Source organism: Helicoverpa armigera, chromosome 3 (genome assembly GCF_030705265.1).
Source record: "Helicoverpa armigera isolate CAAS_96S chromosome 3, ASM3070526v1, whole genome shotgun sequence".
Taxonomy (NCBI): Eukaryota; Metazoa; Arthropoda; class Insecta; order Lepidoptera; family Noctuidae; genus Helicoverpa; species Helicoverpa armigera.
The window spans coordinates 12,947,816-13,019,258 of NC_087122.1; the positions used below are offsets into that span (position 1 = coordinate 12,947,816).

Genomic DNA, 71,443 nt, shown 5'->3' on the forward strand with positions numbered 1-71,443 from the left:
TTGCTTTAAGTCGGCCACGGCCGAGACTCCGGTTTTAAGTCAAAACTGTTGTCCTAATGGCGGCCTCCTATTTTTCCTTGCAAAATATACGCAAAACGCTGAAAAAACTATCTTAAAATATAGTAAAAATAACTTATTAGTGATAATCAAGCCTAAAACAAAAATAAATAAATGTTTTATCGTTCTAATATCAATCCCCAAAATGTGAGTATTCACTTCGAGTAAGCTACTTTACGTGCGAATTTGATGTTTCAACGGCGCAATCGCTACTGACGCTCAGTATGAGAACCGTAAGTGACAGAATCGGATAGTAACGATTTGTACGTATAGAGTATAAACCAAGGTTGCAATTCGAGGAGCAAAACTAACACTTAATTACCTTTTGAATGAATGCAAGCTGAAAATGTACAGACGGCCGAAGTTTGGGGGGAGGCCGACATTTGGCGTATTTACCCTACCTGTCTGGATATGATTAGACTTCGTTGGGGCAATTGTATGCCCTTAACACACCTACGTAAATAATAATGTTAGAGCTAATAACTAGGTCTTTTAAAACCTTTTTTTTCTTTACTTACATTAGTTCAGGGGCCCGATTCTCCTAAGTTAATAATGTCAAAATTGAATAGAAATCGAATCGCAATATGATCGTAATAGCAGTTTTAACCATATCGGGCATTCTGCTACTAATAAAAGACCAATCGTATTCGATTGACATTTGATTGGTGTGCGATTGGTCTGCTATTTTGGTGATTTTGGTCTATACGTTAGTTTGCTGTACAATCATTTTGCAATCGTAAATCATTTGCAGACAAAATGATTCATTATTGAATGACAGAAAAGGATAAAAACGTTTATTTCAAAGAAAAAATAGCGGAATGCCACATACACTTCAATCGTAATCGAGTCGGGATTGGATCTCAGTCGAATCCAGTCGAACGTGAATCGTATGTCGCGTGAATCGTAAAATCAGGAGAATCGGGCCCCTGATAGGAGTGCACTAAGTATCAATAAAAATGAATCGAGTTTAGTAAACCAACCGATAAAAATTATATCATTCATACAATACTACCGCGTGAGAAATGTAAACACGTTGTATTTCATGTCCAAACTTCATATTTTGTTATTATTATGTGTCAAAACGTTTAAAGCAAAATTTATGTGTTACAGTTTAAAGCAAAATTTTATGACTAACGTTACTTTTGAAGTTATATTGTATGATAACATGCAACCTACCTAATGTTTTCGTACTTTTCATTGTAAAATCTTGTAAACATGTGTGAAATAAATTGCGGTGAAATGAAGTAGCAACGTGCTAGGGAGCCTGTTTCTTATTTTCATATTCTACGGAATACACGCATAGGAAAATGCACGTGATCCGCGTATTTTGAACTCAAAATAGCTAGCCTAAAAAGTATATAAAGTTGAGGTTATAATTAAATTACTTACGAAGACCCAAGTTCAACGACAACATAAAAGTCCGTTTTTTTTAGAACAACTGTTTATTTTGAAACTTGAACGTGAAAAATGAAAATTTATAGTAAGTACCTACATATAATACAGTTGGAAGAAAATTGATGTTTATGTTGTCGGTGAATTTGGTAATTATTGGAACTCTTAAGAAGGTAGGTAAGTACCTAACTAGTAGGTAGGTAAGTAATCTGTGCTCTAGGCTCTAGGCACAAGTGTTTGAATCTCTATCTACATGCTTATTATCCTTAATTAAAATTATGCTGAGGTGCGCGCGGCCGAAAAACAACAAAGTCTTCAACATGAAGATTAAATGAAAACTTTGAAAACCTTAAGTCTAAACTTATAATTTAATTAAAACTTCGTAGTTATAGAGTACTTACGTCACGTTGCGCGTTTTAAGGAAGCCTAATTAGCCACACTTTAATTACTGTTTCTAATTTGAGAACTATAATACCTATACGTAACGGTTTTTCTCGTCACAAACTTTTACGATTTTTGACGTCAGACAAATGTTTGACAGGGCGGGAAATTCGTAATGTAGTGGCTGTACCACACATTGCCTGTGCCTGACTGGAACAATACTGGAGTACAACGTAGGTATGATTTTCAATCCAGTTTGAAAATCATTGAATCATTATACCTACCATTTGTTATGTTGATTTGTCATCTAACAGTAAGTGAAAGATGATGAGGAATTTATGTTCGGATTTGCTATAGATCAATTGAAAATCATTGAATCATTATACCTACCATTTGTTATGCTGATTTGTCATCTAATAGTAAGTGAAAGATGATGAGGAATTTATGTTCGGATTTGCTATAGATCAAACAAATATGTTATACTTACATATTGCCGATTAAATTACCCGTATCAAGTGTTTTTGCATGGTATTGTGGCTAGAAATAGCTTCCTAGCCTTCAAGCTAGTCTGTTATGGTATCTTGTGAAATTAATAAGTGTTAAAGTTATATAGAGCTTAACCTAATCAGTAGGTACCTATTACTAATATTATGAAGCTGAAGATTTTGTACGTGTGAACGCTCTAAATACTGTTTTCAGGTAGGTACTTCCATGTGAGACGTATCCAGTTATCGAGGAAGACTATGGGGTTGTTATCTGAGGGCGCAGCGTAGTTCGCGAGGAGGGTAAGGCTGGAGTTAGTATAGAATAAACTAAGACTTATTTTTACCTAAACACTATGCGCATTGAAAGACTTACAGAAATACGTTTATTTAAACCTACGCTGGTTTAAAATTGCTTACTAGGAAAATAGTGGTAATTATTCAGGAAAGAGTTATACAAGTGTTTGAAAGCAGAGCACGTACTTTTTTTGAGGTCAAGTGTCCAGCCTCGGAATAATGTGTTACAGCATGTCAATTCAGACAAGCGAAGTAATGTAAAAAATCATTGCCAGACTATTTTTAATATGAATTCAATAAACTGTTGGCAAGGACCTAAGTCGGTAGGTATATTACTGGTCATTAAATTCCCACAAAAATAAAAAAGTATATTACTATATTTACTATAGCAAAAGCAAGAGTTCCTGCAGTTTTGTCAGCAGTTATGAAAATAAAGTGCTTTAGTAACTACTTAACTACAAAATAATATGTCTGACAGTCGTAACCTATTCCCAAATTAGGTAATTACTAGTTTGTTTTTTAGGTAATGATCTGATTTCTAAAACATATTCTTGAAGATTACCGGCAATGATAAAGCAAATAATTGGTGCTATTCAATTTATTTAATAGAGAAAACAGCCGATTGTGAGGTAGGCTACTAATTACCTATTTCCTCTTTTCAGAGGAAATACCCGCACGTGCGTGTATTTTTAATAAAAACGTTCCGTTTTATAGGCACAAAGCATCCGGCATTTCGAAGATAGTTTATTTTGTATAAAATTAAAACTATTATTTAGTCTTCCGTATTTCTTCTGGAAGAAATATACTTTGAACTTCCTATTCAGGTCTTATTGTCATATTGTTTGAGATGAGCTCTAGTGACTGCGCGCTTTGGATCGCACAATGCATTCGCCTTCACCCCGGCTAACGTTCCGATTCCGACATTGAAACAAAACGTTTTTTCCACATTGCGGATCTGTCGCTATAGCTCGACCGATTTAAATATTTTGCTTGCAGTTCTCTGTACAATAAAATGCAATGAGCTCTTGTAATGGGTCGCATGGCATTGTTTTGTCCGGCAAAACGTTAGGTTTACTTCGCGGAACGTCAGTCGTGTCGCGCCGCAGCTGAGATTGACAGCCAGTGTTGACGTGCGCGCTTTATTTATTACGGCTACGAAATGTCATCTAATATAATTAGCGATAAATATCCAAATGATGTGAAGTTGAATAGTTTTAGTGCATTTACTGATAAAAGTTTGGCGCCGATAAATGGGAGGTATAGATCGAAAAGTTTGTCGAGTGATAAGTTGAACAAAACGAATGCGGATCGAGCGGCTATATTGGAAGATATCGAAGACCATCACGTTTCAGAGAAGTCGGAGACTCCAGGCTGTCTGGTCGGCAATAGAGTTTCGGATCAAGGAGGTCACAACACTATGAACGGGTAAGTTTTATGTTTATAAATACTGGTCACATATTTATTTTGTTTTTGTGAATTTTATATCACCCTGATGACCTCTGTAATTTTTTTAACTTGAGATAGTGTGTGGTGTTATATCAATTACTATTTACATTTGTTTGTTTACAACTTTCAATTGTTATTCTGCATGATATAAATTGGAATTCTGTCTGTTCTGAAACTTAGAAACAGGCCAACAAGTAAGTTTTTGAAACTTTTGGGATCATAAGAACTTACCTATAACTTAGTAATTTAATTTTTAATTATTTTTGAATAATATGGTACATTCACCATTACTTTAGGTTCTAAATTAACTCAGTTATTTAACTATTGCTTTGGGATAATGTCTTTCAAGAATTAAAACAACACAAAAACTAATGAGATACTCAAACATACAACTTTCAACAACTAAGTAAAGTTTAGGAAAACAAAATTCTATTAGAAAATATGGTCAGTGGGTCGTCTTAGGGGCGGAGTTATATATCAGTCCTAAAGAGGGAAATTAGTAAATCTGCATAAACAATTTAATTTAAACATAACTATTTCTTATGTGCCTATTTAGAATTTACATATTTGTGCTACCTATTTATTTTTCCATAACCACAATAACTTAATCTTTTTAAACATTGGCAATTTTTTTTATTTTTTATTATTTTTCTTGAAAATGTTAGACCTTTTTTATTAGATTTTTTTTCTACTGAAAGATGGCTAAATTAATATAAGAAATAAAAATAATATTTGGGTACTTAAATAAACCAACATTTAAAATAATATGGAATAGGCATATAAAACTGCTAGTGGCTGGGGTTCCATGTTATATTTTTTTTTTCAATTTGCAATAAACTAAAATCAATTCAAATTAAAAAAAAAATAAGTAAAAAAAAAAACAGAAGAAGCCATAAAATAAACGTGCTTCTATAAATCAAAGTCTTATTCTAAATTCATATGGTTTATTTCATAAAATTTGGTAAAGTCATTATTAATTGTTCTTATCTGCTGCATCGGGGGCAACGTTATCAAAATATATTGCTAATCAAACACACTTAATATAATTAGTATGGTACAACTTACATAGTGAAAACTATCATGAAGATAAGTTATCTATGTTCCTATTTCCCTCACATATTGATAAATCTAAACCCATCAGATATTATCATCTCATCCAGATTATCATTTCTGAATTACCTATCTAAATATTATCAGGTAAGCTTCTGTCAATTTTACTGATATTTGCAACAAAGTTATACTCTCTCTAACATGTACTAAAGTCTAGAAAATAGTCACTCCATGTTAACACTGGGACTCCGCTCTACTGGTTAGAGTGGAGCCCGATCCCAGCATAGTCTGGATAGTAAAAGCTAGACAGATAGTTTACCTACTAATTAACAATCATAATTCTAAATTACTTAAACATTGATAAACAATAACCTCATTAAATAGTTTTATGTTTACGGCTAAAATAAACAAGCTTAAAATACTTAACCTAAATAAGTAATTATCATTCAAGAGTAGAGCAATGCACTTTCCATTGACGGTACTAACTTAAGCTCACCTTGTCTCCGTACGCAAGAGTATTCATTGACGAATAACGTCATACATTACATTGTTGCAACTTATCTGACATTCACGGTAATCCTTTGAATCAAACATCAAGGTAGATATGCACTTCAGATGCATCGCACTTCACAAATGCAGTTCGGTACCTACAGTAACCAGTACCTAAATGTATTGTTTGCAATTGAAGTGTGGTGTCATTGGACAATTGACAAATATTTAATTAATTGGTAATTGAAGATAAATAATATATTGCTTATCATATTATCTTTTGGTTGTAAGTAGAATAGCAAGTACCAGATTAGTATTTTGACCTCTGAAGAGATAATAATTTGTCTAAAAGCCTTTTTGGCTTGCATTTGTTTTCTGGTTCGTCTGTTTCTTAGTAGCCAAATAAAACGAATGTTGCTATTTGCGTTTAGGTGCAATGTCCCAAATTAAAGTCCATAAAAAATTAGTTACTAGGACCAAAGTAGATGGGTAGGTAGGTACCTTCTTTGTTTTCTAATCATCAATAGTAGTTTATCTAATTAAATGGTTGATTACTGTAAAAAATAACTTATTGTTATAAAAGAAAAATACAGAAGTTACGCTTTATTTAGTCATTAAGTCATGTCTATCAATTTATCATGGCTATAAAAATTATGAAAAATATTATACAGGGTGTGTCGTACCTAATCACATTAAATCCTATCACATATACTTTATGATATTCTATGGCAAATTGTAAAAAAATAAGCGTATCCAATCAATGATTTAGTTACAGGAGGCGTTTTTCGTTTTTATTATTTACAACATCATGTGTAAAGCAGAGATAAAGTTAGGAGCATCGAATGTTTTGACCAGTTGACAGCTGTCGGTTTTCAAGGGAGAATTTCAGTTGTTTGTAATGACTGACTCTTATTATGGAGTTCTAATTCCCGCACATTTTTATTCTATTTACTGTGTTTGAAAAATTCATATTTCAATTCGTATTTTATTTTTTCTTTGTTTTAATCGTCATATATTAACACAACCAATATAACAGGGTTTTCAAGTACTTAAGATTATTTTCAAATTATGGCATGTATCATCTAACTTAATTATTAGATAAAGAACTTAGGCATAACTTCAGAATAACACAATATACCTACAACAAATAAAGGAGAAAAAAAAATATTTCGTAAAAGTATTAATAGATTTTACTGTACAAAGTCTGAACCCGAAGTTACGAATACAAGTCAATAGGTTACAAGGCTACACCTCATTTAAAGCACATTGACCAGGTAGAAGGTAGGTGACAACTTAATTGATTCACTTGTGTAGGTATGGGTCAGTGCTATTTTAAATAATTTACTTAATGCAGGGTAAAAACTTGTACACAAAAAGCACGAAGTCACAGTATTCTCCCCTGGAGAAGCACCCTTAATATTTTCATAGTTGCTTAGAGATCATGGTCGTAGGTAGGTATATCAATTTTTTGCGTAGCTGAGTGGACGAAGAGACTTATTTCCCAAAAAAGAATTTCTTATACCTCTAAATATAATATTATTTCTCCTCATAGCGTCCCTTCGTTTGGTTTGCTGCTAATCGGTAGTTAATTAACCTCAAAAACGGATCATAATATTGACTAATGCGGTCCTTAATTATGTTTGAGAATGATAATATTGATATAATTGGCGTTTTGTATGTATTACTCATCGTTTGAACCTCCTGTCTACCTGACGGAATAGTTTGGTCAAAGGATCAAGCAAATATGCCACGGCCAGGGTTATTTTAAATCACTTTAACATCAAACAAATTATAAATGTTGCTGGTCTGTCAAATGATGAGTTAAAATTGGCCTGGTATACTCCTTTCATTATTAAAGGACAAGGAACTTCCTAGATACAAATAACCCTGCTAAGAAGCATGCAAAATGTTCGTGCATCTTGTTTTGCAATGCTCAGTTTAACTTGCAATAAGTCATGAAACTGATATGCCATAAAAGTTACTATGATGATTGATTGTCTTCTTTGATTATCCTATTGTTAGTCCTCACGTTACAGTTTATTGTATTCAAATTGATATTCATATTTAGTAAAAATTCTAGAATATTCTTGAGGGAAGAAAACTGAATTAGATTGGTTGAAACCGATTATGAAATGGTTGGAGACCATTCATAAAGTACCGAGTTCCCTCTTATTGAAGATTTATTCTGATGACTATTATACATGTAACAAATGTATGCCATTTGTTCTTGAATTTCCATTAGAATGGAGAATGGAAACTGTTGAGGATGCAAAAAATTATTATGATTCTCGATTTCTATGTGAAGTAGAAAGTTTATTATCGGAAGTAATACCATATAGTGCTCATTCTATATGTGTATTGTGCGTGAATTGTGCCGACAACCATACGGTATGGTTTAAGACGACCGCAATGCTTTTCTTTGGTGAGGCTAGACTTCATGATGCATATTTTGTCCTAAAACTACCTACTAAAAATCGTTGATTGAAAATACTGATCCAGGGAAGGCTTTGCACTGTTGATTGAAATTCAATTAACTTTGAAAATCAAGTAGTTAAAAGGCCGATGGAGACTGGACTTTTTTCCGCAAAAATTCTCTTGCTGCCATAGTAATGATGCTATGATGTAACACGTGTTTCTATTATCTAACATGAATAAAAACGCAGTCCTTGTTAAATTGCGTGTTTACTTAAAAAATATAATAACATGCTACATTTTGGAGTGCGATAATAATCATGAAAATAGAATTTCCACGCAAAAACATTAGTGGTGTGAAGAATACATAATGTACGTACATATTATTGTCCATTATGGTTATGCATATTATCACCCACTGTCTAACCGGCTGAACTAATATTCAAAGAATACGTAAGTAATAGGATTCTTTTTATGGTAATTCAAAATGGCGGGGCTGACTGTTTTGGCAATTCTAAAAAGAGTGAATTCATTCGTCTTGTGGCCTCATTAATTTTGTATTTTGTGCTTCAACGCGTCTATAATTAAGCTTATTTGTTGTCACTTTTAAGGACCCACCTGAAGCAACCTCCTAATTCAGATAGGATACGGTAGAATATTTTCATTTTTCAGAGGTCTTAGTTGGGAAAAAAATCGTGGCACTTATTTCTGGCAATTGTATACTGTTTTCAAATCCATAAATGCGAAGAAAAATAATGCGTAATGAAAAACATTATTAGTTCTTTGTAAATACATAAATTGTATAAGTGACGGTAGTATTACATTATTTTCAACACGTGCTTTTAACGACAACATTAATTATATTACCTATTATCATTTAGATCACGAGAGGACCTCAATGTTAAGTAACAGCGAAACAAATTAATCGCTGGAGGAAAAACCGTTCTTCAATGGATGGGATACCATCTACGTTTCCAAGAGTGAGGTCGCATTGAGACTCCTTTGGTCCTCACGAAATGCTGTCCGCTTCTTTGGCATCTTGTACCGATCCTCAGAAGTCTGCAATTTTGACAATTAGGAAGATATACCGAGGAGTATCGTGTTACCCGATAGCTGGATTGTGAAGATCAATGAAGCCATTTAAAATACTAGTTCTCAACATCTTCACGGCAATCAAGCACATTAGGTCTGGTATCTTTTAAAGTACATAGAAGCTCGTGCCCAAACGAGGACACCAACATATTATCAGCACAAATGTCATAATCATGAGGCTAATTAAACACTAAACACTTCGCTATCACGGTGAGCACTTTGTACTTCAATAAGGACATTAGTAGTCCACGAGGTACTCATGTATGATTGTGAATATTAAACTTAATAAGCAATAAAATATCTCTGTTATGCTGTCACGTAGGTACCTACTTTACTTATAATGTGATTCCTATATTGAAGTCATCATCCCATTGCCAGTCGATACTTGCAGTAAAATTAATTTAGTTAATAAACACAATCATGTTAACAAGCTTATTAGAGTTTGTTGACATGTTGTCAATTTTATTAACAAAAACGGGGGAAATTTCTGTTTCCTTGTACGATACCTATGTTGTTTCATAAATGTGTACCTACAGCAAAAAGAAACGTGCAATTTAAACTTGGCATTTAACAAAATCAGAAAATGCACACACGTGTTGATTCTGCTTTGGTAATTTAAAAATTCATACCTAATAGCTTTCTTACCACACCTAGATCTAAAAAACATTTTTTTCAGAAAAGAGGAAAAACTGATTCCTCAGTCCCTGTGCATTGTGTTCTGTGTAGAACACTGCTACAGTACACAGCTAGAACACATTTTTTAAATCTGTTGGTTGGATAATCGTTTAAAAACTCAAAAAACTAGATTTTTTTGTTAACCTCTTTTAAACCTGAGGCATATTTACGTTTCTTACATGTCTGTTGACATCTAAGGTCATACAAAACCTGTGTTTTATTAATTAAATGCCAACCTTAGTGCAGTCACGCTCACGCCTCATCAATTAAAATAGCATGCGTTTTACTTAATTACTTAGATAAACGTGTGAAGTCTTGTAGGCGCTGTGTAATCAAGAATTACGTTATTTTGAACACCTTGACTCGTTGTTTGAGATTTTTACAAGGATATAATTTGTATTTTTTTTTTCTGGCTTATACTTAGCTTTTAAATTACCTACTGTCACTTTACCTTTTCTTGTATAACTAACTAAGCTACTGAGCTACAACCTGGAAATCTTAAAAAAATGTTTGAATATGTTCATTTTAACTCTAAAACATTAATACATTGATAAAAAAATTATATTGTTAACCATTTTCATAATCTCAGTTAATTTTTAGTAGACTTTTATATCGTCAAAATATTAAACCAATGCGACCCTGAACTTCAAACATATTTATGTTACACAGTGACAGGTCAACGTTTACATAACATCTACCTACATCCTGTATTTTCTTATCTGTATTCCATAGACGGGACGAAACTGTCCCCTTCGTAACCTGTCCGAATAAGTAGATACCTAGGTATATCGATAAATAATCGCCGATTTATTTGTTTAATCCTGACTTAGCGATAAGATACGAAATATGGAGGTAGTACTTGTCGAAGACAAGATTGGATGTCACCATTTTACTACAAATTCGACTTTGGAGTATTTAGCCACCGCGCATGGTGTATTTGTAACTTTAGCTAGATGATTTCTTCCCAAATAACCTGTAAATATTTTCATTTCTCGTTTGTTACGTTTCACAAGATCGCGAGTGTTGTGAACTGTCTAAATTAAAGACTTGAACACACAATAATTCTGCATATTATTAGGAAAGCTATTTATAAACAGAATTCCAAAGACAGCGTAACAAAAACGATTTTCATACAAAGCAACACAAAATCAGCATTAAAATCGGAGCGTGCAACGAAAACACGATTCCTTTGAAACCAGTACGTTTTCTACGGCAATATTTACATACGTTCCCGCTCGTCACATTATCAGTAGGTAGTCGGTAGTATTGCACTTATCTACCTACGAAATGCAGGGAGTGGTAGACTCTTAGATAACGAGGCGATATTAATGGCTATTAGATTTAAATTAGTACTCGGTTAGTGACGCCGCTAATATGACTTACTGACTCAATTAGTTAAAAACGTTTTGTAGTGTTTTTAAGACTTTTTAGTGCTGTGAAGTGTGATTTTTGGTTGGGACAATGACGGACACAAAACCTTTGCTGCAGTAAGTTTTTTTAACAATTTTAATAAGGCTATTTTTAAAACGTTATTCGAGCTAAGTGCGTACACGATGTTGATGACCTAATTTGCATACAACTGTAAAAATCTACTTCATTACTTAATTTTTATTGCACGGCTATCGATCCTTTAATACCTACTAAGAAAAACTATCAATCAATGATCACGGCAAGAAATAAGAATAAATTTTCATTCAACTATAAGTCTATTTTGTTTAAACTATCCATGTGAAGAAGGTAAGAGAACAAATATTGTTTTGTTTCTTCACGTGATTGAATACATATTATTACTTAGTTTCAATTGTTTCTCACTTAACAATGTCACAATTATTTGCATTGAAATACATTGCTTCTTACCGCTTGTGATTCTAAACATAAGTCTAGTAAAAACGGCAATGGATGAGTAAAAGGCGGTAATATATTTACCCGTATACCGACCTCGTCTAGTTTACTTTAATCTTAGTGTGTAATGAGACTATTAGATAAGTGATTTATTTACTTACACTACAAATTATGTTCTTAGAACTCGTAATTGCTGTAGTAACATATTTCTTATTAAAGGCGTGGAAATGAGATAGATTGTATCTTGAATAGGTAGCTGTTTCGAGCGGTTTTGCCTGCGTCCTGAAAGTCTATTTCACAGCTGAATAATAAATGGCCCGTTTGAGGATTCATTTTCTCATTAACCAGTTTTATGTTCAGTGACACATTAAGTATAGTTTCTTTTATTTATTTCTCTTTATTCAAGACATGTTAAATAAACTTCGATATTAGTCTGCTATTATTGTTTGCAATATGTAGGTATACTATACAAGTGTGCAATTTGTAATTTCATACCGACACTTGCTTATAACGTAGGTATTTCGCCGTCCACGTGTCTTGAAGCGGTTTAAGGTTGCGTGGCGTACATAAATAATAATTAATAATAATATAACAAAGAGGATTTTTTGTTTGCTTGTGTGTTTGTGTGTAAAGGCTTTAAATCTGTTGAACCAATTTGAAAAATGATTTCACTGTTGGAAACCTATGCTCTTCCTGAGTAACATAGGCTATATTCTATCCCGGCTATATTCCATATGGGAACTATATTTTTTGTCACCAAAATGTATTTTTGTCATCAAGTTGTATCACCTAATAAATAGATTTATCGCCACGAAATATTTTCGTTCTCAGATAAACAAAGAGTGTTCCCAGGCATGAATTACCAAATTATTGTCAATATAATGTATAAAATATGAGATGGATCACCAATAAAATTGTAGTGCATTACATGAATATAAAATTCGTTCTTATAATAATAGTTTTATTACTTAAATAATAGCTTGATGCTCAAAATGGTAGATCTGTCACCAAATAAATCGATTAATCGATCCCTGACTGTGACTAGGTACTTTTTATTTGTTATTTTGTCACCAATACAGTAGTTACATATTATTATGTTCAGTTATTAAAATAATGTATTCGTTACCAATTTAATACATCAGTTTATTTTTAATGAAAATATGTTCAAAGGGAAGAGGAAGGGAAGGGAGACAAATTGGCGCGCTTTCGGGCCTCAACTAATGGGTTCTAGGTTGGTTGTAGGTACGATCATACGATACTTATTTTGACTTTAATTAAGTGTTTTATTTACTATTCAGCTAGAAATTTAATTTAAATATATTTATACTACCTGTGGAAATTAAGACCCTTGGGGGCTGGGGGAGGCACATGGCCAGTTAAGTAGTAGACTCTTTTGGTTGAAAGAATGATGACGACCACCCTACATTTTAATACAATTCATGAAATTTTCTAGTGATTTATTGGTGATCTCTTTAAATTAGTTTGCCTAAATACTATTAGGACAAACCTATCATAATACATACAAAACCATTTATTTGGTACTTGACCCCATATCTCCATGATTTTCGGTAATTTATTGTGGAATTGATTTTATATTGTTTGGTGATACATTTTGGTGACAAATCTACTATTTTGAGGGCAAACCCTATTATTTAAGAAACACAAAATGAATTAAATTGGTGACAGCTTAAATCATACCCATTCTATATTATAGCCGTAGTTCCCGTAGACCCGGGTGAAGCCGCGGGAAAATAGCTAGTAAATCAATAGAAAAACAAGCATTAAGAAAAACTTATTCAAAAATAGTTTATACCTATCGGTACAAAATAATATCACGGAAATGAAATTATTTAGCTTAGTAACACTAATCCTAAACAAAAGATAAATGGGTTTTATCAATGTTTTCTATCAGTGGAAGGCATTGTAAATTGTTTTTCAGATACGCTCGCACATTATGTGTGTTGACTTTCCTTCAAGGTTTTAAACTTTCCGCTGTAAGAAAAATACTACGTTTAATGACTATTCAATTTAGGATGGCTTGTGTGATAAACCAATCTCTGTAACTACTGAATCCATGTTTTAGCAATGGCTTGTATTTAATTTACCACCATAGTAAATGATCATCATAAATTAAACCACATGTTAATGTAAAATTATTACCAAAGTTAAATTAAGACTGCTGTGTCCAAATAAATAATGTAACTGAAAATCATACAAAAGATCTTCTTGCGTTAAGACAAAATAACAATTTAATAGCTTATTAGTACAAAAAGCAATCAACAGACACTATTATTTACGATAAGTACATATGTTATTATGTATTTATTTACATACATACATTGTTTATTAGAAAGATTAATAGACAGTGTATATTGTATGTTATTTTATTGTAATTCTTGAGATAAAATGTTGTCGTTTAAACAAAACATTGTAATTCATTTTATTAGTGATCTGTGTTAATTGTTAGCTATTAACAAAGATTATTATAACAATCTCAACTGCAATATTCACTGTTAATAATTTACTAATTTTTTTTCAAACCTTATTGAAAGTAATTTATCACTAAAAAGTTATACATATATTTATCTACGTTTTTTTGTACACACACATAAACAAAGATGGCAGGAAACGAAAGAAAGTAAAAAATTATACTATTTAATAAAACTAAAAGCTTCTCTTTTTATCGTCCGTAACGTAAGTGTTAATGTAAAAATGTAATACCTGATTATGTCAGACTGCGTTATTCATCTACTCTTCTACTTGTTACTTCCGAGCTGTAATCCGTTCCTCATTACTCAGGAACACCACAGAAGTAATATCTCCATTATTATGATAACACCACTTAGACCATTGTGTGTAAAATGGTACAATTTGAAGCCACGTGTGGCGTGTCACTCACATGCACTTTCTGATGGATCACACACTGCCACGCGGTGTTTAACTGTGCACGCGTTTTGTTACTTTGTAAGAGTTGTTTGTGCTGAAGTTTGTATGATTGTTCAGATACTGAATTTGCCTGTGAAAGGCCAATAATACTTCGTATGGCTATGGTGCCACCGCTGTTTACGTGCAGTTGACAGCTGTCACTTTTCAAAATACAGTTGTTTGTACTGCCTAACAGCAGCTTTCAAATGCACCAAGAAACGGTCAGACCGTACATAACATATCGCCATATCATTCAATTCAAATAAATAATTTCACAATTAAAGACAATGCTTCAAGATACAGCTTAACGTTTCAAGACTTGTCACACGTGTAATAAATTGAAAACGTGACAACGCGCGTTATCCCATGCACCGTGGCAGTGTGAGATCCGCCAGTCTATCCGAGGTGTACAATACACGGTCCCACGCTTTGATGAATGTGTTGTTTATAGGTTTCCTTTTCCTTCAATATTTATGTAATAAAGAGCGACTTTTTTGTCTCATTGCAAGATTGTTTCATCTAGTTCCCGAGTCAATTGATTCTGTAAATATTTTGGTTCTTTCTATTTTAGTTCACACTTATTTCTATTATTCAATACTATGATTGTCTAATGATTGAATAATAGAAATAAGTGTGAACTAATACATGTTGCTTTTAAACAATCACAAAAGATTTTTTTATAAAAATATTTTTTTTTTCAACTAACCCTGTATGTAAAAGCAAACATCCTTCGGTATCCTTATCAAAATAACGTGAATCAAACGTTTTCCCTTGTGTCCCCAAACAAGGTCATGCAGCAGGAGTTGTTAAAAGGTCGTTAAACCCGATCGCCCTTAAAACGCTATCAGTTAGCTACCAATAATGTCGATTATGATAAGTCTTCGATAACATGAAGTACGAGTGGTTGAGCAGGTTGTAGACTTACTTTTAAATTAATTTTTAAGTGTGTTATGAATTTCTTTGGTACTTTACTTTCAAGGAATTTTCTTAGGTTTTTCTCAGAATTACTGAAGTCTTACATTATGGTAGATGATGTAATGTCATCTATGTAGCTATAGTTGGAGAAGAAATGAAAAAATCGGAAACTTCCTTCTCTACGGATCATCCATACTGGAAACCCATTTCAGGGTAGTCAGGAACTAAAAATTCGCGGGAAAATATGTCGTGTTTTCACACTGAATATGCCATCATTAGAAAACACTACAAATTAAATTGTAACATATTAATCACATTGTTATCATTATCATACAATTATCTTCTAAAGTAGTAAGTATACAAGGAAATGGGATATGATGTTTGTAGGAATATTTTTTTATCTAGAGATCTTACACATGTAGAGAGAAGTTGAGGGAAAAGTGGGGAAATTGGTGTAGTAGAAACAAAAAAACCTGAATAAAAATCAAAATAGTAGACATTAGTAGTAGTTGAAGAAAAAAAAAAACAATTTCAGTAATTCTGTAATTTTATTCTGTTTTGATAAGTTAATGACCTCAATTAAGTTCGACAGGTTTTCAACACATTAAATAATTAACAGAATACAAAATATTGTGTAATCACTCTATATTACTATCAAATGATAAACTAAACTGTTTACAACGTACAATAATCCGAGATAACAGTTGTTTTACACGTAAATACCCTTGTTTTACATTGTGAATTAATATATTTATCTACAGATATATAAATAGATATGCATGTATATAATGTAATGGCGAACAAATTACTAAGCAAACTCGTGTTTGCTCTAATTACCTACTTTTGATACTTTGTCTTTTATGTTGGCGTACATTTAATAATTTACTCGTAGTAGTCTAGATTTTAAGGCCTTTACATGCTAAGGAAGATTTGGATAGACCATAATAACCAATAGTGACAGAAAACCTCTAAGTATACCCTCAGCAGATTTATCTGAATTTCAGGAAGGTTATCTATGAATTATCGGCAAATATATTTTTATTCACGCCTTTCAATCCTGACATTCTTTTATTATAACATGCACCTATGTGTGAGAAACATAAAAAAGGATATTTTACCAATGTTGACTTCCTAACACGAGGTCAATAAAAACTTATGTGCAAACAAAAATATGGTTTCCGGCCGATAAAAATGTAAACCACAGATAAAGTACGAAACCAATACCATATTATTTACCACGGTTATCAGAGTAGGTACGGACAACGACGTAAGTTCGTTTGCTATGTAGAAAAAAAAAAAACAAATTAATTGTTTTAAAAACTGATGGACATCAACAAGTAAGGGCTATTTTCTTTTACTTTTGCACCACTTTGCTACTATCAAATATAGACGAAAGATATTCGTAAGTAAGTAAGTTCGTAGAAAAGTTAGTATATGGCAATAAATCTCATTTTAGGAGACAGTTCTATAAGGCCGTCATTGGGTCTGGTAATGTTTTCAGTTCCTGTACTTAAACGCGGCATTCTGACACTCACAAATATATTTTTCTGGTCTATTCGCTGTAGAAAACTGCATAAATTTACTTACAACCTTTGTGCATAAACAATTTAGTGGGATCTCGCCATAAAGAATAAAAAAAACGTATTTTTCATGTAAGTTATGACTTCTTTTCTATCAAATTGTCAAATACTGGTGTACCTCTTGCATTTAAACGAAGTGTTAACTTCTATCTAATAGTTACTCAACTACAAACAATGATGATCTGCATCCAACGATAGCAGAGGCGTAGTTATCAGATGATTGCTGCACAAATGGGATAATACACTTGTTTGTCACAGACTCTGATTCTATTGTCTGCAATGCACCGAAATTGCTTGTTTATGGAAATATTCCGTTGTTTGCGGCGCGTGGGTTAAATGGAAAAGTCTAGGCTTGTTACGATGATAGGTCAGAGGATTCTGCGAAGGTATTTTGACCATCTCCAGTAAATGGGCCGTCAATAAACAAAGTAGAGTATGCAGTCTCCATCTATATAGTATCAGTTTTAATTAAAAAAACTCCGTGTTACATCATCAAGTCGACTTCTAAGATTTAATTAAATTGTTAATTGCAAGTGAAGCTAATATAAGCGTGTTAAAAACAAAGCATTCGATTTCATTTAAGGAATTATAAAGTATGTATAAACTCGCTGGTATGTCTGTGTTTTAATTCACAAAGTGCGAATGCTGAACTTGTTTTTAAAATACTTGATTTACTAACTTCAAGAAATTGACAAAATAAAATAGTTACTGCAACAACTAGCAATACTTATTTACTTTTCAAAAGATTTGTGCATTCAAGCCTAGCGTAATTGTAAAACAATATATCTTGTTATTTGAAACAATATGCAACAAACAACACATTTAACAGTTTGGACTATAAATTAACTGATAAGGACATACTTACTAATCACAATGAATTTTAAGTAATTTAATCAGCGCCATATTGCATCTATGATACAGATACTCGAAACTAGGTACGGTAGACCACACATCAGTGGTAACTGTCATGCACTTTAATTCAATAGTAATAAGTACGATTTTCATATAAAACTGTTACCACTGACCTGAAGTTGACTGTACATTTAGTGCTCCCTAGATAACCTTGTGAGTGTCCTTAAAAAATCCAAATCTAAAGCTAGTTTTACATACATATAGTATTTACAAGAGAAAAGGCCGAAAATGAACAATAGACCAAAAAGTATCGACAATACCCTAGCACGATGCGGAACAAAATTAATTCCGTTTTTCCGGCCAGCTGTCTAGTTCCCGGGTTTTTCAATTGACCTTCAATCAAATTGACCTTAGTTCACTTCTTCTATTAGAGCTAATTCAATTTGAAATTATGTGCGGTGACAAATTACTGTGATTTATTAATGGTTTTGGTAGATCTTCTTCAAACTATCGATATGTCTTCCCTAAAGCCATTCAAAAAGAGGAAATATTTTCTGTTTCTTTGTTTGTACTCTGAAGGCTCTAAAACTGAACCGATTTGAAAATTCAAAAATTTTCCCGAGTAACGGGACGCAGGTGAAACCGCGGGAAAATTACTAACTTGTATCAAATAAAGCTAATCTAAAGCGAGTACACATTGTAACTACTTTACTGTCGCAGATTTCAATTATTAGGATTTCTGCTGAACATAAACAAGTTGGCGTTCTCTCTCCTCTCCTTTTCTCTGTTTTCATTGACTCTGTCACTAAGGTCATTTCTTCCAACTTCCATCTCTATGCGGACGACTTACAACTCTACAGACATTTTCCGTTATGCGATGCGGAATCTACCGTTGCCGCTATGAATCATGACCTGAATATGATTGAGGTCTGGGCGCAGTCCTTTGGGCTACAGATCAATCCCAAGAAGTCTCAGGCCATGATCATTGGCGGCAGAAACTTGCGGGGCAGGCTTGATGTTGCGTCTTTGCCTCCTCTTTGTTTAGGTGGGGTTCAACTGAGCTATGCAGAAACGGCAAAAAATTTGGGTTTCATCATGGACTCACATTTATCATGGTCTGCGCAGGTCAATGAAGTCAGTCGCAAGGTGCACTTCACCTTTCACACTCTGAAATGCCTCCAGTACTTTGATTTTGGTTAGCCCTTGAAAACCAAAATCTCTCTTGCTCAGACTCTCATTCAACCCATCATTGACTACGCCGATGCCTGTTATTTGGATGCCACAGAGGAGCTCTTAAATAAGCTTGAGCGGTTGCAAAATTTATGTATTCGGTTTGTTTTCAATCTAAAAAAATATGATCATGTTTCTCATTTTCGCAAAGAACTCAAGTGGCTCCCTATTCGTCTTCGCAGGAACACGCGCATTTTGTGTCTCCTTTTTAATATCCTTTTTAATCCTAAAACTCCTTCCTATCTGCGAGAACGCTTCTCATTTGTTCGCTCGCCTGATGCGCTCCGTAGAACGCATCTCAAATCTCTCCTTAAGATCCCCTCCCATTCCACTGACTTTTATTCCTTCTCCTTCACAGTAAACGCAGTACGGTTGTGGAATTCGCTGCCGCCTGAATTAAGGAACTGTCAAACTGTTGCTACTTTTAAACAGAAACTCAAAAGCTACTATTTGTCCTCCTCTTCTTCATAGAGTTATTTTATAAAATATGTATTTTTGTATGTATGTATCTTTTGCTTTATATATATATATATATGTGTGTAATTTATATATCTTTACTATGTCCTTTTACACAGTCTATCTACCTACTTCTCTTTATTCTAACTCTCCTACTACGGGTCTGCTGGAAGAGATTTCGATTTAGAAATAAGCAGTACCTTTGTACTATTTCTATACTATGTCTATTTCTTTTTTATATGTTCACTGTGTACATAAATTGTTAAATAAAGAAATAAATAAACCTAACTTGTAGAATTGCTCTTGACACACAATTTTCTTTAGTGAAAAGATTTCCATTGTTCACCGGGTGTTAACATCGTCGTGCACAAGCAAGCAATAGCGGGATCTTTAACAGGACTACGGTGAAACAAAGGCGAACTTATCTATAACAATTTGTAAAGCTGAAGACTTTGTTTCTTCTAGTTTTCTAGAACTGCCAATGTGATAAAACTTGCTAGCCTAATTCTTAAAGAACATTCACTAGTACAGTATTCCTGTGAGCTTAACAGAAAGCTATACATTTTTCTCTAGAAGCATCTTAAAGGTGTTCAATTCGACTGTGTTACTTTTACAAACATACGATGGGATGGCACCATTTAACTACATATAACGATAACCGAACTACCTATGTATTTTCAGTGGTCAAAAGCCAGCCTACCTATATATAAATGTTTAAACTACCTATGTATTTTCAGTGGTTTGACCAATGGGCCCAAGTATACGGCTGGATATCGCTATATATTTAGATGACTGATACCCGATGTAATTTACACCACTAGAGACTCGATACATATCTTCCTTTACTCACCTCACCTTTCAATTGTTCCAGGTTCAATTCAAAAGAGGGCAAAGTATCGTACGGCACAGACAGCCCAGCTCGGGGTCGGAGAGTCATATTCTGTGTGCACGGCAACCCATCGACAGGGTGTTGTGCGGTCATAGAAACCAGTGCTGACGGAGAAGATGGAGAACAGCGCAATGGAAGCATATCGGAGGTTGAAAGTGAGTATTGGACCTTGTGGCTTTAGATAGAAGGTTGGGTTTTGTTTGGTGGATCAGAATCAGAAATATTTATTTGTCAAACATAGATATGAAATGAGGAACTTATCATAAAAAAGTGCGCTATGTTTTGTTTTATTTTGTAGATGTAGGGGTGATTGTAGCACATGGCACTCATGTAGTTGAATGAGGAATTTTGCAGATGATTTGATCTTGAAAATTCTTGAAGTTTTAAGGACCATGGAAGCCACCCATGAATTTTAAAACTTGTATAACACGTTCACAATATAGTTGTACCTATATTTATGATCCATTTCGATTTTAGCCTGCATTTTATGTTGACTAAAATCGTTGTAAATATAAGTTTCAATTTTTTTATGGTACGTGACAGCCTTGTCGCTTATAAATGGGAAAGTGACTGCATGTTTATCTGTACAGATTTCAGGGTTAAACGGCTGCATTGATATCGATGCAATTTACAAAGGCCTAGAATACCTATTGTGACTCATAAGAATGAAAAATGTGGTCATACATTTTGGGTTCGCCAGTTAGTCACAAAAATAATAAGCAAAAATTCGCTATAAGCTTTCGCATGCTTTCGCGTTAGTTTTCAAGACGCTAATTTAGCTACAAATCATCAAATATGCAATCTTCACAAAGTATTGATTTAACTATTAGTCCTCCTGAAGAAACCAAACAATAATTTTTCACGACTCAACATGTTTATAATCAGTTTTTCACTCACCGACTCTCAACCGTGAAGGCTACGAATCGTCATAATGACATCATACTATGACGTATGTAGTATTTAAGTGTGACAATACCATAGCTATGTGGTTATCTTATGGCCTTCCTAATATTCGATCTATCCCCGGGTTGCCCTGGTAACTGGGTTGAGGGGTTCAGATAGGGCAGTCGCTCCTTGTAAAGCACTGGTACTCAGCTACATCCGGTAAGATCGGAAGCCGACCTCAATCAACGTAGTTGGGAAAAAGAATCGGAGGATGGATGACTAGAGATAGGAATATGACATTGCTTTTCTGGTAATATTGTCAACATTCTTTTTTAAGTAAGTAAAAGAAAAGATAGATAGAATATTTATTGGAAACGGCCGGAATTCAATAACAGTAGGACCTGTATAGGCTGCATACGAATTTGATCCATAAGTCAGCGGTATAAGACTCAATATTAAGTTGCAGAGTAAAAACTATGGCTTACAAGTTACAACATGGAAATGGTGTTTGATTATTTGTAATGCCAAGATGAATATACAATAAAATATTTTTTCAAGATTTATTTTTAAGCAAGATGCCCAATGGCCCAAAAACCAGCCAAAATGTTTAGTTAGTAACTTAAATTACCTATGTCATGTAGTTCACAAGAGTGTATTAAAGTAATGTTTTGTTTCCTTTTTTTTCAGGACATTGCCACAGATCGAGGAATGAAGAAATAGACAAAAGGGCGCGAAGAAAGTTGATCATAGCCAGTATACTATGTGTTATATTTATGATAGGAGAAATTGTAGGTAAGTACAAACAAACCTTTCCATAATAATACAATAATTTAGTTAGATAATTGATTTAATTTAATTGAAGAAGATAGTACGATTAGGTAACTATAAAAATTCTATGCAAAGTTTAAAAAAAAATACTGTAAAATACCTTTTTGAAATAATATGTAAAGTTAGATCTATATAAATAAATCTGATTAATACTCGAGAACGGCTGGGCCGATTGAGCTGATTTTAAAATGTTTGTAGAGGTCCAGGGAAGGTTTGAACGATACGAAGTTCGCGGGATCAGCTAGTTTGTAATAAATATTACTAAAACTACTTATATAACCATCATGAAATTACAATTCAAATCCTCGTGTCTCCATAACTGCATTTTACATAGGTACCTAATCATATTTCATTTTATCAAAACAGAAGTAGGTACCCATTTCAAATCGAAAAATCGATAAACAATAAATAGCAATGAAAACATCACGTTTTCGAAAACAATGGCTTGCATAATTGATCATAGATACTAACGTTAAAAGAATTACAAATAACGGCCCGTGTAATCGAAATTTAGGTTACCTATAGAAAATGGCGCGTGGCCAATTTTCATATTGTTTACATGAAACATGATTGCACTATCAAAGGGGGGTTACGTAGTTAGTAACTGTTTCTTTAAACTTTTCTTATGTAACTATACCTCTGATTTGTGACCGTATATACCTACCCTTATATCTTACTTTATAAGCTCTTGTAGCATATTATTGAAATTTGTTTTTTGCGTCATTTGTGTGTGTAAATAAATGGTTTTTCTTTCTTTCTTTCAAATATGCAGCAAATATAATAGGTTCCCCACTATAAAAATAAATAGAATTTCGCGTGCGTTAGCAGATTCTTGCAAGAAACTTTCATATATAGGTTTATTAGGTATGTTATGCAATATTATCATGACATGGGCCCGATCTATCCCGAGACCGAGTTGTAGAAAACTCTAGAATAAAATTATGCCTTCAACATTAATATTTATAAACTAAAATGTAACATTATACATATGTTTTGCAGGTGGTTACTTGTCAAACAGTTTAGCGATAGCCACGGATGCTGCCCATCTGCTCACAGACTTCGCTAGTTTTATGATATCTCTGTTCTCATTATGGGTGTCCAGCAGGCCAGCAACAAGACGGTAAGCCATCAAACCTGATAATTCTTTTATGAAAAAAAAAGCTTGTGCAAAGGATCAGACACCTGTGAATATGGTTCTCAAATGTTGTCCATAAGTTACACCCGACAAATAAGCTAATTGAAACCTGAATGAATAATTTCTGGATAGTTCGTCATACCATGACGGTAACATTTGTCAGGATCCTTTTTTGCTTAATAGGTACTACGTATATGTCCGTGGTACAGTATTCTTTTCTGCGTGATTTTTCAAGTTTACTTTTAACATTTTATTTTGTTGGATCCTGGAGACGGCCATAGAGATTTTTTTTGCCTAATGTACGAAGAAAATTGGTCGTATAATGTGAGAACAATTGTAATAATAATAATTTTATCCCACAATTCCAGCATGCCCTTCGGCTGGTACCGTGCAGAAGTGATCGGAGCCCTAACATCGGTGCTTCTGATCTGGGTGGTGACTGGGGTGCTGGTGTACATGGCAGTCCAGAGGGTTATATACAAGCAGTTCGAGATAGATGCCACTGTCATGCTTATCACCTCCGCTGTGGGCGTTGCTGTTAATCTTGTGTGAGTATTGTCAATAATAATATCAACACATTCTCTCATCATCTCCTTACATGAGCTGCCGTGGCCGAAATTGGTCTTCGAAATCAACTTGTGTGTCACAATTTCATTAAAGATAGTACCAAAAGGGATTCAGCGCGTTGGCAGAGGCCCCACGTTCGCCTTCTAAAAATCTGGGCCTCTATCGACTCTGGTGGTCTGGTGGAGACATACAAAATAATAATACCAACAAACCATATCGATTTGGTTTCTTGACAAGACTAGGTTCATTTACACCACAGATATGTTGAGAGAGGGATACATGGATTGTTGCGCGTCATATGCGGGAAAATCATGATATACCTGCTGTAGTATGATTAAAATGTGATTGACACAAAGGCTTGCTATCCTAGACCTGAAGTAAAAGAATAACTGAATACGTACAACATATCCCTTCTTAGCAGTTGGCTAAAAATACATATTGATATTCCAGCATGGGTCTGACGCTGCACCAGCACGGACACTCGCACGGCGGCGGCGGCGGACACGGACACTCGCACGGCAGCAGCAATCCCGTGCTTAATAATAAGGTTAGTATTTACTTACTTCATTACTACATCTTGTATGTATATTGTTGAACTTCCTTATCTTTGCCTGGTTTTAGTATTGCCTTTTTAGCTTCATAACTAGCGTTTTGGAATTGTTCTTCATCTTTTGCCTGATTAAGAGCATTTTTTCCATGGCACATTCTATCAAGACTTTTTATGCAAATAAATAGACACCTAAAAAATAAGCAATCAACGTTGAAAGAGAATATAACAAAGATTGCCGTTGTTTAGTGACGTTTTGAAAAAGTTCAAGATCAAGTTCTATAAAAAAGTTCTTAAATTAAATTATACCCACCATTTTCTACAGAAGGAGCGAGCAGACTCCGATGCTGAGAGTTCCAATTCTCACTCTCACTCTCACCAACAAGAGAACATCAACGTACGCGCCGCCTTCATCCACGTGCTCGGAGACTTCCTGCAGAGCTTCGGAGTACTCATCGCCGCCATCGTCATCTACTTCAAGGTAAGTCCAGCACCAGTGGAACTGCCCAGGAGTATAAAATACAAGAGAACATCAGCATCCACCTTCATTCACGTGCTCAATCTATGTAATTAATTTATGTATCACTTACTTACCGACTTCCCACAAAGGAGGAAGTTCATCAGGAGCAAAAGAGTTTCGATATTTTTTTACCCAACCTCTCTATAAAAGGCACATTGATAGTTCAACCCTAAGCAAAGCACCAGGTACTCAACCGTGCACGAATGTTTTATGAGCTCTTCAAAGATTGACGAGGCCTTTAAAGAACAGTACCTTTGGCTGTGGGAATACCTAATCAGTAAAAGTTGGACATTCCTTCTATTGGTCTAATCTAATAAAAAATACTTAATACGTTCTTCGACCAATATAACCTGCTAATGTATTATTTTCACATATTTCCAGCCGAGTTGGAACCTGGTAGACCCGATCTGCACATTCCTGTTCTCCGTGTTGGTGCTGATCACCACATTCAACATCATCAAGGATACCCTGTTAGTGCTCATGGAGGGATCGCCTAGGGGTGTAGATTTCCAGGTAAGATAACACTATGAAGTTATTTTTTCATAAATATCTACAGAGTTATTTACAACTTAAAAATATATATATAGAAGAGGTATTTGCACCAAAACTAAAACCCTTCTTTAATTTACTTTTATGTATACTTTTTCCAAATCTGACAAATAATTCCATAGACACTTCTACACACAAAGAGAAACCAAGCTTAGCATGGTTTAGGTCTAATTTGGAAATTAATAAATATTTTCGACTTAACTTCTACATTAATTTATTACATGAACAGTACCTTATTAACAAATACCTATTGTATTCTTGCAGGAGGTAGCGAACACTTTCTTGTCTCTTCCCGGAGTAGTACGTATACACAACCTGCGCATGTGGGCGTTATCGCTAGACAAAACTGCACTGTCCGCGCATTTGGCTATCCGTAAGTATTTTATTTTATTTACTGGGACTGCTAGATTCCTGATAAAATAAATTAGGGTCGAATTTAAACAAATGGAATGAAAATACAGCCGGGAACAAAAGATTATGAATTCTCAAATCTCTCTTTCCTGCTATGTATGTATCCCACATGGTAGTGGGGTCAGCTTCATCAGTTCTTGCAAAATACTAGTTTGAAATCATTTGAAGATCAGCATTTAAAACTATATTATTCTGGTGTTTTGTAATTTTATGTTGTGTAAAGTCTTTTTTGCTGAATAGACACTGAAACGTTCATTTAACGATGTCCTGTACTATTTACAATAATTCAAAATTTAATAGAATAAACTAAAATTCACAGGTACTGGAGTGAGTCCCCAGAAAGTTCTAGAAGAAGCCACCAGACTAGTTCACGATAAATACAACTTCTTCGAGATGACGCTACAAATCGAAGAGTTCAATGATGGCATGGAAGACTGTAGTCAGTGCAAGATGCCTCAAGCTTAAATGTTGGTACACAGGTTTTATCATGGAGAACAAAATGACTAGCGGATATGCCATAACGAAAAATCTCCTAAGAAAATATTGCGCCAAAATGCGGGGGACGGGGAACATTACTAGCTCCGCCCTCTTATGCCTTCTTTGGAACTCGCCCATTTTTTTCAAAATAAAATCACAAATCAATCACGACCAATCTGTCAAAGATTGTCTAGGGTCTCGAACGCCTCGTAAGTTCTAGTAACTGGTCGTTTTGATCACTGTGCCTTGCTTGACCTACAAGAAGGCGCCTGACCTACCTTCCTTATGGCATCTCCGCTCATCTTTCCTCCCTCCGTGGCTTTTGTAAATAAAACTGTTCGTTGGCGTGGTTAGGTTGGCAGCGTGGAATCAATGCAAAAAGGTTTTATATCTAATCGGTGCTAAGAAGGTGCTGTATGATATCGTGAAAATATTAACAGTACATATTTTAAGGTACTGTGCTATAAATTATTCATGAAGTGATACAAAGACAATATTTTGCTCACTTAAAATTATTCATTGATTGATTCTTTAGTGCAATAATTACAAAAATTAAGTAGCTCGAAAATTAACTGCCTTAAAGTTATATTCGCATATAACTCCCCAGTCACGCCAACTTCTTATAAGAAAAGTTCCATCTATTTTATTAACAACGCACTGCGTTCAACAGTATTTATTATATTTACCTAGGGCTGATTTTTCAATCATCAGTTAACCTCTATCTGAAGAATAAATATGGCGGTTTGGCATATTTTCCATACAAAAGCTGTCAAAACGTTAAAAATATTCCTCTGATAAAAGTTATCTGGCGATTGAAAAATCAGCCCTTAAATAACAACCACCTGGTTCGTAGCATATCTTAAATGTTACTAAGTTGTTGAAAATGTATGGAAATCCAAGTATTTTCGTCTAATTTGGGCTCTCAAATCATAGCGAATTTACGCATCAAACGTTGCAATGTTGTGCCTTAAGTTATCATCGCCAATTTAGTGTATAAAAAACTATTTTAAACTTAAGAAAAATATGTATTAAGAAAATCCAATCGGATACAAATAAAAAAACATATAAGCAATGTCTTCCTAAGAGAAAATATGGCCTGTATAGTAAAAAAATAGTTAATAGTCTGTGAGGCTAAAGCCAAAAATATTTAGAGGCTATTAACCAGTTTTACTACTTTTATCTAAGTACCAGATAGTTCAGAATTTGGAAGGATTTATGTATTAAAGTAATGAAGATATTAATTTTGGATATTACTTCTTACTCTGTATTTTTACTCCAAAGATAATAAAATGTTAATCATAAGTTACTAGTTTGTCCCACGGCCTGAATCGGCTGTAGAATAAAAGGCATTCCTAAATATAATTTTTGTTGTTCCCAGAGTGCAGAGGTTTAATTATAATGTATGCACCTACAGTTGGGAGTGTTGAGCATTTTAATCTTGTAATCAATAAATAAATGCATCAAGATTTCTAGATTTTTATGAACTTTTAAAAAAATAACGTTTGTTTTTAAGGTTTACCATACAGAAAGATATTCTTATGTCAAAATCATGTTCAAAGTTATCAAGTTTTCCAACTTGGTTAAAATCCGAATTTATGACTAGGAGTGTATGTATAAAATACTATTTAAAGTTACTTCAAGTGTTATTTGTATATAGCGTAATATTTATTAGTAAGTAGAGTTTACAGTGTCAAGTTAAATCGTGTAAACTGTTAAATAATTATAAGCGATTCCAGTTTGGATAAGTTAAATCAATAAATGAATACATTTTGAAAACTGTGTTTCTTTTAAAAATAGGTACTTAAGTTGTTTTATAAAATTGAATTAGAAGGCGGTTCAGTTTAGGGACACTGCTGAACTAAATCTTATATCTTCCTGGATTATAATTTACAATAGGGTTATTTCCAAATATCGCAAATCTGTTTAGTTAGCTTCTAAATAATTTAAGATCACCGTCTCTTTCATGTTTCGTTTCATATCTCTTCACTTTTTATCTTTGCTTTTTTGGGTTCCGTACCCTAAAAAGAAAGGGTAAAACTGTAGGTATTGTTTTCGCTCCTCTGCTGTCCATCCGTCCGTCCTGCCGTCACCAGGCTTTATCTCATGAACCAGAGAGTTGAATTTTTCATAGATGATGTATTTCTGTTGCTGCTTTATCAACAAATAGTGAAAACTAGAATATAATAAATATTTTGGGGGGCTCTCATACAACAAACGTGATTTTTTTGCTCATTTTTATCGATATCGAAACTGCAACAGGTAGATGTGGTTTTATATATAATGGTACGGAACCCTTCGCGCGCGAGTCCGACTCGCACCTGACCGGTTTTTCATGTAGTATTCATTTTGTTATATTTTTAAAAAAATATTGCCCAGAAAATGCTAGATCACGTGACTGTGACGTCTCTATATACTACGTTCCTTTACATGTTAACGCACATCTGACGAGAACAAACTAAGACACTAATTTATTTTTCAATTTTAATAATGTTTTTTATGTTTTTTTTATAACATACCGTATCTATGTATACAAAAACTATCATATTTTAAACATTTAACACAAAAGGAAAATACCTCAAATGTTTTGAGTTGTGTACGCGGTAAAATAAAACGGTGCAAAGAAACGTAGCGTTTGTTTTTGTTTATTTTAGAGGTTATGTTTGTGTCATCGATGGAAAAGATTTGTTGCTGTTCAAAAAACTTAAATAATAAAATGAATACCGTCTACAAGATTTGTGTTGTGCGAGACTGTCGAAATACGACCATTAATGCTCCAAACAAACTGTTCATCCACGTTCCGCAATCCACCAAATCGTTAGAAATGCGCAAAAAATGGTTACAGTTGGGTGGAAGACACTTTTCCGATTTTTCCACAAAATCTTCAATTTATTTTTGTGAGGATCATTTTGATGTAAGTTCATAAAGTATTCAGACATTTTAATATTTTCTATTAATTGAAATGCTTCAGTTAGGTACTTATCGTCGCCCAGCAGGGATGTTGATGACTAACCAGAAATATTAGGTAGGTACCCTAATTTTCTCTACATTATATTTACGCGATTTCACAATTGCATTCTTTATAAACAATGTCTATGGCTCATTGGATATCACGCTGGCCTAAAATGTAGAATAGAATCCTGCATCTATGGTATGAACCACCAAATAAAGCCTACTGTGGTTACATGAAATAAATAATGTATAGATATTTATTATAATCTCTATTTTATTAACAGCTACCAAGAGATATGGAGAACTACACGAAATTCAAAATCATGGGTTCAGTCAAGATACAAATGAAACCAAATTGTGTGCCTTCAAAATTTGCATGTATGGAAGATGCAGCAGCAATGGAATATGCAGGAGTTACTGAGGAAACATATTTACCTAGTGAAGAATGTAGTTCAAATGAATTTAGTGTCGATAAATCTATCCTGACCTCTCTTTCGACTTCCGAAGTGGAAGTCACATCACCATTGAAAATTGAAAACTGTATTGGGGAGCCATCATCATCAGAATTTTATTATATTGCAGAAGAAATATCTGGCTTTGAAGAAACACCAAGTGTTCCAAAAGATTCTACATCACTATCTATGACGTCAGCAGAATTTAGATTAACAGACTACAGTGATCAAGAAAATCAATCCATAAACATGGAAGAAGAAACCTTACAAATAATTAGAAGAAATATTGAAAAAGAATTTGGTCAAAGATCACTCACAAATACATTAGAAAGGATACAGAAAAACCCTAAGTTTTACATAGGCATGTCAAAAGACTATTTATTCTTGATTAACATTATTCAAAGAAATACTAATATACCGGAGGAATACATTTATCTTTGTTTACAAAAAATAAGATTAAATAGTACTTTTACCGAGCTTGGTGATCACTTTGGGATATCAAAATATTATGCTTACAAACTGTTTCAAAAACATGTTGTAGAAATAGCCAAAGTATTACAACCATTTATAAGAAATTCAAAGAAAATTAAAAATAATTTACCAATAGCTTTTAGACATAAATATCACAAAATTGACTACATTGTTGACTGCTTTGAAATAGAAATTAAAAAACCTATGAAAGCAATCCGTCAAGCCCTAAGCTGGTCTGATTACAAAAAGGCTAATACTACTACTACTTTAAAGTATTTAATAAGCAGCACACCAGATGGTATGATTAATTTCATATCTGGAGGTTTCAGCGGTAAGATAAGTGATGTCACCCTAGTTGAAAATTGTAAGTTTTTGGAGAATATGGAACCAGGAGTCTCAATATTGGCTGACAGAAGTTTTAAAAACCTTCAAAACCTTTTCCTCCAAAAGGGAATAGAATTGATGCGGCTGCCAAGTGTGGGTCCAGAATCAAAATTAACTAAAACAGAAACTTGTACAACTAAAGAAGTTGCTAGCCTTCGAATGCACATGGAAAGAGTCGACAGACGTTTAAGGGAATTTTCTCTTTTTAAACCTCACTGTGTGATTGATACTAATTTGTATACAGTTATAGATAAATGTGTTGTTGTAGCATGTGCTTTAGTAAATATACAGGATATTATTAAAATCTAGTTAAGAAAACAGAAGCTTTTTATTTATCATGTTTTATTTTGTATAACAATGGAAATATATTTATTTTGTTTCCCAAAAGTTTACTGATGGCCGCATAATAATTTTGATGAATTCATCATAATCAATCTGCTACTGCATGTTGACATCCACCTAAAGAGGCAGGGCAGTCATCACAAATGATATTAGGTATTTACATAGAAATCTATTTTATTGACTGTCATTGTGTGGGTATGGTTTCAGGCGCACTTTATTGCTTGGGACATATTTTGCACTTTATCACACACATTGGTCTTGGTCACCGTACGACTGCATAGAAGAACTGCAAAAAAATCATTTTTAAGTTTAGTAGGTAGGTACATGAGTTTTTAATTGATTTAACTATTCTGATATTGGTTTTCTATTTATTTAATGTAAACAATCAGAAATACTATAAGTTATACTTACAGGTTTCTAATTTCGCTAAGTAAAATGTTGGTTATTGGCAAAGATCTATGATAATGATTCTATTGCTCAAATACAATTAACAAACAAGTAAATATCACAATAATTCTGAGGTTATTTCGGTAATATATCTGTCACTGTCAAATATTTGTCATTGTCAAATGTAATGTAAAATGACGTCGTCGCTGCATCTCGGTCTCTATAATAGTCGGCGCTATTCGCAGTTTTTGATGATTAAATATAAATTATGGGAGTGGGGTTGGGCGCCCCACGTTGGGCGCCACATATGGGAGTGGGGTTTCCAATTAAACGCACTGGTTATGATTACGTTTGTATAATGAAGAAAGAACATAACCACACTACACCATTATCAGAAAAGTACAAAAAAGTTATAAGAATTATTACAAAAAAGAGTTCATCACTAACGAAACACAGTTATCGGGAGGATTCGTGGTATACATAGACTTCGTGTGTAAAACTAACTAGCCTCGGCTGTTGGCGGGGCTGCGCGGAACGAGCATACATATATATGTGTGTATCACACGCCGGTTGGTGGCGGACTGCGCGGGGTGCGGGCCGGCCAACAGTCGTAGGCGCTTCGACGCCTAAGCGGCGCGAGCCGAAAGAAGCCGAAGCTATCCGAGCGCATCTATGTCCGCGCCGTCAAGGTAGCGCGGGGGGATGCGACCACGGGACGCTCGTACTGGACGAGTATGTTCGGAATGTAAATGGTTTGCTATAAAATCATTTAAAAATTATATGGTCGGTTATAATAATATAATATACCGCTCATGGTGTTTCGAGTTTTGAGAACTTTTGGTGCAGTTATCTATTTTTAACTGACTGAATAGGTACTAGGAAACAACCTTACTTAACAGATACCTGAATAAACACTCAAAATCACATTTACATACTTAGTTTATGTATAGGTTCTGAATGCTCAAAAACAACAAAATAATACCCATGACACTTTCAAGTCTTATATTTGTTTCCTTACTATATGGCAAATAATATGACACTTTTCCAAGTCTTATATTTGTTTCCTTACATCTCTTTATGGCACTTCTATCTTTAGTATATTCATGTTAAATAATAATATGAGTATTTATGACTAATTAGCAGAATTTTGCCCCAGCAGTGGACGCCATATGGCTTAACTGATGGTGATGAGGAGCTTAAAACTATTCAAAATGATAGTACATTTACTAATCAGAGTTATAAGTATAGTCAGCATAGTTGTTCGGCAGACAGCCAGTCTTGGCGACGTTAGTGAAGTACTTGGCAGATAGACGCGGTGTTCTAGTCAAGTTCGGCGACTTGTAGTCCACTTCGTATAAACCGAAGCGTTCACTGGAATAAATGAACAAATGAATAGGTAAGTATTATTATTAGGTACCTACTTTATTGAATCGGAAAGTAAATAAGTCTTGTCACGTACACAGTTCATTCATATTTTACACAGTTCATTCATTTATAGTTTCATTCAGTTCATAGTTTTTAGGCGATCTAAATGAAAGGACCACGTTTGGAACACATCAACACAGATTGACTGATTTTTTTTATCCGGGTGCGGGAAGTAGTTCCCTAAGGTCGCGTGTGGCAACGTGACGAACAACTGATAATAAAGTTGTTGATCTGCTTATACTATGTCCTTTTATCATTGTAATACAATTTAAAAACAAACTGAGTCACATTGATAAGACTAGTTATAGGTAGCTATGTATTTTTGCATCCTGTGACCTCATCTAAACAATGATACAGTTCATGGGCACTATATAAATAAAAATGTCTTTGAACAAGTAATGTGTTGTCTGTTGGTGTGCCAGTAAATAAATAAATAACACATAGAAACATCTACTCACGGTTGCTACCCGATGCAAAAAGTGAGGTACCTACTATAAGTTTGGCACAGGACCATAATCGGAATCAATCACCAAAGTTAAAGAAAAACTTACGAGAATCCTCTCATCCATTCAAAGTTGTCCAGCAAACTCCAGTAAATGTATCCGACCACAAAACAGCCATCTTTGAATATGGCGTCATGAAGAGAACGCAAGTACGCGTCGATATAGTTGATACGCCTTATGTCGCGAAGACCAGCCTCGAAGGCCACGCCATTCTCAGTTATTAAGGTCTTAGGGTTGTTGTAGTTTAGCCTCACCCAGTTCAGGGATTTTCTGAAGCCCCAAGGCACTACCTAGAAAGATAAAGGGGTTGAAGTATGGTAGACTAATTCTCCAATGCATGATCCAAAAATAAACTGTCCGGAAAAGGGGTCACCTAAGTAGTTCTTCAAATCTACAACTATTCTAATGAAAGAAATGGCTTATACATAAACTTCAAAGTTTTCAGTTCACCTCGAAAATAAATTGCTTATCTTAACTTACCTTCAACCATGTTGAATTCGTCTTAGGCCAATCATCCCTCTGATATACTTTGACATTCATATCATCCAAAAACGATGGCGTTGCCTTAAGCTTTCTAGACCCCTGCTTTATCAAATACGTAGTATAGTGGTTCAGGCCTAGGAAGTCATAGGATCCTTTCAGCATCTTTACTTCTTGAGGAGTGAAGTAAGGGAGTCTTGAGCGAGGAAAACCTTGCCGTTTGGAGTTCGCATCCACAAGTTTTCTCATGATAGGAGGATAATCACCAGGCTCCGAAAAGATGGGGTGTGCAAACCAACCTAACTGGAAAAAGTAAGTCATACTTGGTAATTATTCCTTTTGCCTTCTACTGTATGTAAAAATCACAAGCTCCAAAGATATTTAACTCACGTTGAATTGCCTTGCAGTTTCCGCAGCTGCCTGATCTTCAGGAGATGTTGTGGCTGCTTCCATCCACGAAAAACACAGCGTGATGCCCATAACACCTGCCAAGTATTATTTTTTTAAATTTTTCGTGTGCTTGAAACCCGAAATTATTATTCATTAGGTACTACTGGGAACTCTGGTACCTCCATTTTTTCTTCTAAATTCGTTGTCAAACAAGCGGTACACCAAAGCATGTGCCCTTAGCACAGTGTGACCACACAAGTAGTCCTCGAATCCACTTGATCTTCCTCCCGGAGCATCGTCACCTCCATATCCGTCGTGGCAGAATGATAGCGGTTCGTTGAACGTCAGCCAAATCTTCACTTTTTGTCCAAAATTTTCCAGCAGCACCTAAAAGTGGGCAATATTTTGGTTAAGTAGGTACCTACATGATGTTTTTTTAGGGGTAAATACGAAATTGTTCAAACAAGCTTCAAATTGGAAGCCTTCATACTTACTCGCGCATAATCAACGAAATAGTCAGCCATAATTGGGTTGGTCCACCCGCCGAGGTCTTGCAGACTCTGTGGTAAGTCCCAGTGATACATCGTGACGACCGGAGTGATGCCGTTGAGTTTCAACTCGTCTAGGAGTTCATGGTAGTACCTCAGCCCATCCTCGTTTATTTCGCTGAAAAAAGAAACCCTTCATTAAGCGAGTTTAGTGATAAGTAGCATTCTTAGGTGATTTTAGTTTGAATGACCCTTGCGTTGTGGATGTCTCATTCTTACCAACGTGCGATCTCAAAATGCGTAAGAGGCACTTACTTGCTCATCCCATTAGGTAGTATCCTCGGCCATGATACAGAGAACCTATACAAGCTGATGCCCATCTCCTTCATGAGCCTGACATCTTCCTTCACTTTATAGTAAGAGGCGTCAGCGGTGTCTGCGTTCTGATGGTCAAACACCCTCTCTGGGTGCTCATGGGTGTATCTGTCCCATATGCTCTCGCCTTTACCTGGAAAATAGGAAGACATTTGAGCTTTGGGACCGTTCAGATGTCTGGTTTTAGTGCCTTTTCTTTTTAAGGAAAACCAGCCCGTAAACAGTGAGTTTAGGTTAGGTTCAGATAATTTTTTATCTAATTTAATTTCGACTCTCACTACCTTAGAAAAAGTGTACCTACGTATGATTCCTTTAATTAATGCGAGTCCAGTCTAAACGAAGTTGGCATAAGCTATGAGATTTAATGGACGTTTTCCAAAAAAAAATCACAGTAAATTAAGTATGTCTTTAGTACCTGAGACATTCCATGCTCCTTCAATTTGATAGGAAGCCGTGGATACGCCGAACAAGAAGCCATTTTTGAAGCACACTTGCGAATCTAAAACATTGTCCAGGACGCTTGAATTTACACTGGAATAAAAAAAGTTTGATTTAGGTAACTAAAAAGGTATAGGTAGGTAAGTCGTGGTGGCCTATTTGTTAGTCATAACACATCAATGGCTGAGTGAAGATGAAGAACTGCGTATGATAATTTCATCCGAACGTTTAATATCTCCATAGTACCTTAATCCTTTATTTTCCGAAGATCAATTAATATATTATTACTGTTAAACTGTTTATTTTGAACAATAACAAGACTGATACAATTGCAAACAAACCCTTATCTTAATTGGCGTTGGGAGAAGAGTTCATGTCAATCTTATTATGGAATTGAGGAAAATGTATCGATTTTGAATATGGTTTGCCAAGGTTTGGTGGCGAGAACTAATTCCCACACCCGTTTAAGAAAACCTCTACAGTTTCTCTGGTGTACCTCATAAGCCATTTACTGCTAAGTTTCGATCCGCTCAGCGAAACACACAAGCAAATCAAACTTTTGCCTCAACCCTTATTATATCAAGTAGGATTCCCTATGTATCAAAATATTCCCCTATTTTTAACACAAAATACCTTACCAATATAATAAATCCAAATAAATCACAGCACAGAACAAACAAATAATCCTGGACATGTCGATATCACGGCACCCGGCGCCGGCGCAACAAACTGGAATACACACAACAGATAACTGGCCATTGTCATTGTATTAAACCTACGGGGTGTTGTAAAGCACAGGGATACTTATTAAGAGGACGAATTGGAATTTTTGGCGCCAAGGATGTCAATTTTTCTCAGTAAATACAAAACGGATCAAAATACAATTTGGTTACCTGAAAGTTCATGATATAAACCTTATTTTGTTAGTTGTAGAAACATGATTAGGTAACTTTTATAACAGAGAAAAATATATCAAACATACCTCTTTTTAAAAAGAGATTCACATATTATGGGCAAACGGGACCGATTAAAGCCTCTTAACTTTTTTAGTAGTTGAGTATATACATACTCTTTAAAATTGTAGTAGGATTTTTTATCAAATTATCATTTCTAAAGGCTCGAGCAGACCGGATGCGTATGCGTAACCACGCGCGTAGTCACGCGCGTAGTTACGGCGTAACCATGAGTTGTAGAACCACACCGCTTGCGTAACGTAGACACGCGCGTCGTTACGCAAGCGGTGTGGCCTGTCTCATACATTTCCATACATTACAACTCATGGTTACGCCGTAACTACGCGCGTGACTACGCGCGTGGTTACGCATACGCATCCGGTCTGCTCGAGCCTTAAATAATAAAATTACAAAACCATTTTGTCGCTTACGACTTTTAGTTATAAGCTAGCGCGCGTATTGTTATCCTCGCGCCGCTCAGACGCTCCGACCCCTTTTGGCGCCTTAGATGCGCGTGCCGGTTATGGAATTATTGTTGACCACTTCCTCGCCTTAAAGTAAGCTGAAGGATAATATATTTTTGCAAAAGGTGAAAATTAAAAAAAAATCGAAGGAGTGGCGCAAAGTATCTATTTGTGTTTTTTCCAATTTAAACGTTTTTAAGTTCTTGATTGTTTTATGCACATTTTATTTTTCAGTCTTTTATCTAATACGTCGTCTTATGTTCGAATAGTTAGGTATAGTTTATACAAATAAAACACAGAAATATGAATGCAGACGTTAAATAATTTTATTAAAGTACATTTAGTACCAAATTTGAGATAATTAATTGTTTTAAACCAATTTCAAAAAGCTTCAAAAACAATTTCAGTCCGTTTTTTTTTTTCATTTCACATTAAGTATAAGCGTTTTCTTCGATTTTCCATTAGTTTTAGCTACGTCTTCATGATTATAATTCAAGGTCAGCCAAGCTGTCAGGCAGACAGCCAGTCTTGGCAACACTGGTGTAGTACTTCGCAGATAGACGCGGTGTCCTCGTCAAGTTCGGCGACTCGTAGTCCACTTCGTACAGACCAAAACGCTCACTGGAACAAAAATAATCATATTGTGTTTCAGTTTATACCTATCGGGTTTCAATGAGAGAATGAAGACTGTAAGAACTAAGAGTAATTTGATAGACCTTTGCTTCATAAGTCTTTTATCATTTGGATCCGACGATAAAGTCGACTGTTAGAAATTCCCGACCTGCCTAAACTTTGCCTTGCTTGTACCTAATTCATGATTATCTTCATCTCAGCTATTACTGAAGGTAGGCCTCAGCTATTGATTTCCAAAAGGACCAGGTGCGCCCTGCTTTCACTGACTACTTCAGATAGTCCGTCCGTCCGACATTGTAGCAGTCTTAGGCTTGTATTATTATTGTTACTGAAAAATTGCATTAAAGTAAGGTTTACAAATATCTTACGAGTAACCACGCTTCCATTCAAAGTTGTCCATCAAACTCCAGTAAGTGTAGCCAACAACATTGCAGCCATCTTCATAAACAGCGTCATGTAGGGATCGCAGGTATCCATCAATGTATTCTATGCGTTTCTTGTCGTCTAGACCAGGTCCGGTTGACATGCCATTCTCGGTCACCAGGATCTTGGGATTATTGTACGCAAGTTTCAGCCAGTTCAAGGTTTTTCTGAAGCCCCAAGGTACCACCTGCAAACAATTACACCAGGCTTGTTACAATTCAATATAATGCTTTGATATGGCGAGGTTCTGCCAAAATTAATCATAAAGAAAATGTGTGCGAAGATACGTGTACAAAGTTAAAGTGTTAGCTAGAAATGTTCGCACACAATTGTTACTGTCTATAGACTGCTAGATCAAGTTGTAAGTTTTGTAAGCGTCACAATACCGCACACCGGGGGAATCACGCTTTTCGAAATACTCACACTCAACCATGACGAACCAGTCTTAGGCCATTTCTCATCGATAATCTGCTTGACATTTATATCATTTTCAGAAGTTGGGTTAGAGTTATTCTTAGGTACTTGCTGTACCAATCTTGTCGTGTAGTGGTTCAGGCCCAAGAAGTCGGCAGATCCCTTAATCATTTTCACCTCTCCTGGAGTGAACGAAGGTAGTCTTGAGCTAGGAAATCCCTGTTCCTTGGAGTTTTTGTCTACCACGCTTCGCATTATTGGGGGATAGTCTCCAGCTTCCGAGAATATTGGGTGGGCGAACCAACCGAACTGAAAAATAGTGCTAATAAGTGATTGCGTTAGAAATGACAGTTTGTCCTACAGATGTACAAACAGAAGCAGTAATTCTCAGGAATAAAAGACAACGCTCTCAAAAGGCGCTCGTTCGAAAGACAGAACTCACTTGGAAATTTCTGGCTCTTTCAGCAGCAGCCTTATCCTCTTCAGAATCAGAATAGGGTTCTTCCCAAGCATATGATATTACGATGCCCATTTCACCTGCAGAAAATTATGTTCATGAGAAAATACATCTAAGAGAACAGTTCTATGGCAATTTGAACGTTTACCTCCAATTTTAGGGCGATACTCCTCTTCAAACATGCGGTATACCATCCCATGAGCCCTGATGACGTTGTGGCCACATAAATACGATTTAATACCACTGCCTTCCGGGTTGTCCGCACCAGCGTAGTCGCTTAACTGGCAGAATGTTAACGGCTCGTTGAAAGTCATCCAGATCTTGACTCGGTCGCCAAAATTTTCGAAAAGAATCTGTGAAATATTGTAGACTTTAAAATAATAATTTGACCTCCATATCCATTCCATTGTCATCACCTTCAGAAGCAGTTTAGTAAAAATTTTCTCATGATCCTTCACTTAAAAAAACTCAACTATTTCAGTATAATACCTTCATCTAGTCAACTTATCGCCGTCCTCTGCTGAACTTAGGGCTCCCCCAATGAGCGTCAACCATCTGGGGTTCGGTCACATCTGTCCAGTTTTACCAATGCTGTTACGAAATAAGCAACAGACTTACCCGAGAATACTCAACCATGAAATCCGCCATAAGTGCATTGGTCCACCCGCCCATGTCCCGTAGATATTGCGGCAAGTCCCAATGGAAGATTGTGATAGCCGGCGTGATGTTGTTGCGAATCAACTCGTCAATCACCTCGTTGTAGTACCTGATGCCGTCTTCGTTTATCTTACTGGAGAGAAAAATAGAATCTACTAGATGTTCGTGGTTCCACCTGCGTCCTGAGAAATATACTTCCGGTAGGCCAGACCCGGATAGAAACTAGCTTTCTCAGGGCTCGAGACTATCCATGTACTTTTTGTTAGACTTACTTTTTGTTATTCAAGGGTGACAGATTAACAGAGTTATTTTTTGGTTTTATTTAATGTTTTTTTTTTGTACTATTTCTGAAATAATCATAGTATTAAAAAAATACATATAACATTATACTTGGGCTTCAGAAAGAAAATATATATCTTTTTGGAGGGTTCGGAAGGGGTTTCCCATATTTTTTGCGACGAAGGAAATCATATTAGATTAGCTTTGCTTTAGTACGCGTGATGCTGTTTTTGCTAAGTTTTTGATACTTACTAGCTGAGTCCATTAGGTAAAATCCTCGGCCATGACACAGAGAACCTATAGAGGCTTACGCCCAACTCCTTAATAAGCCTGACATCTTCCTTCACCTTATAATAGGACCCGTCAGCGATATCACCGTTCGAATGATCAAATATTTTCTCAGGTTCCTCATGCGTCAATTTATCCCATATACTCACACCTTTACCTGGAAGAGAAAGCCTTATTTACTTGTGACGTCATATCTATTTCTTCTTTTTATTTACTCCCCTTGTAATCACTCTTATGTCGTGCCCTTGTAAGATCTTGTGTACTACCCTTATGTACTCCCTTTTATACTACACCTATATGCTCCTCTATAAATGAACTTTCCTTGTTAACTCTCTTATGTAATTTCCCAGTTTATATCCTTTTGTACCTTTGTGCCTTTACAAACTCCCGTATGGGCTTAGTTTCTTAAGAATTCCTTTAAGTACTACACTCATATTCTCGTCTTATATAGTGCCCTATATACTCGACCCCATATTGTATGTGCTCCTCTTATATGCTTTCATAAGTCACTTACCAGATACATTCCAAGCCCCTTCAATTTGGTATGCCGCTGTGGCGACGCCGAACAGAAAGCCATCTTTGAAACACACCGGCGAATCTATCTCATTGTTAAGTACACTCGCATTGACACTGGAATAAAAAAAATCATTTATAAAGTTGGGTTAGATTCTCAAATGTTTAGAATAATAAGAATCCGCTTCAACATTTTAGACCATAAACTAATTATTAACCGGTTTAAACCGAGCACTAAAATCGATATTTTTTATCGATCACGTTGACCCTAATAAGCCTACGCCTTATTCTTCTTCTTATCGAGTGAGCCGCAGGTTTAATCACCTAGTACCTAAGCCCTGGTGTCAGAAGTTTTCAAATCCGCTTGACGACCTCTGACGTGGAATTGTAATAACGACTGCTACTGGGTAGCATTCGGGGACGCCGGCATTACGTGCTCTCCCAGGCACAAGGGTGTAACACCGCCAACTTCCAGACTGCGGGCTGCTCTGTGAAACCTTTGTTTCTAAAACCCAAAAAGCGATTCCGGCCCGTCCCGAGAACCAAACCCGAGAACTCGTGCACAGAAGTCGCGCTATCGACAATAGACCAACGAGGCAGGCACGCCTATTTAATAACTTTAATAAAGAAAAAAACTTTATCTACTTCAGAATATCGACAATATATCGAATCGAGAATATCGAGTTCTTCATGGTAAGCACTTACCAATATAGGAGAGCCAAGAAAAATACCCCCGAGAACTGGCACATTGTACTGTTCATGGTGTTATGACTTGTGACAAGGTGGTAAGCACAGAAAGCAGTTTTATAGTACCACAGACAGGTCAAAGGTCTTCTATTTCCCATACCTACATCGTAATTGGTAGCACTACAGGATGTTCAGAATAAGATCTCTAAAGAAAATGACATAAGTTACGACTTAACATAGCCCCAATATTGTGTCTATGTCAATAGTTTTCAGATTGGAGAACAAAGTAATTAATTAAAATATAGACCGGTACCTTTAAATTCCCTCCATATGACTCCAAAAGATTATTCATTTCCATTATTCAGACTCATCTTTTATCCAGTTTCACCTGTACAGAAAAAATTGTCTAAGTAACCAATTGTAATGACCAAATATGCATAATTTTGCTTCAAATAACAATACAATGATGACAACAGCCCAGCCCCGGATCTAGGGGGGGGCAAGCCGGGGCCCATGCCCCGGGCGGCAAATTCAGGGGGCGGCAAAATCAGGCGGCTGCGTGATTTTAAATCACAGATTACCATAATAGTTACCTATGGTGCAGGGTGTGCGAATAACCCGGGCGCCTCGGTCTTAGGGGCGCTGCGGGGCGCCCCACCACCAGAAAATGTCGATGAAATTACACCCGTTTGATAAGGAAGTTCCACATTGTGTCATGATACTGACAAGCAAAGTTTCTAAAAAAGTCGCCTTCGCTTTGTTTAATTGATCATTTTGATTATTTTTCACTTTTAACATCCTCCAACTAAGTGAAAAAATTCTCGCTCGCTACGCTCGCGACTAAATGACAATGTACGCGCTCTTTTTCTGATGGTTTATTATTTTTATTGACGCACCGAATCAACGAACACAAATTTTAATGACACTCGCTCTAATCACGGTTTCTTTTTATTTGTACATAATTCCCAGTTTAATTTGTGAGTCTTCAAACAAATAACTAAAAAAATTCGCACTCGCTTCGCTCGCGGCTACTTGTTGCTTGACAATGTACTTAATCAGGTACTTTTGTGTCGTAGGCACAAAAATTTCGCGCTCGCTTCGCTCGCGCAATATTATACAATCGATTCTTTGCTAACTTCATAAGTCAAATCTACGCTGTCATACCTTCTATAAGTCAAATGTAACAAAAATAACTTTTTGTGTATATTAATCTGTCTCGACTCTCATTACTTAAACCTGGCCAACAGTTTGAGCCTACAATGATTTGAACACTTTTTTATAGTCATTTACCTACCAAAAAAGGTACAATCGTTGGTGAAAATAAACATAAGTAGGTAGGTAGGCGGGGCGGCATTTTTCAGGATTTGCCCCGCCTAAAATAAATTGAAGATCCGGGGCTGCAACAGCCTGTATACAACTATCAGTGCCAACAATCAACCACTGTTTCAGTAATTTTAATTAAATTAGTTGCACTTATTATTACTATGTGCACACAACTTATTCAAAATTTCCATTACACCGATTTGTTACCCATAAAACTTGTGTTCCAATTAGCCATATCGGACAAAATATTTTATTTTACATTGTTCCGATTCGTCATCAGTAAGTACCTACTTAATTTTGTAAAAAAGTACTGTCAACAAGAAAAAGCTTTAGTATATTGTATTTTTGTTAAAGTAAGAAATGTGAACATCTCGCATTTGTTCGTAAGTGATAAGAGGCTATTGAAAGATTGTAATATTTATATTGATCCCGTCCAAATGCAGCAGTATAAAAGAAGCTGGTTATTTTGTGAGTTCATATCTCACAATACTTACCAAATTAGCGCTCAGCCTATTTAATATCCTATATGCATATAGGTAATCTCCTCGCTAGTATTTCTGTTATCTATACAAAGAGTATCGAGTCTCATTTTCGAGTGAATTTTTGTTCGAATCATTATTATCACATATTCAGTTAATTACTGCTTACTATTAGTAACAGAGGCATATCTAACTTTTCTTTTTTTTTCTTACACTTTTATTTCTGACGGTACCCTGCTACGTGAAATTTTATGCCTGTAACGAATCGGAACGCAAAATTAAAATATTACATTATTTATTTTGCTCTAACGACGAACGGTCCCAAAGAGTTGGTCTCATGGAAAATAAGCGGCAAGAAACAAATATCAATTAATGACCTACAGTAGTTTTATAGCTATTCCTGAGAAAGTTATAAAATGCAAATTAAGCTAGTAATCATGTATTAATGAATTATACAAAATAATTTTAGTGCAATTGTAAACAGAAAAATAATTTATACTAACATAAAAAAAAATATTGGGTAACAGGGATGGGTTCCGAAAAAGATATTGCAACTTGCGCTCCGCTTGGCTGGTCTGGGCGGAGGCACTCCCGTGCCCGTGGTCGCCGGGGAAGCCTGCAGAACATGTGCAGAGAAAAAGAAAAAAACAATAATATTAATTTAACGCCAGGCATCCCGGTCATCAATAAAATCCTGAATCTTATAATACGCTTTTTTAATCAAAATGATTCTAACTACATTTTTATCAGTGAGATCAACGATACATTTAGTTAGCTTAAGAATGATGGGACAAGATCTAAGAGTCTGTCTCTATACCTACAAAAGTTGACGTTGCATGACCGATGCACAAGGGGATTTTTCGCAATTGTGCTATACTGATAAAACGGTCAATGACCGATCGTGACTTCATAACCTTCCTAATCGACCCGTATGACTGATTTATCTCCTTTGCCTACCTATTACGATTAATCGGTTACTGTTAAGATCCTTACGCTGTTATTATGCTACTTTATGATTTACTGAAAAATTCGTGAAAAAACGTTATAAGGATGCTTCTTTTATAAATCAATTTGAATACCTAGGTACTACATACACTAAGTAAATATTTTGTCATTAATCTAGTAGGCATACCTAACCAGTAGGCTACCTAAGTCAATGTTGTTTTGTATTTTTAACACTGCAAGTCAACAAGTTTTGGTTGCAAAGATAACGTCATATCATATTGTACTCATACAGTTGCTAGTCGCTACTGACCTATGTTTGATATTTTCCCAAATTATCAACAAACACGTCAGCATTTATCAGTAAACAATGTTTTATTTACAAACTTTTAATTCCTCTACTCGATACGAGATGGCGTCTTTTACAAAAACAAACGATCATTGATTTCACATTCTCTCACTAGATGGCGCTTTGCTCAATTCTATCTACAACAAGGACTTCTAGAATCAACAGCGAAGCGGCTATACTCATCTCTAGCGTGTTCCACAACGTTCATGTTGGAGCAAAGCGTAGCACTTTCTCGAAATTGACGCACGTCCACAATACCAGGGGGCGTTGGCGTCGCCCGGGTATAAATACGGCGTTAGTCTGGATGCCGGCAGTATATTACCAAGAAAGTGCACTATCCAAAAACAAGAAAGTAATAAACAAACAAATTAAAATGTCGCTGCTCCCTTACTTCTACGACATCGAAAGGCCCATCCGCCTCATGGAAAGGGATTTCTTCAGACCCGAGAACTTCTTCGGCTATTCTCCATACAACCAGCTGATGCCTCGCGACTTCTTCGGCCCATCATTCCTCAAACCTTGGGAGAACGTCTTCAGGCCATGGGAAAACTTCATGAAACCTATCGAACAACTATCATCGGCTATGAACCAGTTGGCTTTGAACGAAGTTGGCAAAATCACATCAGATGATGAAAAGTTCCAAGTGAATGTCGATGTTCAGCATTTTTCACCTGCAGAAATAAACGTAAAAGTGGTTGACGGTCATGTGATTGTTGAAGGAAAGCATGAAGAGAAGAGAGATGAACATGGGTATGTCTCAAGACAGTTCGTGAGGCGATATGCACTTCCTCAGGGATGTTTACCTGACACCGTGGAGTCCAGACTGTCTTCGGATGGTGTTTTGACGGTCACAGCACCCAAAGTACTGGCCCTACCTTCTACAGGCGAGAAGATAGTGCCAATCACTCATACAGGACCTATCAAGAAACAAATTGGATCGCCAGAACCAATCACAGAAGAAGCTGAGTGAATGTTATGTAAATTATGTAAATATTATTTTTCTTGTAAGACTGATTTCAATCTGTGCTATATTCGCCTATTTTTATTTTTTAATTTTAAATAAACTTATCAAGTATTGAAAATCAGATTGTTTTATTTAATTAAACCTTTAGAAAAATGCCTTTATAAAACTTACAAATAAAGTATGTTTGAAAACTTTCTTCAAAAATTATCCAAATAAGTTTACTATATGTCAGAAAGCTATATTTGGAATAATGACGACTAAAATGCCATAAACATTTGCTATTAAATGGCTAATTCAATATCATTGCCAAATGATTCATGGAGTATTAATTACACAATTTATTTATAGATGTCGTAACCTTAATAATCGTACCTAAGTTAATAATAGAAATTGTATGCCAAAATAAATATTTGGTAACAAATTACTAAATGTGTTCATAATTTTAATATTTTAATAGGGTATATGAAGAAAAAAAAAAGAAATTTTGTTTTGCTGTTTATCTTTTTGACCTACTCAGAGTAATAGATGATTTTTATCGATATCCCACGCGATACCAAGTTTCTATCTGTTTGGTAAATAGAAAGGAAAAACAAATATATCACACAAATAATTTAATTAACAATTTTGTAACAATATCCACCCAAATATTATTGGAATGTAAACAAAAAGTCTAGACACATTTAAAAATTGTGTAGAATATTGCACTATCACGTAGATGTCGTCGACACAAATAATTTAATATCCATTGAGGGTCAAGATCATTTGTTACGTAGTAACTATTCTTAGATTGGCGGCGCGCCCATCGCAACAGTTGCAAATGCATTTACTGACCATTTTCTACCGGAGACTGCGGAGCTTCACCATCTCCCAGTTCAGTCTTAGAGCCATCAATCTGAGTCTTCACTGGACCAGTCTTAATGATAGGCACCACGCGTTCATTCACGGCTTGAGGACGCTCAAGCGGCGCCGTTACAGTCAGAACTCCATCCGATGATAAACAAGATTGAACAGAGTCAAAGGTACATCCTTCAGGCAGGGCATACCTCCTTTTAAAGTGACGGGACACCCATCCATGTTGATCTCTCTTCTCATCGTGACGAGCCTCGACGATAACAAATCCATCAGCAGTCTTCACAGAAATCTCTTCAGGAGCAAAATGTTGCACGTCCAAGTTGATCTGGAACTTAGCTTTATCAGCTTTTATTGTTGAACCGACGTCGCGAAGCAAGTTTGACAGTTGCTTCCATGGCCGGTAGTAATCGGAGGTGTATTGGGGAGCGACCATTGTTAGTATGTCTTCAGGTGTTAACGCCAACGCGAAATGCTGGTCGGATAATCGCCTAGGGCGTTCCACGTCGAGAAGAAATGGGAACATCGACATTTTCTCAGATATTTTCGGAAACGGAAAATAAATGCAGTTCAGCGTTTGAAGCTTACGTATCAATTTGCACGGCGCATGACAGTCTGCGCAGGCTGAAACCAAAGTCTGTCTGGCCAGTTGTTGTAAACATTCGTCAGCAAGAAGTTTGTATACTATTTATTTAAAATGAATAGAACCTTATTAGTTCATTACAACAAAAAACTGGATGACTGAAAAGAGTATAATGTCGTCATCATCTTCATTGTGTTAGATCTTCTTTGAAAAGAGTAGAATGAGTGTTATTGAGATTTATTTATTAATGAAAAGTATCCTGGTTGCTACTGAAATTACTGAAGTTAATTTTCTAGCGTAGCGTCAAAGCTGCAAGTACCAGTAATATGCATATTTAAAATGTACAGTATAAAAAAGTATGCACAAATATCCCAAAAACCAGCTAAGAAAATTATATTTTGACGATATTAAAATGGAGCTAGAACTGCAGGTTTTCAGTCTACACAAACTGGCCTGTAATCAGAGATGCATGGTGATGCATACAAACACATACCATAGTTTATAGATAGAGTAACACTGACATACAATTTGGTACTCCATGCTCTGAGTCTGTGTCTCCTTGTCTGGGTGTGTGCGAGTAATCGATAATGTCCTAGCTTAGGGAGTTATTACACTTATCAGATAATTATGTTGGGCCAATGTGACTTTGAACACTTTACAGTTTCTTTCTTCATAAATGTACCTACTGGAACGTAGAGATGTAATCAAATGTTAATGATTGGCCAAGTCAAATCATTTTATTTCATTAAGCACTTGAACTGTTAAAAATATGTCTACACAGGTCTACACCAGTGTTTGTCGAGAATGTAGAAACACGTCATCATCATCATCAGATAGACGTCAAGCATTTGATATCATCATAAATCTTAAAGTTAAAAGTGTTCTATTTATTCATAGATTTAGGATATGTACATAAATGTACCTATTTAATTTCAACATTCAAGCTACGCTTCCCCCTTAATGAGCTTGTCAATAACTAAGTAAGTATTAGAAATAATAATAGAAAGAAAAAACATAAGACAAACAAAAGAAACTACATAATGTTTTATTTAACGATGGCAAAAATTAGGTATCTATCAAAGATGCTCATAATATGTGAACAGCTATGTGTATTAATCCTTTTTCGAGAAAAGGTTGATGAAACTTGAAATTTCTAGAAGCGCTGTTGACGCTACTCGACACCAGGCGGCGCCACTGTGGGCTGAGGTAAACAACATTCGGTAACAATTACAATCGGTAGAGTACTGACACGTTATGTCCATGAAGAATCATTTATTATTTACTATTGGAAATGAAATTGTATATTTTTATTCGAACCAATTATTGCTTGATAAATTATATCTGATTATTATGGATTTATAAAATAAGAACAATCGAACGATTTCAGCAATTTATGGTTTTGATTCGATTTTTAAAACAATTTTATTCCAAGGTGAAGCAAAACTGAAACTGCATTATAAAGTTATATTTTGACAAAAGGAGTATTACATGTTTTTTAGTTAAGAAAAACATATTTTTTTCGAAACACAAAGAAAATACGTAAAATAAGACAAGTATAACTTGCCATTACGCCATAGGTACATTAAACATTATATAAAAAGTATAAAAACACATCTATATAAATAAGAAGCATAATTTCTAGAAAGCATTTGTTTAGGTAAACGCAAAAACATTTTCTAGAATCTTTTTTTTTTCTTTAAAGAATCCATTTTTTATTTTACACTCACACAAACTACAAACCCATTCAATTTATTACAAATTAAATCTACATATTGGCAAAAAAAAGGAAAAATTAAAACCTTTTCTAGCATCTCAACCAGAACGTTCGTAGCACCTGGTAAGCAACTCGCATGCGCGATTGCGCGCGCCTTCATGCACATTCTAGAGAGCTCGAATTCGAGAAAATTCCATCAGCTACTAGATGGCGCTGTGAGCGATATAAATATGCCGACCGGCTTTTATTTGGCATTCAGTCAATTGCAAGACGTCAAACAAGCGAGCGAAAGTATCGGAGAGTATCCAAAAGTTCGAAACGCTTTACGAAGTGAATTATAAACCAGTGAACGTGCTATAAACTGTAAAAATGTCGCTGTATCCATACTTTTTCGAGTACGAGCGCCCAAGGCAATACCCACGCCGTCTCCTTGACCAGCATTTCGGCTTGGGCTTGACACCGCAGGACCAGTTGACCATCATCGCAGTTCCTCAAGCATCCCGGGACTACTACAGACCTTGGAGAAACTTACAGGCTGCAGCCCAGGACACGGGCTCCACAATCAAAGCCGACAAGGACAAATTCCAGGTGAATCTCGACGTCCAACATTTTGCTCCGGAGGAAATTTCTGTCAAGACTGTGGATGGTTATTTAGTAGTTGAAGCTAAACATGAGGAGAGGCAGGACGAGCATGGGTACATATCTCGAAGCTTCTGCCGGCGGTATGCTTTACCAGAAGGTATTGATGCTGATTCTGTGATGTCGAAACTGTCGTCGGACGGCGTGCTGTCAATCACGGCGCCATTGAAGCCTCCACCGAAAGAAAACAATGAAAGAGTTGTGCCTATTATTCACACGGGACCTGTGAAGAAGCAAGAAAGCCAGCAGGAAGTCAAGGAAAACCAAGGCTAAAATATTAATTAAGTGTTAGTGGATAAAACTTGTGTTAACCACCGTGTAATCATTCCGTGCTCTCGTTGTGTTGTGAAGCTGTGATTCCTTTTGTATTTGATGCTACTTATTACTTTAATTAAATGACGTTCTAGTCATTAAACGCTACTTTGGTTGTTTTATTTCCCTCTATGTGCAGTCAGGTTAGATAGGTAGGTAGGTTGGTAATGCATTTTGCATTAGTAAGTAGGTAGGTACATAATATAGGCAAATAGTTCAATAATCTACACGAAAAGTTGTAGGTACCTAGATTATTTTTAAAATACCCTAAACCTCAGATCAAAGAAATAGTAAACGGTGAAGTTAATTCAATTTATTAAACCTAGTTAGAGGCAAATCGACCCACACATAGGTAGGTACCTATATACCTATCTAGCTGACCCGAGATAATTAAAGAAAGATAGCACTGAAACAAAACGAACCATAGGAAACCCTACAACTTTATTGCTCCTACAGTAGGTACCACTTGCATAACTTGTTTTCAAAATGTAACCACCAACGCCATCTATGAAGCTACTAAGCTAACTACGATACAGACGTTTTTACTAGAAGATGGTAAAAATCTAGTGTAAAACTAGAGACCTTTTAGTTCGCAGGTGAATCCATAGATGGCGCTGAAATAAAAGTTGTCATTCCGATGAAGTTGTCATTGAAATAGTTGCGGTACATAATATAATTTATTGTCTCCTGTCTCACTATTTTACTGTATCTGGTCGTCGTCATGGTAATACGGTGGAGCCTTGGATAGCATGGACACATCTCTTTCTCTAAAGTTCCGAGCAGTGTTGCGAAAAAAAAAACGCATGTAGCGATTTCTGCCCCACCCATGCCCCACCCGTAAATCGAACTCAAGACGATATTCAACTGTTACTACCACAAGCACCTGGATAAAAAGTAGCTTATAGCCCCTTTTTTTAATTTTTCAAATCTAACTAGTAGGCGGTTTCTGACACTTCACGCTAGCGCCTTCCAGCAAACTAAACATTAAACAAGCAATTTTTTTTTATATTTGTAGGCATACCTAAATAGATTCATGAGAAATATGCTCCGATGCATCTTGGCTTTGGAAGCCGAACCCAATAGCTATGGTTGATGAAGGGCAAAGCAAGCAATGACACACCCAATGGATAGGTAGATAGATTTATCAGAATGGGAGTGGAAACACCCAAGTTGGAAATAATAGCTCTTAATAGATAAACCGCTGGATTTTGCAGATAGCAATACAATAACAGAGCAACGAATGTAAGTAATTTTGCAACAGGTTTTCCCCCTGGGCTATCAATGTTGACACGGTCGCCCGGCCACATATCAATAATTAGTAGGTACCTAGAAAATAGTAGCATTAAACATCCCAACCCAAATCCACTACTAACATAGAAAAAATTAACTCCTGCCTGTGGTTTCACCCACGTTCTGCGGAATCTGCTTTCCGCACTAGAATTAAATATCATCATTATACTGCTGAACTGAAAAGTGCTGGCGTGGAGACCACGGACTAGCAAGCGCATCGTAGGACTTCCACCAAAAAGATGGACAGACGATCTTATAAAGGTCACCGGAAGACGCTGGATGCAGGTCGCCTCCAACAGGTATCTGTGGAGATCAAAGGGGAGGCGTATGTTCAGCAGTAAACGTCCTATGGCTGAGATGATGATGATGATGATGACTGCTGAACTTAACTCTCCTCCAAGGAACGTCAATCGTCCTAGTCATGGGTTGCCTGCCATACTTTTCCCCCTAGGATATTATATAACCTATAGTAATCAGGTACCTAGTTATGTATCTACAATTTAATTATGTTTGGTGAGATATTTTTTGAAATCAGCATATTTTGAGATTCCTCGTTACAAACATGGTTTACGTACAAATCTCTTCCGCGTTTCTAGAAAGGAAACGCCTTAACCACATCTTATTTCTTTCTCCTGAAAAGTTAAGGTTTTTGAACTTATGGAGTTTTCATTTTAATTTCATCAATTGATTTTTCGTATCTGAAAACAAGATACAAAATATTAACCTTTTGCCATTTTTGTAAAAGTTCTTCTAATACAAGATGGAAATATATTACTAACGTTTTTTAGGATAATTCTAATTAAATAAGTCACATGTCTGTTTTAAAATTATTGTGTGGTGTGGATGAGCTACCTAATAATTTGAATAAATTCATATGAACGAATGCAAGTTTTTGCACCTAAATGCATGATTAATACTTTTGTAACCACATTACTTACTTACTTTGTTTGTCACTGTTATACATTTTGTATTTCATCGAAACTTAATGATTCATTTAGGGAAACAGATGTCGCGTTTCGTAATATAAACAATTCATATTTATTGATGTACTTTAAGCTGAGTATACACTATTTTAATTATTGAACCAGTTATTTAATTACCCTAATGAAGTTATCACAGATAAGGCAACTCTCTCGAATAACTATCTGCATACTCTAAGGTAAACCGTGGGAATAAATTGTTTCTTCCTGTATCACAAAACAAAACGCAGAAGTTAAAAGAGAAATTCCAATTCAGCTCTCTTTATTTTCAATGTCATTTAACAAAATGTGTTCAACGGTTCCAAATATTTAGATTAAACCTGCAGCATCATCATCCTCCGAGCCTTTTCCCAATCACGTTGGGGTCGGCTTCCAGTCTAACCGGATTCAGCTGAGCACCAGTGCTTTACAAGAAGCGACTGCCTATCTGACCTCCTCAACCCAGTAACCCGGGCAACCCGATACCCCTTGGTTAGACTGGTGTCAGACTTTCTGGCTTCTGACTACCCGTAACGACTGCCAAGGATGTTCACTGACAGCCGGGACCTACAGTTTAACGTGCCATCCGAAACACAGTCAATGGTGTCTAAGATATACTTAGAAAGTACATACAAACTTAGAAAAGTTGCATTGGTACTTGCCTGACCTGGGATCGACCCCGCGCCCTCATACTTGAGGTTGGTCCTTTACCCACTAGGCCACCACGACTTTTTTTTTAGATTAAACCTGCAGCATTCAAGAAAATACTTGAAGCATGTTCACCTATCTTTAGTGTAAGTAAAGCATGTCTGATGAAACGAAAAACTCGGATACATTTAGGTGCTTTTATTGCAACGCACCGAACAGTACCTTATTGAATAAGCCTGTGTGCTATCCACCTAAAAATACCTATATCGAGCTATGTTCGAGATACTACGAGTAGGGAACTCCTATTATTGATACACAAAAATAACGTTAATTCAACGCAATAAACAACCGTTGTTCGCCATTCAGATGATTGAGAACATAACCTAATACAAGCACACAAAACAAATACTCATTGCAAAATAAACTCTAATCTGTAAAACATAGGGTCGATAAACAATAAACAAAGAAATTATATTTCTGAGAATATGCAAGACCTCTTGTTTAGACCAGACAAAATTGTTTGCACACTCCAGAATGTGGTGAAGCGATAACGGCGATAACCTATGAACCCGACGTCCGGACATATAAGACGCACTGGTCACTCCCGCGCACCAGTGATTCACAACTATTCGAGTCAAAATGATCGCCTTGCTACTGTGCGCTCTCGTCGCCGGGGCGGCCGCGGCCCCACAGTTTGACTTCAACGACATGTTCGAAGAAAGACCCTTCTCCAACTACCACTTGAGAACACACCCCTACGTAGACGAAAATGTATTCGACACCACCAGGTTCTGGTCGGATCTCTCCAAGGAACTTCGGGAGCTGGATACCATGCTGGCTGACTTCTCCCGCCGTTTCCCCAGCTCTGTAACCACTTCCCAAGGAGGAATCGTGGGCAACGAGTACAAAATCACCATCAACCTTTCTGGATTCGAAGAGAAAGACATTGTTGTGAAGGCACGAGATGGTTTGGTGATGATTCAGGCTAACCACAAGTACGCTGAAGGTAGCGAGAGGAACTACTTAGACGTCAGGACCCTGCCTGACTGTGTGAACGTTACTGGTAACTGGGTGTTCGAGAGGGAAACCTTGAAGATCACTTTCCCCTTGAAAGAAGGAAGCGTTGTGCCGACTGAGGCGACCACGACGGAACAGAGAGGATTCGAAACGACAGTGGGACCACGCTTCGCTGGCAGCCGGGAGGAGATCGAAACCAACGTGAATGAAGGAGTTCAGGACGTCGATGTTGGACTAGCAAGAGGAGACCAGGACAAGGAAATCGACCTCAGAACCAACGAAGTTCCGGACACTAATGCTGTAGAAGCCACTACTTACGCCGTTGATCTTAAAGACGAGGTGGAATTCGTTCCAGTTAGGTATTAGAGTATTTTTTAAATAAAAGTTTTTTTTTAACTATTTCTTGTTTTTTTCCGTTCCGTGTTATCGAGTTGTGCTTATGTGTGTTGTGTGCATGCAGTCTGATAGTGAGAGTTAACTTGTAACTACTGTTTACAGTTCATTGCTAACAGCGACGCCATAATGACCACTCTTATCATGCAGTTACTATCTAAACGCGATGCTAAATACAGTCGCCATTTTTAAACATGGAACTTTCAGCATAGTCGGTATTGTTGTGATTTGATGACGTCATAATAATACTTCAACGGTTGTTCATTATTCTGTAGATACCAGTAGTTCACCGGTGACAGATACAATTTGCTACATTGACTACTTGCATATACTGGCTTATACAGTAAATACTTTACCTCAACATTATTTTATCTTAAACGCGAAAATATTTACATACACATGTTTGTGAGTATATTAGTTTAAAAGCACAATAAATCGTTAATTAAAATAGATCAATGGATCTTCAGTTAGGAATCAATGAGTGGAGAAAATAATCGACCAATCGATACTATAACTTTTAGTATTGCAGTAATGTTTGTTTGTACACAAGAAAGTATAGTATTTACCGTTGTACACGTTCTTTGTTGTTAAACAGGGACGATAACGACATTTCAATAATAATAATTATCCGATAGTCAGTTCTTCCTCTAAATAAATTGTACCTATAAGGTCAGTAGGTACACTTAAGTACACTGAAACCTACGTTTGAAAGTGGCGCAGCCCATCGGACATGGAAATATTGTGAGGAAGGTCTTGAGCGTGACCATGGCGGCATGAGGATGGAGACAACCCTTAAGAAAAGAATGGTTGGTTTGTGTGAAAGAACTGGCAAGAACTTAACTTGTGACATGACGTCAGATAAAGAAGTGTGGGAGAAAGCATTCTGCATCAACCACAAATAAACATTAGTATAGGGGTAGGACGATGATGATGAAGTAAAGATGGAAACTTTGAGGCAGAATTTGATTGAATGCTTTGAGGAAAACAATATAAACTTAAGTTACCACATAGCTGTATTACTCGTATCTTTGCACACTTCTGAGAATTGATAAGACTTGAATAATAAGACTATTTTCCCAAAACATGTCATTTGGGGCTTCATTAGGTTCATTCAAAGTCTCATATAAATATTTCCTAATTTTTGAATTTGTCTTTGAAACCATGTGTTATCTGCGCCCTTTAACCCGGATCAAAGTAACACTGATTAATAGAAATAGAAACAAATGATTCATTTATACCCTTGCATGATTCAATACACCAGAATTTAGGTATTAGCCTCTTGCATAGCGATCAGGCCTAATGATGTGACAATGAAAAGTACTTTTCGAAATACATTTACTTAGGTTTTGACTGACAGAAGATCATGAAATATTTAAAGCACTACATAACTTCGTAGCAACATTAAGACTCTCAGCTTCACTGAAGGACAGCTTTTCTTCGCCAAATAGAGAACACTAAGTATTGTTTTGTCGTTAATTAGAAAAGCTCAAGATGGAACGATTCAGACTTTTTGACGGATCTGCAACGATTGATTCATAATGAGAAATTATAGTTAAGGTTCAGGATTTCCAAGCCATCAAATATCAGGATGGTACTGAATCTGCGACAAACAGCATGTATATAGCTGTTATGATATTTACCCACCCGCGTCATAAAGCTTGATGTTCAATAATTAGTGGCATTAGTGCTAATTATGATAACCTGATATATTGCGGACGAATGTTCACTGAGACGGCAAACTGTCTGACTAAGCACTAAGCACATAATATTGTTGTCATGTTGTGTCTCCAGTGTTTGCTTGATAATTAGGAATTATTAGCTCCTTAGGTTGGTAATTAACAATTGCCCTATTTGCTTGCCCTTGGTGTTATTAGAATAAGACCAAACATCAACATTTGCCCATGTTAATGAACTACTGAAAATATTTATCGATGAATACCGGCAAGCATGTGAAAAAAATAACAACGCCATCTATTAAATAAATGTTGCATTTAATAAAGTAACTGAAGCCCGAAATACTACGTTGAATACCTTTTTTTGTGATAGTACCAACTGAAAGAATGCAGGTTAGCAGTTTTATTATAGTTCATAATATGTTTACTAGATGGCGCTGTACTAAAATTAGAGACGTAACTTTTTCTTCAGTTCCTTCATTATGCTTGTTTTTGAAAGTTAATAACAGGTACTATAGCGATAACAGAATAGAAAAATACACACTAATTATCAAATGATTCCTAAATTACCGAAATTAGCTGATTAGCCGTTATTTAATGATGTTTACTTTACCCACAAATGTGCTCTAGTGGTTCTAATTTACTACAGTGCGTACTGCTGACTGCGTTAGAACCATAAATTAGATTAGCGGGAGTTATTAGCGGCTGTGGTCACAAATATACGCTGAATCGTACATCATGATTATCATAGGTCAATAGAAATAAGTACCATAGTAGTACAACAAACTTACATACATACAACTACATGATAAACCAATTAAGTGGAAAATATAAAACAAGAACTATTTCTTAGGAAACCAGCTATTCTCCGTGGTGCCTCCTAAGTCTCGAGGAAACTACTTCCCGCATCTGGATAAAAATTGGTTATTTCAATTGTCAGTCTATGTACTAATAATTTATTTTAAAACCGCGGAGTACAGACAAACATACAGAGTTACTTTCGCATTTATGCCTATTTGTATGCCAAAAAACTTGATTTCAATGTCGTATGTAAGTATGTAAATCTAAACAAAAACAAGTGAAAAACATAGCAGGTCAGTAACGAGAAAAATCTTTTGTGAATAAGAAGTCATACAAAGTAAATAAGCATAATGTTATAACTTAGATAAGTTACCAGACGCAAACAATATAAGCTGAAAACTTACTTAATTTTAACTTAGATGGCACGAACACCCGAATTAAGCTCATGTCTGAATTAACATAAGGTTACGACTGAGGATTAAGTTACGTTTAAGTTACCACTAAGTTAGAGTGTCTGCAGGTTTCTGTTAATTACTTAATTTCCTTACTTAAACCGAGTTTAACTACCTGATTTAAAGTAAATAAGTGTAACATGCACTTAAGTAATTGAAATGGATACAGAGCTTTTTTCGTTCGTTCGCTTTTTGGATTCATGATGTGAATTCAATATAAATATGTTAATCAGATATGTAGCAATCTAATGGGCGAAGAATTTCCCAGAATTAATCAATCCAGTAGTTTATACTTTCATATTTGTAGTAACATAATAAAGAAAATTATTTTTTGTTTGTTTGTACCCTAAAGCTCCGAGCTACTAAACCAATTTGAAAAATTCTTTAAGTGTCGGGAAGCTAAACTATCACCGAGTAATATCTATAGGCATAATTTTGTAGCTGTAGGTTCCGCGTAACGCGGGTGAAACCGTGGGTGAACAGCTAGTTACAAGAGCGTCCTATCGTCTTTTTTATGCCCTACGGCCGTTTTTTTCAGCTAAAAAACTTGTGTGTACTAAGTTATTAATTTATAGCTTGTCCCGCAACCTGTACCCGGTCTTTAGGACACCCAAGGGAGTTATTTACAACGGAAGTTTTTTATCAACGACTTTCCAGGTACCTAATATTTAAAGTTTTTTTTGTCTTTAGCAGTAGGTAACCAGTAAATCGATGACGTAGTTTCTATTTTGATTTTGCGAACCACTTATAATAATAATAATCAACCTTCTTATCGGTCATCCTCCGAGCCTTTTTCCCATACTATGTTGGGGTCGGCTTCCAGTCTTATCGGTGTTCTGGATTCGATCCGGGTAACTGAGTTGGGGAGGTCAGCCAGTCGCTCCTTGTAAAACACTGGTACTAAGTTGCATAAAATTAGACTGGAGAAGCCGACCCCAACATTGGGAAAAGGCTAGACAGATGAATCAAACTTCGAAACATCCTTTGATCAATCCATTCGGCTGCTACTTTGATACATTTAGATTTTTACTCGGGACCGAAATAAACTCACATTTAGCAAGTAGATATTCATTAAACTCAATGAAACGACTGCTTAAATCAGACTCAAAAAGACCTTTTATCAATCGTACTTTCTTTCAATAAAAACAAATCCTTATACCTTGCCTAAATTACTGGAAAACCTTTTTCGGAACTCGTGTTAAAAGATCGAAATTCAGCGAAAAGACTCGATTTAAAAAATAAACAGATTCATTCCGTGAATAAGACAGAGATGCTTATCGTCACTGTTCAATGAACGGAGTGAGTATTCAGTGTTAAGCTTTTTTTTGGGGTTCCGTAATCCATACTAATATAATAAGACGAAAACAGTTTTTTGTTTGTTTGTACCTGAAGGCCCCGGAAGTCCGATTTGAAACTTTCACTGTTGGGGAGCTAGACTGATTAACATGGGCTATATTTTGTCCGGGAATGTTAACTCCCGGAACGCACAGATGAAACCGCGGGGAACAGATAGATTTTAATAAAATAAAAGTGAGTTAGGGGTCTATCTCTGTGTCTTTTAATCACTAGTTACCCTATTTTTTTATTACAAAAATGAATGATTAAAAAAGACTGTTCATAAGAAGTGCCTATTTTTTAATGTCTTGATGATGACAAGAAATGCCTTTGAAATTCAGTCAAAACTACGGAACCTAATGCACAAACCTAACTCGATCTTAGCCTGTTTCGTTTTTTTTCGACTGAATAAACAATTTCAGTTATTCGCTTCCGACACCGTGTCCCCGGTGGGTAGATGTGATCGCGGAGTTCAGCGTGTGTGTTGATTAACTTTCAATTTTAAATTATTGGATTCTATTCTATTTTCGAAACGGTTCTGTTTATCTTTAAGAAACGTTTGAGGAATGATGTAAGACATTTAAGTGAAAAAAAGATTGATTATAATGACTAGTAGACTCTTGACTGACTTTAGACAAGCCTGATCTGTAACTACATATATTTTCTGCATCTTTCAAAATTTCATCCATCTATTGCTGTTACAGATACTTTGACAAAATTAATGTGGAACCACTGTCAAGTTAACTATCGTAAAACTATGGATATGTCTCCGTTATCTATCCGTCAGTTATAGCAATCCTGAGAAAAAAAATCGAGTTTAATAATAAGATTTTTCTACTCTTTCCCAATTGGTTGAGGGTTTTATTAACACTGAGTACAAATCTATTTCTGGATCTTCTCTTACGTAACCTACTTTTAAATTAGGTCTAATTTAGGCTTCCCTGAAGCTACCTGAAAATTACGCCGACGTTTTTATCCTTATTCGAATCACGGCTCGGTTTGCTAACTCGATAAAATGAGCTGATTTTAGGTTTACCTACTTAACTGATTAAAGATTTGTTACCTACATTAATTTACATAGGTAATTCATCTGTCTAGTATTTTCCCAATTATTTATATCTAATTTTGTTGGAGTCGGCTTCAAGTCTGACTAGGTACATCTGGGTACTAATGTTTTACGTCAAACTAAGGTATAATATCTCTTGGTAGATGTCAAATGTTTATTAATTTTTTTTTGCGATACCTGCAAGATGATTGGATCTCTAAATATAATTATGTGTTTAAAACCACCTATATATTTACCGTTATAATATTTCCTTTAAGAGCCAAATGTAAAGTAAACCTCATTTCAATAGGGACAACTGTGAATTATCATATAACACGACCAATAACTCGTACCGACCAAAAGATTTTCAAAAGCGTAGTCTTACTTCACATCCATTCAAGAGAAGAAGAAATTAAAATCTAAGCCAAGTACACTAACATACTCGCCCAGATTCCAAGTTGTAGAATAAGCAGTACATAGTTGTTTGTAGAAAGCAGGACTCCTGTTTTCTATGCAAACACCCTACTTGTATTCCGCGGTTTGCATAGACACGACCGACTACGTATGGCCTGTAATACCTAGGAACACTATGCGGGATTGAATTGGTTGCTGTTTTTAAAATCTAGGAAACAAGGACACCCTGAGTGCGGTTGAGATTTTTGAGACAACATAGGGCACTTAGGTACAGTGCTTAGGTATCTACTTTTTATCCCTGTTTTTACAAATAATAAATGACATTGACATCGATTGGAGACATTTAGCAGGTGAACACACAACTAGAGCCACAATACAGCCATATTTTAGGCCCAAGGCGACTACATAATAGTCCTATTTTCAAAAAACAACTATTTACTTTGACTTAGACGTTAAAATTCGTACTAACTAGTAAATAGTGGTTATAAGAGAGCTGAGTTGGGATAATATCATTGGTACATTGTCGGTATATTCCCAACATATTAATACCGTTTAACTAGACGTAGGATAATCGTTAAGTCAAGTATATAATCTGACAACCTCCTTTAAATCCTAAAAATTTACAGTATTTTTTTACACTTTCAACATTCTACTTAAGACTACAAGCTGTTGACCAAGCTCAACGCCATATTTGAAACAAACACCTTCTAATCCAAACTTTGTTGTTATCACGTCGTGTATAACGTAACAACATAAAATATTTTTTACAAAGGTCACAAACTTGGGGCAATGCCTCACCAACTTGGGGCAATAAAGCTGATTTATTGTGTACGCTGTTTAACTTCCTTATTTTATGTCGCCACTCAGAATTGGTATTGCTTACTTGTTCGCTCCTTCATTTGGTGTAAATGACCTTTTGGATTGGTGTTAATTTTTTTGGAGAAAATAACTTTTATTAGAACTGTTATTAACATCTTGAGGTAGTCATTCCTTGCCTTTCCTTGTAGGTCAAGTTATATGGATAACAAATAAACTCAAAAACTTAAAGTATTTATTCGCTTGCTTAAAATGTTTTACAGATGTAAATAATTAATAATTATGAGGTCTTGTAATACACTTATAACTAATTCAATACATATACTTCCTTAGGCTTAAATTAAGGTTATTTAAGGTAAGGCTTTTAGGCTTAATTTATTTGAAAAAGAAAGATGACAATGAATTAAAAACTAAAATAAAGATCAGCCTTATAATTAATCTGGGGCCCAAACAAGTTGATTTATAGCAGGATAATATGTAAGCCATCGAATATAAATTATCGCGATATTAAAACAAATGATCGTGTGCGATAAATTACGGGAACGACGAAATATTTATCAATCCCAGTTGGAATTCGAAACGATACGGAATTTAAATAAGGAAATAAACAACAATTAAAATGTTTACTGACAATTAAATCAGAACAAACTTTATAATTATTATTGTAATTGTATGTTTGTTTGTTTCGAGAAATGTGATTACATGAATGTGAAATATTTGGACGTTATCAAATAATACATAATTAGCGATGAATAAAAATCGTAATGTGATTTGTTTGATTCTATTTTGTGTGTGTTTTTGTAACCTGGAAAACTTTTGGAGTACTCGCACACTGCAGACTTTTTAGTCGGCCGAGAATTAGTTTCGATTTATAAAACAGTATGCAGATGAATCATGGTACTTAGTACTTTAAAAGGATTAGGTATTTAGACGGTATCAGACCGCCTGAAAACTTAGACAGGAATCAAGATGTATGAATCATTTTTAACATGCCTATCACTGTGTCAACCGTCGTCGGCCGACTGTTTAGTTAGTGAAAACTTTACCCTTATTTTTTTTACTATCAGTTCAAAAGGTAATTTTCAAAAGCAACAAAGGCGAATCCACGAACTAAACCTAGTCTCAAAATAAATAGGAAAACGATAATTAATTTGGGAGTGGTGAAGAATCGTGTTTCCGTTTGTTACAAAATAAACGAACTGGTAAAAGTTCGTTAAAACAATTCCGTGATGTTCGGTAGGCTAGCACTGATCTTTGGTGAACTTAGTTGATTGCTAATTAGGTTTTCAAAGTTTTGTGAATTGAAATTTGTATATTCAAAGGGGTTTGCAGGTACCTATTTACTAAACTGAAATTATTATGAGCTTCTTGAGAGAACAATAGGTTTTTTTGGGCAGTTAACGATATTCTCGAACTAGTCCTAGCATCGTTTCAGATAGACAGGTACCTAAAGATTCTGTAAGAGAACTATAAAAAACTGAAAAATAAAAGTTCTGAAATGAATTCTGATGAATTATATCGTTGCTTCTAAAGCGGCTTTAACCCTCACAAAGTTAACAGCTCTAAATAAAACAAAAACAATTTTGATAACTCTTTCAATTTACAACAATTCAAACTTGAGCGCTGCTCTTTAAATTATCCTATAAATATTCAAGATTTCAACACAACTTGTGAAGTATTTCTGGGAAAATGGCTTCAAAACGGTTGCTCTTTATAACAATTGTGTATTACTAATTCAATATTGTAAATAGGTACGAAGGATCCGTTTGTTTGTTTCACTTTCAAGGTTTCTACTAATTAGATTCGAGGAAACTCAGGTATACATAAGTAATAAGTATATTCTAACTTCGGGATCTCATTCAAACGTTACTTGAGTTTAAGTATTACTTAAAGCAATTTCTGTCGCAGAAAGACGTGTCTTTCTGGGACATATGAGACAGATACAGGTCGATGTTTAATAACATATAAAATAATATAAAAAGACGCGTTTAAATCATCATTTCCATCATGTTCCGAGCCTTTACCCAAATATGTTGGGGTCGGCTTCCAGTTTTACCAGCTGAGTACCAGTGTTTTACAAGAAGCGACTGTCTATCTGACCTCCTCAACCCCCAGGCAACCCCATGGTAAGACTTGTCACACTTACTTTAAATACCTTCAGACGCAAGTGAAGCCGCAGAAAAAAGCTAGTTTCAATATAATTCGTCTGCGTTCATCGTAGTATTTTCTTTGCAAAGTTTTATAGCTAGACGCGTCGGTCAAGAGCGATTGTTTTTGCATTGTTGGTTCCGTCTGAGGTTTCGCTTTGGGAACGAAGATATTTCAGCTTTGTGGTTTTATATAGAAACTCTTCGGAATGAAACTCGGGAATTAGTAAATGGGTTTTGTTATTGGAAACTGTTTGGTTCGAGTCTATGTAGACGTCTTTATTGGGAAAAACTTAGGAAAACTCTTTTGGGATAGTAAGGACATTTGTTATTTTTAATTGAATTTATTCTGACGGTCATAGGGCACATTTTTTTTGTAGATCCGATCAAAAAAACAATACCTATACTTATTTTTGCAAAGTGCATATAATATGTATTATAAGTAGTCCCTATAGTTTGTTTTAGAAAGGGTTACATTTCTAAATATGAAAACTGAACCCTTGATAAATATAAATTAACTGTAGTACTTACAACAAAAATTAACGTAAAATTCTGCTCGCTACTATAGACACCTCTTCTACTTTATGACGATAGACCGTTTTGTTTTTATTTTGTCTGCATTTTTTCCAGCTTCGCAGAATATTAATATGAAATACGACGAAGCAACCAGACAGATACTTACATATTTATTGCAAGTTAGCTATGTATATCCTGCGGCTTAACTCACATCCTGGGGGAAAAATAAAGTGGCTATTTTCAGAATGAATTCAGTATATGAAGAGATTACTTCTCTACAACGTTACAAATAACTTTACCCCTTATTATTGCTAACCAACAACAGGGCTCCTAACAAAACATGCATCTGCACAAATACACACGAACTTGGCTCAAATACCTCAGGCGATTCTACAGATTCTACAATGTCACGTACTTTAGGGTTGTGGTATATCCCCATGAACTAAGAGCAATGAAGCAACAAGAGACGCCATTGCCTTATCTCTGCGAAAAGCACGAGATCATCGATCATGCTCATTTTATCAAAAAATCAATTTTTTTGCCCACTTCCTAAAAAAGAAGGAGGTGTTCAATCGTTTTTTGTAGCATTTTGATAACGATTTAATAGAAAATGTATTAGTTAGCTCACACAATTTTTTTTGTTACTTAGCGCCTGTGTCTAAATTGACAGATTTTTTCATTTCGCGTAGCGATTGGTGCTCATGGCAGATCCAGTTGGTTAAACACTCTAAGCTCATAGCCGATCTATCGAGGTGAACAGACAAGATACAATCACTGGATACGGCCCTATCGCCCGAAGACACGTACGGCTATAAGTTACCGGGTTATAAGATTGAGCAATCGTTGTTCTGGCCAAACGGTGCTGGCTGGATGCCAGGCGCCATCTTGTTTTTTTTTGACACACAGTGCTCTTTAATTTGTTATGTTTTTCATTCTTAAAATTAAAAGGTTCTTTATTTTTTCTATATTTTTCAGTTTTTACTTCAATTTTAACGGACTGAAAAATATATTTATTTTTGAATTTGTATTTTTCAGGTTAAAAAAAGGTTTCTACACCGCACTAAGGAACAATGTTTTTCAGCTGAGGTATCAAGTTCTTTTGTGCATATTCTACCTCTACTTTCAAAAAGCTACATTTTGCCTTGCTTCGGTACTGAAGTACTTCAATTCGCTCCAAGGCGCAGTTCAAAACCACAAACCAAGCCAGTCAGCAATAAACTCTTTCACACTCCGATAACTATCAAAGTAAGTACATTAGTCCATTAACCGAGGAAACTAAGAAGCTCTTAAAATTCAGGTCGTTTCGCGAAGGAGCGTGAAGATGCATGCACCAGTGGGCCGTGAGGACAATATAGTACCGCAGACATCCCATGAGCCACAAATCACGACATGCACTGGTCTAAGCGGCAGAAAAGTCGTTGCAGAAGACCCATTATTGTGTATTACAATTAGTGTTAAATAAGTTTATGTAAAGTAAAAATAAACTAAAATGTGTTATAAAAATTGGCAAATTGTGTGAGGGTATCTCAACACCTGCTTGGGGATTCAAGAAGGAACAGAGGCATGTTTAAGTTAACATGAGCCTATCATTCATTAGCAGCTTTGCTGATTCCCCACCAACCAAAAAAGGTTTTTTTTGTTGTTTTCAAAATATTCTTAAGGATACCTTTTTTTTTTAAAGAACGTACACCCTTTCCATCCTCCGAGCCTTTTCCCAATCATGTTGGGGTCGGCTTCCAGTCTAACCAGATTCAGCTGAGTACCAGTGCTTTACAAGAAGCGACTGCCTATCTGACCTCCTCAACCCAGTAACCCGGGCACCCTTTATGGCTACGAAAATATGTATTAATTATGCAATCTGCAAAACCAAGGAATAGACAGCTCGATTTCTTCCTTTCAAATTCTGAAATGATTTTTACAGACTTGAACTTCTACTAACCACTGCACAGTGAACAGGAAAATAAAGTGCAGCAATGGTGTGAAAGTAAATTGAGATCGGGCGAGTGCCGCGCGGAGGCCATTTCTCAGCATCCAATGGGACAGTCCGGGATCTGTTTTTATTGAAGCTGCGAAAATGTAGCCCGTCGGTCCACTGGACTTTGGAAAGTCCAAATTTTTGTGCGAGCTCGTAAAATGCCACAAGGAACAATTAAGGAGAAGTTGAACGAATGTTCGGTGAGTTTTATGTCGATGTGTGGCAATCGGAAACTAATTTACGTTTGGTGTTTCTTTTGGACGAAAGAATATTTATTTTACCGGTTAATTACAAGACAATACCATTACATATGAAGTTAAATAAGTGTATATTATAGGGGCATCATTCATGTTTAAGGACCTTATGTGTGAAAATGTCAGCTGCATAGGTAGATCGATTTTAAGTTAAAGCAACGCTTGGGGTGCAGATAGAAATTTCTATCTACCTATAAACTGCAATGTTTGCGTTGTTTCTAATAGTTTTCCGAAAAATATTTTGTAATCTTCTTAAAGCACAAAAGGCTTTTAAAATAACTATGAAATCAATTTTAAAATCTATTAATATTCTGCTGCCTGGTCACACTACCCCTTACATCGGACCCTGCAAAGTCTTGAACGTTCTATTTAGAGTGCGCGGAAAAACGCGCCGTATTGAATGTCTCCCGATAGCTGAAAACTTTCAGATACAGTTTAAGCTCGACAATCTGTAGTTCTTAAAAGAACAGCTCTTTTTGTAAGTGGACTTGGAGAGGAGATTGGATTTTAATATTCCTAGCATTTTTTATAGTAACATAATGGTCATACGATGCAGGGGCATGAAGATTAAGTAGTGAAAAGGATTTAGGGCAAATCTATACTCATACCATAAAGCTGAAAATTTTGTTTGTTTTGACGTGCTACTAATCTCAGGATTAGCACGTCAGGTCCGATTTGAAACATTATTCAGTGTTAGATAGCCCATTTATCGAGGTTCATTTTGGTTCATTTACCTATAGGTTACTTTTTATCTGGGAGAGTGGAGTATTACCCAGGAAGTGCGGGTGCTATACAATTCATTAGATATTCTTATACGGAGTATCTTACATTCTATGTATGGTACGTAAAACTTATAAGGTAGGTAACCACCGTCTTTCAAAACTACTATGAACTCTTTCAGTAATAAGCAATTTCAATAAGCAGTGTCTTACGCTCCATTGCCTCACTTCTCGTCGTAATTCAGAGATAATGGGCCCCGACTATTAATAGGCTATCTCATCCATTTCCGAGTCACCGGACGCCACGGAGATTGCATCAGCTTAAGGAAAAAGAGGCTATTCTAGACCGAGAAGGTGCAATTATTTTTAAAATATTTTTTAAAGCATAAATTCTATTATATCCTAAAGTTTAAGGAACTGTTCAGCTTTTAGTTATCATCTGCCTAGCCTTTTCCCAACTACGAGGGTCAAACTGAAAGTTCTTAGAAAATCAGAAACTGGTTACATTAGCCAGTTATTCGTTTTTTATATGTTTTATTGTAGTGTTAGTACGTCGAACACAGCATTTGAGTCACCTCCGTTAAATCTTTTAATCATTTTACGGCACCAATCCACACTATGGAGTTTTTGAGCCTCAGTCAAATTATGAGGTATCCACCAGGCGCAAAGCTTCCTGACCGCTTAATGTTCGTGGAGGATTTTGTGCACTTGACTCATAACGATGCCTAAGCTTGTCCGAATCTGCTGATAGGTCACTCTTCTATCAGTCTCTATCATACGCCGCACAACACAGATGTTATCTTCAGTCGTCGCCGTAGAAGGCCGTCCCTCAGGTAAATCATCAGTGAGATTAGTGCGACCACGTTTAAACTCATTAAACCAGTTGTAAACAGTCGCACGAGATGGGGCTTCATCGTGAAAGGCCAATCGTAGTCTATCATAACTTTCTTGTTGACTTAAATGACATCGAAAGTCATAAAAAATCATTGCACGAAAATTTTCTCGTGTTAAATTCATGTTGACGTGACACAGACAATTTTCAATTTGCCGCCAAATCGTAAAACAAATGACAAATGAATTAAATATATACTCAGTAATATTGGTAAAGAGTTCTATTTTCGAATTTTAGAATTATTTTTTTATTATATTGTTTACTAGCTGTTGCCCGCGACTTCGTCTGCGTGGGTAATATAGAATATCCAATTTTGTTTATTTAATCGTTCATTGCTCAACCCCCGTAGGTGATAGCGTGATAATATATAGCCTATGTGTTAAACCGTCCCCCAGGTAATGGTCATGCAAAATTTGATTTAAATCCATGCAGTACTTTTTGAGTTTATCCGGGACAAACATACAGACAAACAGATAAACAGACATACAGACAAAAATTCTAAAAACTACATATTTGGGTTCAGAATCGATTATGGATCACCCCACAAGTATTCTTTAAAAAAAATATGCAATGTACAGTTTTGACTTTCCTATCATTTTATTATATGTATAGATAAGTGGCCAGTTCTAAAAACTTTCAGTGTGACCCTCGTATTTAGGGGTCGGCTTCTGGTCTGACTGGATGTAGCTGAGAACCAGTGTTTTACAAGGAGCGACTGCCTATCTGACCTCCACAACCCAGTTATCCGGGCAACCCTATACTCATGGGTAAGACTGATTGTCAGACTTTCTGGCTTCTCACTACTCGCAACAACTGCCTAAGTCTTAGGCCCTAAGATGTTCAAATGACAGCGAACTTTTCAGCTTTTAGTATAGATAGGGAATCGGGAAGTCGTTGGCTGGCTGTGTAACGTGAAATTAAAGTGTGTACCTGTTTCAAACAACATATAAAAATATACAAAAAACAACGTAAATACAAAATAAGTTTACTTAAAAACTTACCTCTTCCAGGTCACTGACTTAAAACTACATGTCAGGACATTTTTTTCCAATTTAAAGCAAGGAATAAAAATGGTTGCTATCCAGAATTCCATTTTCCGAGCCAGTTAATAGTAGTGTGTAAGTGGTAAAAGTATTACCTTCTTACCTACAGCGGAGTCGAGTAAATTTTTAACATGTCACAGGGCAAAGACCGAGATTTTGTTTAGTGAGAACTTCTGGTGGAATCGCGGTATATTTTAACTTTTAAATAAAGTTTATCTCTTGTTCTCGAGAGTTTCTTGTGTTCATAATTTTGTTTATTTACTGCTAAAGTTTAGGAGTGTTTTGTTAAAATACAGGTGCAGTAAAATTCTTTGTTTTATTTTCTTATGCAAATTCTGATGCTTTAGAATTCTGATTCCTACATTTTATAAGTAACTGCTCATTTTTGAGATTTGAATTAATTGAAGATAATAAATATAATAGAGGTAAACCAATAAATAGTGATTTTGTATCGTCTTCTCGTCTCTTCAACTGTGTACCTCTACATAAAAAGATAAAATTTTCCGGAATATAATTTAGCAAAATGGACATTGCAAGTTTTTTTCTTAATCGAACCAGCACCTATGATAGCGCGTTCAAACAAACTCTTTACTTTAATAATATTTTTAACTACTTACCCGGAAACAATTGACAACTCAACCAAATTAAAAACGACCTTTTTACAAACCTGGTCAAGAGGTCTACCGGGAACAATATTTATTCACTTGTAGATATTAATATTAACGAGTGCTCATAAAAGGGTTGTAACCTGCTAGCTATGTTTGTGTGTCGTGAAACGTGAATCCATTTGTTAAAAGCTCTCTGTCAACTAGTTGTTTGTTCCTTACTGGTCTACGCATTGGTTACTGGAGTATAAGCATATGGCGCATTTAGTAATAAAATATCTAACTTATACTAATGTAACATCAAACCGACGTCAAATCTACCTAGTCTTTCTCTGGTGGAAATAGGGTTTTAAGCAATTTCTAGGAAATTCAGTAAACATCACTTTTGCTTTTGCGCTCAGAAGTCTTATAAAGCTGCTACCCATCATCTAACTCAAAACAATTTTAGGATCCACCCCTTATGTGACTAAGGTATGCACTGACTTTCGTGATTAAAACCTACCTATTTTTACCTTCCTTACTTATATTATAGTGTAAACTGCATACAAATCTCAGCAGCAGTTTATATAAGTTTATAAGACAGATAAACGTGGCACAGTGTTTTATGATAACTGATACCTATATTTTTAAAGGCACCATTTATCAAGAGCAGTAAGGAAGCACCACTTCACAACGGGCTTATAACAAATGGATTCACATTTCACGATACAATAAATATGCTTATTGCGACCTTTTATCCGCTCTCTCACAAAAGCGTCTTGCCTTCCGGGACGGTGGGGCACTTCTTACGCTTCAAACACTCTGGGAGTAGAGGTGTCAAACGTTTGAAGCCGTAGTTCTGTTTAATAATTTGAAGTGGGATGGTGGTACTTGTATTGAATTATCAATTAACTTTAAATATCTTATTTAATTCGTTTGTATAGAATATAACTGAAGTGTTGATCTTTTTATCCGCTCTCTCACAAAAGTGTCCTGCCATTCGGGACGGTGGGGCACTTCTTACGCTTCAAACGCTCTGGGAGTAGAAGTGTCAAACATTTGGATCTGTAGTTCTATATTTGTAAGTTGGATTGTGGTAAACAGAAGTAACATTGAAATAGGTATAGTAATAAGTGATTTTTATGAGAAAATAAATGAAGTTTTGATCCTTTTATCCGCTGTCTCACGCAAGCGTCTTGCCATCCGAACGGTGAGGATCCGAAAATGAAAGCAACGAAAAAAAACATTTTCTGGCGAAAAACAACATTAGTAAACAGTTGAAGGAAATAGACATACATTTCTATGTCTAGTATATATATTTTTATTTAATTATAAAAATACACACATCCAAGTTACTTTTAAGCAAGTCAAAAGTGTTAATAACAATTTTATTTTCCTCAAACCTATGATTCTTCTGTACAATCTGTCTGAATCTGTAGCCTTCTCCATTGTAACATCAAAAGCCCATAAATATTCCATGCAAAACACCATAGCATCTAAATAACATAAAATTACAGCACACTACGGACGAGACGATTTCCTTCGACGGGGACAAATGGTGGCAGTCCCCAGATATTAGGAACATCGTGAATCAGGATACTATGCTTACGTCATCACTCATCTCCTCTGTGTTGCCATATCTATTTATCATGGCCATGGTGTATGAGATCATTCATTTTCTTTGCTAGCAATTTTTTGTTGGGAAAATGAGGTTGTAATAATTTTGTAGGCTAATGTTGGATAAAGTATCTTGTATACCGACCGATATTATGAAAAATATTATTTTTTATTTTGTACCCTAAAGTCTTTGCCTAAAAGTTACGAAATTAGGTGATCCAGAAAATATTTTTCTGAAAACTACTCTACCCTGGGACGACATAGGCTACATTTTATGCAAGAAAGAGAAGTTGTTTCCACGAAACCGCGGAAAACAGCTAGTTAGAAATAAAAAGTGGAGATTAAAATACAAATCAATGTGCTCTTTTAAAATACAAATGGATATATTAAGTCATTTCTGAACCCTAATTCAGATATAATATTCACAAAAACGTTACCCTGTCTAGAGAAAACTACGTAATAACTAACTTGTTTATTCTTAACTAATTGGCCTGAACCATACATAAAGGAGGAAATGAGGTTAATATTCGTCTAGGTTTTCCTCTCGGAGGGTCCATTTTGTCATTCATTACTTTTTGGCCGAACTATAAGTTAATTTAGCTGCCATATTTTGTGGGTTTTTCTTCGTAATATTACAGATCAAAGAATACAGTGAAGGTGCCACAACTATTTACTAGGTATATTGTTTTTTCATACAACTAGTATTTTGTATGCAATCTGTTTATGAAGCTGAGGAGTTTGTTTTTCTGTTAATAGTTCGCTGATTTCCGGAACTACTTACTGGTTGAATTTGAAATTAAATTATTTCAGTAGTAAATTGTCTATTTATTAAGGAGGGTTTTGTAATAACACCACTTTACCTACCTTATACCCATTTACTTTCCAACAACAGAATAAACCCCAAACCACTTCACTTTTGCTTTCACAAGAAATATTCACACCAATAACAATTTTATCGATAATATTGCATTTCCCCATTTCCATAAAACAGGTTCATATTGCCAGCCCATCCATCACTGTTACAACTTATACCATTAGCTGTATCAAGGAAAACGCCCATTTCCCACTGTTCCCCACTTTCCTATGGGAATATTCTATGGCAGACGTATTTCCATCAAAACTCCCGTCTGTTTTTTCAGAATAAGTTTTTTGAAAGACATCAGCTTGTAGTGGGACCTACACTAATTGTTGACGCATCAATATTGTTCATACTGTACTTGCATTGTGTTCGCCTCACCAGTTGTCCCGTATATCGCACTACCAACGCACGCTTCTAAATATTGTGACCGTACCAAATCGTATGTAACCTAATTGGAGTCAGAAAATAAAAGTGTATTAATTAATATTCGATTTATTTACTTCTCTCTGAACACGACACCCCACCATCTAAATTGGTGACCCCGTGTGGAGAAAGTGTGAACTGTAACCAGTGAATTTGGACTTGTAATTCAGTGAATCGGACGACC

General features: G+C 35.7%; 8 protein-coding genes across 11 annotated transcripts; 5 read left to right on the plus strand and 3 right to left on the minus strand.

Moving 5' to 3' along the window:
- Positions 1–3,683: 3,683 nt before the first annotated feature.
- Positions 3,684–28,157, plus strand: LOC110379312 (proton-coupled zinc antiporter SLC30A2). Of its 3 annotated transcripts, none has more exons than XM_064043726.1 (10): positions 3,684–4,034; positions 20,445–20,617; positions 22,035–22,139; positions 23,175–23,295; positions 23,679–23,858; positions 24,328–24,424; positions 24,753–24,905; positions 25,326–25,457; positions 25,758–25,866; positions 26,224–28,157. In XM_064043726.1, the coding sequence occupies exons 1-10, from the start codon at positions 3,769–3,771 to the stop codon at positions 26,367–26,369; spliced, it is 1,482 nt and encodes a 493-aa protein (XP_063899796.1). In that variant the 5' UTR covers positions 3,684–3,768; the 3' UTR covers positions 26,370–28,157. The 3 variants fall into 3 exon arrangements, with proteins under 3 accessions (XP_063899796.1, XP_063899795.1, XP_063899797.1); XM_064043725.1 differs by having other exon boundaries at positions 3,685–4,034; positions 24,750–24,905; XM_064043727.1 differs by lacking the exon at positions 3,684–4,034 and adding an exon at positions 11,027–11,260 and having other exon boundaries at positions 24,750–24,905.
- An 846-nt stretch (positions 28,158–29,003) lies between these two features.
- On the plus strand, positions 29,004–30,955 carry LOC110379318 (uncharacterized). Of its 2 annotated transcripts, XM_064043728.1 has the most exons (3): positions 29,004–29,275; positions 29,350–29,403; positions 29,615–30,955. In XM_064043728.1, exon 3 carries the CDS (start codon positions 29,627–29,629, stop codon positions 30,944–30,946), a length of 1,320 nt encoding a protein of 439 aa, XP_063899798.1. In that variant the 5' UTR covers positions 29,004–29,275; positions 29,350–29,403; positions 29,615–29,626; the 3' UTR covers positions 30,947–30,955. The 2 variants fall into 2 exon arrangements, with proteins under 2 accessions (XP_063899798.1, XP_021194606.3); XM_021338931.3 differs by lacking the exon at positions 29,350–29,403 and having other exon boundaries at positions 29,005–29,292.
- Positions 30,956–32,398: 1,443 nt separating this feature from the next.
- Positions 32,399–36,209, minus strand: LOC110379317 (myrosinase 1). Its single transcript, XM_064043729.1, has 9 exons — positions 36,104–36,209; positions 35,443–35,558; positions 34,968–35,160; positions 34,659–34,830; positions 34,344–34,551; positions 34,165–34,259; positions 33,775–34,077; positions 33,343–33,584; positions 32,399–32,737 (listed from the first exon to the last, which is right to left on the minus strand). Exons 1-9 carry the CDS (start codon positions 36,157–36,159, stop codon positions 32,593–32,595), a joined length of 1,530 nt encoding a protein of 509 aa, XP_063899799.1. The 5' UTR covers positions 36,160–36,209; the 3' UTR covers positions 32,399–32,592.
- Positions 36,210–37,184: 975 nt separating this feature from the next.
- LOC126053606 (myrosinase 1) lies at positions 37,185–41,397 on the minus strand. Its single transcript, XM_064043730.1, has 9 exons — positions 41,252–41,397; positions 40,548–40,663; positions 39,998–40,190; positions 39,428–39,599; positions 38,958–39,162; positions 38,795–38,889; positions 38,362–38,661; positions 37,884–38,125; positions 37,185–37,503 (listed from the first exon to the last, which is right to left on the minus strand). Exons 1-9 carry the CDS (start codon positions 41,389–41,391, stop codon positions 37,368–37,370), a joined length of 1,599 nt encoding a protein of 532 aa, XP_063899800.1. The 5' UTR covers positions 41,392–41,397; the 3' UTR covers positions 37,185–37,367.
- A 1,308-nt stretch (positions 41,398–42,705) lies between these two features.
- Positions 42,706–45,408, plus strand: LOC110379323 (alpha-crystallin B chain). The gene is made up of 2 exons (XM_021338937.3): positions 42,706–42,835; positions 44,442–45,408. The coding sequence occupies exon 2, from the start codon at positions 44,442–44,444 to the stop codon at positions 45,294–45,296; it is 855 nt and encodes a 284-aa protein (XP_021194612.3). The 5' UTR covers positions 42,706–42,835; the 3' UTR covers positions 45,297–45,408.
- A 478-nt stretch (positions 45,409–45,886) lies between these two features.
- LOC110379313 (protein lethal(2)essential for life) lies at positions 45,887–46,773 on the minus strand. Its single transcript, XM_021338926.3, has one exon. The coding sequence runs from the start codon at positions 46,669–46,671 to the stop codon at positions 46,114–46,116; it is 558 nt and encodes a 185-aa protein (XP_021194601.3). The 5' UTR covers positions 46,672–46,773; the 3' UTR covers positions 45,887–46,113.
- Positions 46,774–48,674: 1,901 nt separating this feature from the next.
- Positions 48,675–49,495, plus strand: LOC110379321 (protein lethal(2)essential for life). Its single transcript, XM_021338933.3, has one exon. It carries the CDS (start codon positions 48,806–48,808, stop codon positions 49,346–49,348), a length of 543 nt encoding a protein of 180 aa, XP_021194608.1. The 5' UTR covers positions 48,675–48,805; the 3' UTR covers positions 49,349–49,495.
- Positions 49,496–52,818: 3,323 nt separating this feature from the next.
- LOC126053633 (uncharacterized) lies at positions 52,819–53,700 on the plus strand. The gene has a single exon (XM_049836200.2). It carries the CDS (start codon positions 52,924–52,926, stop codon positions 53,665–53,667), a length of 744 nt encoding a protein of 247 aa, XP_049692157.2. The 5' UTR covers positions 52,819–52,923; the 3' UTR covers positions 53,668–53,700.
- The last annotated feature ends 17,743 nt before the right edge of the window (positions 53,701–71,443 follow it).

What these genes read in the sequence shown, in the direction of transcription:
- LOC110379318 (XM_021338931.3), top strand. Translation starts at nt 29,038, where the DNA reads ATGTTTGTGTCATCGATGGAAAAGATTTGTTGCTGTTCAAAAAACTTA. An exon ending in TTTGTGAGGATCATTTTGAT is followed by an intron (nt 29,293 to 29,614) that starts GTAAGTTCATAA and finishes TTTTATTAACAG; the next exon opens with CTACCAAGAGATATGGAGAA.
- LOC126053633 (XM_049836200.2), top strand. Translation starts at nt 52,924, where the DNA reads ATGATCGCCTTGCTACTGTGCGCTCTCGTCGCCGGGGCGGCCGCGGCC.
- LOC110379313 (XM_021338926.3), bottom strand. Translation starts at nt 46,671, where the DNA reads ATGTCGATGTTCCCATTTCTTCTCGACGTGGAACGCCCTAGGCGATTA.
- LOC110379321 (XM_021338933.3), top strand. Translation starts at nt 48,806, where the DNA reads ATGTCGCTGTATCCATACTTTTTCGAGTACGAGCGCCCAAGGCAATAC.
- LOC110379323 (XM_021338937.3), top strand. Translation starts at nt 44,442, where the DNA reads ATGGCGCTTTGCTCAATTCTATCTACAACAAGGACTTCTAGAATCAAC.
- LOC110379312 (XM_064043725.1), top strand. Translation starts at nt 3,769, where the DNA reads ATGTCATCTAATATAATTAGCGATAAATATCCAAATGATGTGAAGTTG. An exon ending in TATGATAGGAGAAATTGTAG is followed by an intron (nt 22,140 to 23,174) that starts GTAAGTACAAAC and finishes TATGTTTTGCAG; the next exon opens with GTGGTTACTTGTCAAACAGT. An exon ending in CCATCGTCATCTACTTCAAG is followed by an intron (nt 24,906 to 25,325) that starts GTAAGTCCAGCA and finishes ACATATTTCCAG; the next exon opens with CCGAGTTGGAACCTGGTAGA.
- LOC110379317 (XM_064043729.1), bottom strand. Translation starts at nt 36,159, where the DNA reads ATGTCCAGGATTATTTGTTTGTTCTGTGCTGTGATTTATTTGGATTTA. An exon ending in AGGAGCATGGAATGTCTCAG is followed by an intron (nt 35,161 to 35,442) that starts GTACTAAAGACA and finishes CCTATTTTCCAG; the next exon opens with GTAAAGGCGAGAGCATATGG. An exon ending in CGAATTCAACATGGTTGAAG is followed by an intron (nt 33,585 to 33,774) that starts GTAAGTTAAGAT and finishes TTATCTTTCTAG; the next exon opens with GTAGTGCCTTGGGGCTTCAG.
- LOC126053606 (XM_064043730.1), bottom strand. Translation starts at nt 41,391, where the DNA reads ATGGGAAATAGAAGACCTTTGACCTGTCTGTGGTACTATAAAACTGCT. An exon ending in TTACCTAATGGACTCAGCTA is followed by an intron (nt 39,600 to 39,997) that starts GTAAGTATCAAA and finishes TTTTCTCTCCAG; the next exon opens with TAAGATAAACGAAGACGGCA. An exon ending in CTGGTTCGTCATGGTTGAGT is followed by an intron (nt 38,126 to 38,361) that starts GTGAGTATTTCG and finishes AATTGTTTGCAG; the next exon opens with GTGGTACCTTGGGGCTTCAG.